A 72,089-nucleotide genomic window follows, 5' to 3' on the forward strand; every position below is an offset into this window, starting at 1 on the left:
TCAGAGGAAATACTGGTACAGTCAAAATCTAAAATAAACACATATAATTGGCAGAATAAGAAATCCCTATATTTAAGACATTGTCTTTTCCCATTATTAACTGTCTTAAGATATAATGCAATTTTGCTAAATTTTAAATACTCAAATTGAAGTTTCCTGTGGCAGGTGTATGCCTCAGGCTGAAATGCATGTAGTTCTTTACTTGTTTTGGAAGGCTTAAGCAAGCAGAGTGCATCTATGCCTCACAATAGCTTTCACAGGAAAACATTTTTCCCCCTATGAAAAATGTTTACAATTACCACGGAAACTGTATTATCTTCATGTTCTGGAGCAGCAGCCTAAAATTTGGCATGAGCTATCCTGTGAAAATCTGCCTACATTTGGCTTGCATTTATAACCTGCTGGGGAAAAAAAAAAAAAAAAAAAGAAAAAGGAAAAGCTTCATGTTTTTAGCCATTAGGGTTTGGCAACTATCTTCTCCAAAGCTGCTTCTTCACTGGGTCTGCTCCTTACAGGGACTGAGGGGCTGAGTGGGACTTTGTGCAATTCCTCCTCTCTTTGACAAGTATTGTGGTGTGGAGAACAGAGCTTGTAGCAGGAGATTATCTCTTTTTTAATGTCAAAGAACCCCTGCTGATGCCACAGCAATAAGAAGAAAACTGCCTAAGTGGAGCATTAGGAGCTGGATCTGAGTGTTACAAGGATGGGGACAACGATGGAGCACAGGAGAAGAGAGAGTAACTGAAATTCTTAGCCAAAAGATGTGAATACAGAGAAAAGTGGAGTTAAAATGTAAGAATAATAGAGAGGAGTAGGAACAGTCTGGATCTCAGAAAGGAATTATTTGACCGGGAAGGCCAGCAGAGGATCTATGACTGTAATATGGATGTACTGGAAATAGCATCAGTGCAGGATTTATGTTTGGAAAATGATAGATAGGTATACCTTTGATATACCTATGATATACCTTTGCCTGCCCTCTGGAACTGGTCTTTTGCTCCTGCTAGGTAATAATTTTGTAGGCCAGATGAAATGCATGTCTCGCCTGCCTCTTGTGGCTGATTCACAGAAGAGTGACAGCTTTTCACTATTCAAATACTTTTCTAGATTGTATGTCAGAGGTCTGTGCTGCACCTGAAAACTCAAACCGGTTGAGAGTATGTGCATGTGGTGTAACTTCTGCTCATAATTTTTGCTTTTTAAAAGCTAGGAAGTTGCACTGACTTTCCAAACATAGTCTTATTGTCCTTTAGGCTTTTATGCTTAACATATATTTACTTCATTGAAAATTCATAATGGCAAGTTTTTCCTTGAAACCCGATATGAATCAGTCATTCTTAGAATATCCTTAGAGTCTACGTGCTTTGTGCTCCTGTCATCACATGTCTCTGAGGAGGGAAATTAAGTCAGAATATCCAAGGAAAGATAATATTTGATACATACTGAAGCTTATAGAGCATAAAAGACAGGGGTATATGTATAAGTTCAAAATGGAGCTGCCAGGAAAATGTTCAGTGATGAGAAATTTGCAAGGACTAAGGACTCAGTAAATTTCTCTCCGGTCATTCAGCTATGCTGCCCAATTTACTAGAGCTCTGGAGACCAGAATCCACCCATTCCCACACACTGACTGGTGCTCTGTATTTACAAACTTTGATTGTGTTTGTAACCATTGAGGAGTTTCCTTTGCCTTTGTACAGTAGCACTAACTGGGCTACTCTGCAACCTTAATACATTTCTTTTTTTACTATTTACCATTTCTTGCTGTCATTCTAAATAGCACTGATATTTACTTCTACATAAAATTACAAATGAAGTCTTGTAATGAAATAGAAAAGAATATTTTCACTACAGTTCTGCTAAGTATGCAGTGCTTTGTCATGGTAAATGCTTCCCACAGATATCATGTCTTATGATCACTGTTGCTTAGAATTAAGAAAAATACAAACATCCAAGTGATAAAGTCTATAGCAAGATCAGTGAAACTCCACTCTAGCTAGGAAAATTAAGTCATTGCCACGACTAACAGAAATGAGATTACTTACTCATAAATCCCTAGCAATCTTCATCCCTCGGACATTGTAGCTAATGAATAACTATTTGTTTACAAATAGGCTATATCATCCTCTGGTAGCTGAAAGTCTGTGAAGCTAGATCGCATTTACCTCTTTCCGAAGTCTTCCAATAAAGCTTCTAAAAGGTTTCCCTTTGACTATCTTATGTCTATGAAAACTGAATTTACCTTACTCCCTTTGGATATTGTATTAGGTACAACTTTTATCAGACTGTGCAAAAATCTTGAAATACCACTGTGAGGATTTTTTTAAGACGGTTTAATTATAAGCCAGTTTAAGTGATGTACTAACATAGCTGCGTTTCCTTTAGCCTTTAATTGTACTTAACTGAACAAGTTAATTATCTTTTGCAGTTAGGATGAATATTTTTTCCTAAAACTTAGAGGTATAAGACAACTGAAAAATTTTCAAGATAAACAATGTTGAGTGTGTCCTGGTTATTAAAGATGTTAAACGGTGAGAAGTAAAACCAGACTTGATTACCAGTGGGCACTTGAACTGTTACAAGAGGAAACCGATTTTTCCAAATGATGGATTTCAAGAGAATTTTTAAAAACTTCTCTCCTCTTTGAACTATTTTGTTGTGAAATCTCTATTTTTCAGTGTAGAGAAAATGTTTAGTGATAATGCCTTCTGAAGAAGAACCGAGGTTTCACTCACTGAAGTACTACCATCTATCGTAAAGGCTGTCCTTTTTCACTTTGTCCCCACTGTCATGGTTTAACCCCAGCTGGCAGCTAGGGCCATGCAGCTACTCACTCAGTTCTCCCCTTACCCCCCAAGAAGGGTAAGAGGAAGAGGGAGAAAGGAGAGGAAAGAAAAAAACCTTGTGGGTTGAGATAAAGACAGCTTAATAGAACAATGACAGAAAAGGAAAATAACAATAATAGTAATAATAGTGGTAAAAGGATATAAAAGATGATGTGATACAACACAAGTCACTCTCACCACCCAGTGAATTGGTTGCCCAGCCCATCTAAAGCAGCGATTGCACATCCCTGCCTCCCAGCCAGCCCCCATTTATGTACTGAGCATGATGTCTATGTTATGGATATTCCGTTGGCCAGCTTGTTCTGTCTATGCTCCCTCTCAGCTTCTGTGGGAAGCTGAAAAAAGTCCTTGACTAATATAAACATCACCTGGCAACAACTAAAACAATATGCATTATCAACATTCCTTTCATACCAAATCTGAAACACAGCAGGCACTAGAAAGAAAATTAACTCTATCCCAGCTGAAACCAGGACATCCCTACATCATATTCCTTTCAGTTGCCTCCTGAAGACAAAATCTCTTTAGTCAAGTATTAGTGAGATAACAAGTTGTATTTTAACTAGTACAGTTAACTTCGTTGCTGTGCCGAAAATCCAAGTTTTCATTTTTGAAAAAGAAATTACTCCAGAGACTTTTTTCCCCACAACTCTTAAAATATTCACCAGCAAGAAATCAGCACCCTTTCATGGATTCACTTGAAGACCTGAGCTGTGAAATTTCAGCTCAAGAAATTACGAATTCTTTGTACTATGACAAGAAATACATACTAAACTTGTTACCCAGAACTGGCAAAATGAGATCTTCCTTTATAACAGTATCTTTTAATCTTTTTAGTGAAATCAATACCTCTGATTTTAACTTTCCAGGTTTTCTGAATTCCCACTTGATGGCATGTATGGCCAATATGTTTCTACATGTTATATTCTTTTGGATATAATGGTCCTACATTTATATACTTTCAATTTATATCTCTTCTGTCTGCTACTCATGAATCATGAACTTGTTCTTCAGCTAGTCTTCTGCATTCATTTCATTTAAACTTAGTCTTGGCTCTCTGAATCAGGCTGCTATTCTTTTAATACTTGTCCATAATGACCTACACCAATTAGTGAGTTTCTGCTCAGATTAATTTCTTTTTCCAACATTATAGAATTCTTTCAGCAATCAAGATTTTATTCTGGGTTTGTTTTTTTTTTTTTTCCTCAGAGACTGCTTTCAATTCTCCTGTGTGTTTCAAGGGAATTTTCCAATTTCCATTTATAAACACACTTTTTTTTTTTTTTCAGAATATTATTTTTTCCCAATGCCATAGCATTTCTTGCTTGTAAATGCTTTTGTAGTTCATCCTGAAACATGCTAAATGTGACTGAGTTAAGAAGCAGCGATGGGTTTGTTTACCATCTACCCTCTATTCTTTTTCACAGATGGAGGTGTAGGTGTGTCTGTATAATACAGAAATATATGCTTTATATATGTTTGTGCTTTATATACTGATCTATACCCCTATGTTTAAATGCACAAATACACAGGGTCGTCTAAGTGGAATTTTTTAATGAAACATATAATGTTATCTTGTCCTCTTTGTTTTTGTGTACGCTACAGATATACTTGAAACATATCAAGCATTTCCTAAACAGAGAATAAGAAAGTTCTCGACTTGTCATTCTTGAAGTTAGTTTGTTGAGAAAGAATGACCGAAAGGCAGTATTACCTGCTTGTACCTATTTAACCCTCCCATCTCTCTGAATTATGTTCCAGAATATAGGTTTGTTTAGTAGGAGGCAAATCTTAAATATGAGCTTGAATGTTCTCCTTAAATAGATTGCTATGTTGTTATGACAGGTAAAAAAAAATAAATCAGCTATTAGATGTCACAGGGCTGTAGAATCACCAGATTGTTTAGAACTTCAGTCTGACTGATGGCACAGCTCTGGAAGATGCAGCTGTAGAAATCAAAATGCATATCTAAACAACACTGAGTCATTAGCCATGTTGTTTGAAAAAGTAATGTCTACTGATTTGTATTTGCTTTGCTGTACCTTATTCTGGGTTTTTAAAAAGCCTGATAAGATTCTTGGAATATTAGACCTTTATATGGGTGAAGAGAACATCAATAGTAACAGGAGTTACAGTAAGAAATGTTTTTTACACTGTAGATAAAATTTGTTATTTTTGGCATAAATTAATGACAGCATGGTGGGAATGAAGAGGAAATGTCTAGTACAGACTAGTTATCGCATACTTATTCAATACTTTTGCCTACTTATTTTCCTCTGAAGAGCATTTGGCACTGGGCACTGTCAGGGTATTGGAGCGGGAGGCTGGTTGGTATTACCTAGAATGTCAATTCCTAATATTCTTCTAATTTACTTTAGAAAAGACAGAAGTACCTAATATAGTAAACACACAAATAATTATTCCAGAGCAGATATTGAGATATTGTAGGGCTAGGAAAACAGATAACTTGACATGATTATAAAATCTGTATAAATATAGCCAAGTATGTAATGTTTCTCATTAGAAAGTAATAGAAATGCAAATTGGTTTCACAGAAGGCACACAAAATACTTTTTTTCCTGCAAAATTGTTTTGTTTTTGTGAGACATCAATGTGATAATGCCACGAGAAACAGCAGGCATCTTGCTGTTGCTTAGTTTTAAGAAGACAGGGCTTTTCCCAGTACCAGGCCTGCTCAAGTTAATGTACAGCTCTGTTATTTCTAGTAATAGCTGTTTAGCTCTTTGACTGTCTTCCAGACAAAACTCTTCCATTAAACCAGAAAACATTCACTAGATCTACTACATTGGCTCTTTCTTCATGGACATACCCTCTAGCTCTCAAACTTGAATTCCATTTTTAAGTATACTAAATTCTGCTTTGGTGGAATAACTTTTATTTTTTGTTCATCTGTGAACTGGCTTTCATGAGAACACAAGGTAATTTAAGAGCTATTACTGCTCAGGGCTTGAGTCCTGACTACTTTTACATGTACACAGAATGATGTGAGGGCTCAGGTTTCACATGTTGGCACAGTGTTCCCAGAGGGCCAGAGCTTAAACTGGCAACCAAATGTCAATTGACGTAGGTATAGGTAGATAAAGGAAAGTGCCTTTTGGAGGTTGAGACTAGATTAATTGTCTGATGAAGAAGTAAAAATATAATCTCTCAGATTGCTGTAGGACTCTGACTTCAACTGTTTTCTGCAGCTGAGAGTTCTCCTGGTGCTCGTATGAAATGAGACTAATAGCTCACACTATGAGTGAAGGTGATTTATTGTATAAGGGATAAAATTGTCTCTTAGAGGCAAGTGCAAGAGTTAAACTGGACAGTGAACAGCTTAGCAGTCCAGTTCTTTTCTCTGGCAGTTAAGTCTTGTGTTTCAGAATCTAAGCATTCACTTTCAATAAATTTTCTCTAGCTCTTGCTACAATATCCTGTCAAGCACAAATAAATAATGAAATAATATATTTTAAAGGCAAATAGGCGGTGCCCAATGGATCCCAGTGCATTGGGATCCATTGGGCTGGGATAGTTGGGACTGTGCTGATGCAGAACTCAGTGAGGGACCTAGCTCAATGCTGAAGATGGCATAGGGAGATGTTAGCTGACCAACTCAACCTCACACCTGTCCTGATCCAAGAATTTTACTTCTGGTTACATGACAGGCACCATTGTAAAGTACAGACGTGCCATGAGTCTTCATGGCAGGATCAAACAAGAGTACAGAAAGTTATGAATTGTGCCTACATATAGCAAAGGAATAGTAACTTCTCTGAAGTTAACTGACCCCTATCGACTGTCAAAATTATGAACTACTTCACTGTCAATTAAAGGGCACGACAAAGGAAACAGACAGACTCTCTCTAACATCTACATGATGCCTGGCATCTTGATTGTTTGATCTTAGATTGTGTTATCTTATTTTGGTGTCATTGCTGGAAATAGATTAGATTTTATCTGCAGCATTGTATTGGGGTTTTTTGCTTTTGCAGAGTACTACTCAGAACCAGATTTCCAATATATGACATCTATTTTTCAGGTACAGTTTTGAGCACAGCTTTTTCTGCAAGCAAATGATAAAATATACAGATATGCATACAAACCTCAGCTGTATGTGCTAACTGAATACAAAATAAGCACAAATGGGCTTTTACAGATGTAAATTCTATCATTTGCTTGTACAAGTGACAGTGATAAACAACCACACACACAAGTGATTTGCATGCACAAAGTCAAGTTTAGCCCTGAGTGCTTTTTTGAGACCTTAAGTGTCATACCCTGTTGACAACCTATTTGACCTGAGAACATCAGCTTTTTAATCAAAACATTTCCTTGCAACTTCAGTTTATTTTCTTTATATCCATTACCATGTCTATTTATTTTTAATGTCATCAAAACATCTATCTTTGAATGGTTAGGCTGACTGTTGTCTTTTGCTGAACTATTGCTAATACACTGGCAGGCATTGCTATTCAAGTACGTTTGCCGAATTTTGGGTCTAATCCTATGCATTTTGAAATTACTGGGCATCTTTCCATTGGCTTTTCGATTGTACACTCCTTGGGGCAGGGACGTGTCTTCCATTGTTTTTGTGAGTACAGTGCTAGTGATGATGTCCAAGAAATACAAGTAGACAATAACCTATTCTTCCAAGGAACAAAAGGATGTTCTTTTTGATGCATTCATCTTTCATCTCTCTTGAGTTTGCCATTCAAAGTCAGAAAACTGTTTGCACAGTTTTCACTTTAATCAATTTCCTAGGGTTTTGCAACTTATAGTCTTTTCATATATCCATGTTAAATTGGTTCATATTCAGTTGTTCAAATGTCTGCTTTTAACTGTACAATTGTGGGTAGAATAATTAAACAAAAATAAATTTCTTATGCTGCTTTTGGAAAATCTATGATATCCCACTCAGAAAATGTTTCTTTAAAATTTTTATTAGTTTTTTTTTTCCCCTTATAGCATCCTGCAAAAGAAAGAAATGTAGTCTTTACAATTAAGGAGACATTATTTATGGAATTTAAAATTATTTTGGAAATGGAAATTTCAGGATTTTGTGTTTCTTCTTCAAAGCCCAGTCATTTATTCCACCTTGTAGTTGTAGTATTGACCTCAAAACAGGTTTATCGTAGGCAAAGACAGCAAGGTCAGACTCTTTCTTAAAGATTAAAGTGGTGAGGACTATACTGTTTAAATACGTACTCTTTGACTCACTGGATTCAGCCAGTTGCAGATTAAGACCTGAATGTAGTGGACAAAACTGAAAAACCCTAAACTCAAGTCCCAGCAGTTGAATAGAAGAGTAATTGGTAACTTGTTATCAATTTTTAGTTTTAAGAGGATGCAATGAATTGTGTTTGGTCTTATTTATGCTTAGGCATACTTTAATTTGTGCTTAGCACACTTTTTTTTTTTTTTTAACTGTAATAAACATATTTTCAATCTGCAGAAAGGACAAGGAGAGAATGGGGCATATCTCAGCACGGCCAGAAAGTTAGCAGAAGTTGGAAGAAGTAGTCAAATTGAGCAGTATGCATTAATTTAAAAATTAAAAGCAGAAACATTTTAAGAAAATGGCTTTGTGCATATTGTTTACACAGATACTACCAAATGGATTACTCATCTATTTTCATCATCAAGAAAAATCTCCAGACTTCAATTTTGACAGTTCTAAACAAAACCCATCACCCCAACTCAAAACTATATTTGCATAACTATATATGCAGTTTGCTACCAAAAAAAAGAAGATGCTATAAGCACATTGAGCCCTTATGCTTCTCTCTACTACAAGGGACAAAAGCAGTGAGAAGAGATGGGGAAAGCAAAAAAAAAAAAAAAAAAGCAAGGAAGAAAGGAAGAAAGGACTTGGTGGAGCTAAACACCTAACTGTTCTGGGCATTCTCCTTACCCTATAGCATGTTCCAGCTCTGCGGATGTTTCTCTGGGATCCCACTGGGCCTATCAGAAATAAGGGCATGTAGGAACACTGCATAGCATGGAAAATCGGACAGGAGTTGGCGCCCCTAAGACCTGCGCTAGTTCCTACACAAGTCTGCACTTTACACAGTGGAGCTGTGTGCAGTGTGTGGGCTTCAGGTCAGCTGGTGAAGCAGAAATGCTTGGGGGATAAACTCCCATGTGTTCCTCGTGTCTCTGTCTCTCCCTGTTAGTGGGACTCTGAACTTCAGTGGACCAGTCCTTGCACACCGACCCTTGGCTGCCACTGGAGATGCTGTATCCCTTGTAGAGTATTCTTATGCCTTTGTCTGCTCCTGAAAGTTTAATCTTTGGCAATGAAGCTTTGGCATCCATTACGAAATAATATAGAGCATTTCTTTTCCCCTTGTTTTAATGCATCTCCCTTTTGTTTGTTTGTTTGTTTCTAACAAATGGCTATTATGACAAATTACTTTTTTTTTCCCCATTTTCTAACATCAGTGAACTCAGTGGATGTTTTTCTTTCCAGAAAACTGAAAACTAGGTCAAATTTTCAATTTGGCACAGATCCAGGCTTACCACCGGAACTGAGAAGACTGCAGCATCACCCAGTGAAATACAGAGGTTTTCAGATTGTGTGAAACAAATGTCTATGTGGCTGTGCTGCCCACCCATTTGCTTCAGAGCTGCATTTCCTTTCTTTGAGTCTACTAGGTTAGGCTTTCTGTCTCACCCAGTGACGTCTTTACTAACTATCAGCCCAGGCCAACTCTCAGAAAATTCAGCAGAAATGGCTGCTTCCTTTTCCACCTCACACAGCAATTTTGAGGGGAAGAAAGCCTTCCATACACCCTGCAGAAAAGACACGGGCTCAAATAATGACATTGCTTTGGAAAGTGAGTGCAGGGTCTGCATGGCCATTGCTTTCTTTGTAACATCTTGGGCAAGGAAGGATGAAGCTCTGGCTATGGCCAGAATAGTTTTGTTTGTCAGTTATGTAGAATATAAACTGTGAGGAGCTATGTTTATGTTTAAAAGTCATGAAGTCTATCAATTCTATTTTGATGGCTTTCTAGAAAAGGAGCTGTAGGAACTCAGGAGACATTCCAAGGGTTGCAAAGTTTTTTGTTCAAAAAAAGGAACGGAGATAAGTCTTTAAAAGGCTCAAAAAAAATCACTCAAGGCTTGAGTTGTGCAGCCATTATTTGTGGTTTTAGTACTTGTGCGCAAAAATGTTAGAATGTGGGGAAAAACAGATATTATCGAAATTGTGGGTGGAAATCTAGAAGACAAGATGCTTTTGAAAATGTAGCTTGTAATGTATCCATTTTCATGTGGGACTGTGTAGCGAATGGTGGAATTCAAGTAGTATTTTCAGTTTTTACTCTCTAAGAATATCCACAGCATATCTTTATATACCTGTGCAACATAATTCTTTAAGGATAGCACTTATTAAGCATATACAATTACAGACTTTCTGAGACAGAAAATACTTGCATAGATAGATCCCGAAAGTTACAGGAGCCCCCAGGTTACTGAATGTTTGCATACTAGCAGTAAAGCACCTTAGAGAACAGAAGCAGAGATCGATGGGTGGGAAAATGACTCAATGAACATCTGTGTCAGCCACTTTGAAATGTATAGTACAGAGGGAATTATCGATAAGGTCAGAGTCTTCATGAGAAAGCAACTCTGTTTGCAACTCTCAAGCAAGAAAAGAAATAGCCGAGAATGCAAGTTGACAGATACAGTGTTGAGTGAGGCCCCAAGGAGCTTGCGTTGACAACAGGAAACCTTTGATTTGAATTGTCTAAGGGTGGTAAAAGGTCAAAATTATTCAAATGTTGAATGCAGTGGGTAGGTGAATCCTGAACCAACGGATATGTGAGGCAGCAGAAGGCCAAATGCTGCAGCTCTCATACAATGATTTCTGTGTTTTTATGAAGATTGCATATATCCTGCTAACTTGTAATAGCCATTTTTGTGCATTTAACATGCAATGTCTTCAGTTTATCCACATTAACATAAATATAAATGTGCTTGAGAAAGACCTGAAAATATCTTTGAACAAGAATTGTTATGTAGGTAAACATCAATAAATGACTTAGTTTCTGAGCAGTTACCTTGCAACTATTTGTAAGAAAAAGTGACAAATTGCTAAATGAAACAAATGACCAAAAGGAGAGACCATGGAAAGGGCATAAATGTTCTGTTTAATCTGCCACTGAACTACTTTATGATCTTAGGCAAATCATTTAATTTGTCTATGTCTTCTCACCCTTTCTAGCCTTACTAATTAGTACTACAGAGGATTCCCCTGCCATGTGGCTTGTACAGTATGTTGTACTACCATCTGATCATAACCAAGAATAAAAATGCAAAAATGACACTGGATTCTAGAAGGAGCAATCTTTGACCCTTTCCATCAAATTGTTCCGATACTTGGCTGGTAATTAAATTCATAGTGTTATCACTCCAAAATTTTAATTTTTTAAGACATGAAGAATGCAGTTGGTCTTGAAAGGTTTTCCTTTTGCATTTTAGCATGTCAGTGTCTCTGGAATGTATATAGTCACCTACACCGGTTTTACAGCATAGCCCACAAATGCAAAAGATGCAGGAGCAGGGAGCATGTGTTAATAAGTTGTAGTATTGATTTCACCAGCAATATTTTAATGCTGTTTCTCTTGAAAAAATGAACAATAGATCTGGGCTCAGAAATTCTTAATGCATGTTGTGTATGGTAATAGTTTGTATTCAGTAATGTACTTTATTATTTTATACAGAATCTAAATTATATGCTGTTTTATCACAGTGAACATGAGTGAAGGATCCATGCTAATTTTTTTTATCCATCAGCACATCTGGAAAGCATTCAACACAACGTTTTTTTCTTATGAACATGACCTTCCTGGTGTGGATTGACTTGCCCTCCAGTGAGACTCGCTGTTTTCTAGCTTCTCAATGCACTGTCTTCTGAGACAGTTGCTATGTGACAAAGGATTCTGGCTCACCATTCTTCCATCTCAGCTCCAAATACTATTCTGTGGACTTATGATTTGGGTGTGATATGTGTACCAAGTTAGTTGAAGGTACTGAAAACTTTTTGTTACACAATACTGATCGACTGTTCAGCTCTATGGCTTGTTGCGTTATTATGGCCGGTAGTCCCACTCTTCTCTCAGTGCTTACCAAAAATAATTCAGGGTAAAAGCTCACATGCTTCTGTCTGGACCTGAGGAACCCAATACTTGTCAGAAGGACCACCAAGGAGACTGGAAGGAGGTCATATTTCTTATTTCCTTAGCCTGCTGGTTCAATTTTCATTTTCTGTCCAGTTTGTAAGTGCCCCTAGATTTGTAGTTATTGTTTGTATCTCAAAATATGTTTGGCCTGAAGACAATTATTTCTCTTGCAGAAATTTGTGATGATTATTCAGATTGATTAGCCTGACAAAATACGTTCTACTTAGTATTCTGTTGAAATCCATTGAGTAACAGCAGCTGAGCATAAACTTGGTTTGTGCAGAGAACAACTGGGAGCACACTGTCGTGATCAATTATTTGTAATAATTTTGGTTTTGCAATAGTATGCTAAACCTTTTGCAGCACAAAAAGGGAAGATGAGGAAAAGAAAAAATGGGAAATTTGAAATTCAGCGGCCAAGTACAAATCTTTGTACTGACTTTCATATAGTCTAAGTGCCTTCTCTTCTTATGCATGATCATGTTCACTCAAAGCATCTAAGAATTTTCTATTGGTTTGGGGGGTTAAACTCTCTTGGATTAGGAGCAGAGCTTTCTGAGTCAAGGGCCCCCACCTCTGGAATTAGTTTTCCTTGGTTCTCTGCCAATGTCCAGCTCCAGTAAGCTTCAGAGCGCATGGTGAAATGTTTGTATTTGGGTTAGCTTTTCTCTATTTTTAGATAGTTTGGTTTTGCTTTGAATTTTACTTAATAGATCTAGAGATGGTAGATTGGGAATTGTTATTTTCTTACAGTGTTATTTAGTATTGCTCACCATGGTAAGGTTTCTGTGTCATTTACCAGTAATTTTGTAAGTGTGCACTGCAGCGCCTGAATGAATGATATTTTTATTTTCACTTTTATCTTGCTGTTTTCCAACCTGTGATACTGGAAGTACTTTGACCCAAACTGGAAAAGCTCTTGAGCACAGAATTTTGTTCTTTGTGTGCTTTGTTGTGCATTGGAGGGAGGTGGTGACTGCGCAGACGGACTGACAGGGGGGTGGCTGTCATCTCTGTGGGCTCATTGCTTTGCTCTGGGCAATTCTGCAGAAAAGTCCACCTCTTGTAGGTGTTCTGCAGCCATTGTGGCTATACAAACTGATCCCCCCAAAACTGCCTGTCTGCAGTTAGTACTGTTTTTTGCTAATGAGGCTGAAACTATATGAGTATCCAGAATGTTTAAATCCTTCCACGTAGACTATATTTAAATGATTATAAATAAATTATTGTAAGTAGTCTAAAGTTTTTGATTATGAATGCTAATATTCAGGGCTTGATCGTCTTATTATTTACCTCCATTTTAAACATTGCTGCTGATAGTTTCAATAGAAATGCTCCTTATTTGCACCAATCTGAGAAGACAGCAAGGTCTGCAAATACTTGACATGCTTTGAGAATAATACTAAAGGATCTTTAGAGATGTGTATTTTAAAATTAGATCTTTGGTGTGTGGCAAAGACTTTTTTTTCCTCTATTGCGAGATTAGCCCTTGTCCATTGGCCAAATATATTGTTGCAATAAGATCTGCTCAGGTTCCCACAGTAACAATCCTGTTGGGGAATAACGGAACCCAAGGGGAGGAATAAAAGGGCGTCATGTAATACCTGATAGTCACCTGCTTCCCAAAATACCCTGGGACAGGTTCTCTCCTGGTGTAAAATAGACCAGCTCCTGAGGATGTGTCCCAGTATCTCTGCGGAGCTGGTAGTTGCTATTGGAGAGGTCAGTACACGCATCAGACAGATCAGGTATAGATCAGATACGTATCTTGACACTGCAGGCTCTCAGTAGATGTTCCCAGTTAACTTTCAAAGCAGCTGCTCCTCAGGACAATGTGGTGTTATATTTAGAAGTGCAGGCTGGTCACCTGATGGTGTCCCGATTTAAGAGCGGACGGGTCTACTCTAGCCATTCATCTATTCAAAATGAAAAGAGGAATAGCTGAAGAGTTGTCTTGGCTCCGGCACCACTAAGGAAATTCTTGTTTTGGTGTAAAACACTCTTAATGAGATCACATTTTTCCCTACCATGGCTAACTTCAGTCTGAGAAGGGAGCTAACACGAGGAATAAAATAATCGTGTGCGCACTGCAGTCACGACTGATTTAGCAGCTCACACAGGATTTTTTTTTTCCTTTCTCTCCTTGTATTTGTGTTGATAAAATCGGAGAGCCGGTGGCTAGTACCGATTTAGATTTCCAGCCCGGATTTGCTCTTGTTTTTCTCCTTACTCCAGTTCTCCTTGTGCAATGCTGCGTGGCGCTGGCAGCCTGAGAGAGAGGGAGCTCCAGTCACACACATACACTCCGACCGCGGAGAGGAGATTAACATCAAGGAGCCCACATTTGCAATAGCGGGTGGTGCTGGGGGGGAGGCGAGGGGGAAATAAAATAAAAGCAACAATCGGGTAAATGCTCGTCTCTTCTCGCCACCAGCACCTTGCACAGGTCTGAAATCGCTTGTTTTGCTTTGCTGTATTGCGCTTGCCTGGGATGTGGAGAGGGGAGGGGGAGGGGAGGAAGGGGGAGGTTTAACTTTTACTTGACATTACCGGGTTATTGTCAGTTCCCCCGTGTTAAACCCCGGTGGTTTCCCCTCGCCCCCACCCCCTCCCCGGGCTCGGCTGCCTCCAGTTAACTTTGTTCAAAGGGCTGCAGCCAGAAGGGCTTGTCCGGGCCTGGGACATAGATAGCGTAAAGTAAATAACCACCACAATTAGAGCGGGGCCGGGAGTTGATCTTCGTGGCGAGAGATCTGCTTAGTTAGCGTTTGCTGTTTCGGGGCGATTGAAGGCCATCGTACCAAGGACACGGGCGCACACGCGCACACACACACACGCACACTCACTCTTACACACACACACACACACACACGCTGGATACAAAAGTCTGGAGGATCTAAGGGAGAATTGCAGCCGCCGGATCGGTGCAGCAGCGGCGGCCAGAGCCATGCGTGTCACGGCCTCCTGAGGGGGGAAAAAAGGAAGAGAGGAAGGAAGAAAGGAAGGGGGTAAAAAAAGGAAAGAAAGAAGGAAAAAAAAGAAAAGAGGGAGAAAGGAAAGCACAAGGAAGACGCGGGGTGGTGGAAAGTGTTTGCCTGCTTTTGTCTCGCAATACAGTGAACTGGAAGATGGAGATGGATGTTAAGGGAGTTTCTCCGTGCCCGGAGCCCATCCCCCCGGCGGCGGGGTCTGGCGGCTGCCCGCACCAGCGCCCGCACCACCGCGATGGGCAGCCCGCCGAGCCGGCCCCCGCCGCCGACAGCGGCCACCCGGAGCGGAGGCACGGCAGCGAGAAAGAGGACAAAAAGGTAGGTCCGTTCCGCTCCGCTCCGCTCCGCCGCCGGCCGGCCGTCGCCGCGCCCGCCGGAGGGACCGGCTGCCCGGGGCCGCGCTCGGCAGGGCGGGGGCGGCGGGCCCGCTCCGCTCTCGCCCGGCCGCGGCCGCGCCGCCGCGGGCAGCCCCGCGCCGCCCTTTGTCAGCGCGGCGGCGGCGGCGGGAGGCGGGGGGCCGGCGGCGGAGGTTGTCTGAGGACACGGGGGCGGCGGGGCGGGGAGGCGCGGGGCCGCCGCGGGGCCCGGGGCGCCGGGCATTGTTCCGCCCGCCCTGCGGGAGCGGCGCGGCGGGCGGCGGCCCAGGTGCCGCCGCGAAAGTTTACCTCACTTCGAGGGGCCGGTGCCGGCGGGGCCGCCGCTCCCCTTGCCCTCGGTTCGGTTTTCACCCAGCGGCGAGGGGCGAGTGACCTGGGGGAAGGAGCCCGGGCGCCGTGTCCCTCCAGCCCTGCTGTGTCATTGTGGACCGGGGGACGGCTGCTCGCTGCCGCGTGAAAACCTGTGGGTGACGGAGTTCAACGAGAAATGGGTCAGATCGCATCCTTTAGGGTGGATATGTCTGCTGCTGGAAGAATCGGAAAGTAGGGAGGGAGGATGGGATGGAAAAAGGTTGCCATTAAGATAATGTCAGCGGAGTGCATTGATCAGTGCTTTTGTCTGCGGGCACTGTCTTCATTTCCATTCATTTTTCTCGGCATGGGTTTACCAAACTGAAGCCGATGAATTCTGCTCTGTCCGTCGGTCTGTAATAGGCAGAGACTGATAAATGTGTAAGTTTCATCGTAATACGGTGATTGTTGCAAGGAGTGATCCGCATCTGCTGGACTGTAAAACACATCCGTTTATATTATTGAAATCTGAGTAATTCGCTGAATGGACAGATACCCCAAAACAGATTGTAATCCCAGCGTAAATGAAAAAAAAAAAAAAAAAAAAAAAAAAGGAATGTTGCCATGTACTGGATATGAGCTGTGTTTCTTCAACTAGTTGTACTATAGTTTGGTTTTGTTAGAAATGTGTAAGAGAACAGTAATACAATGAAGGAATGTAAACCAGCAATGCGATAAATTAATGCAACAACTATGTCACACCACGTATTTGCATGACTAGAGTTGCAATTATCATAAGAAACACAAGGAATTTTGAAAAAAGGGTATCTCTAACTGGAGACCCCGAGTTTGTAGTATTTACCTCCTATACTTTTAGGTTTGTTACTGTTTGGTAAAATCTGTCCTATTGTTTTAATTAAAAGAGACTATCAATGACTGATCATTTGAACAGGGCCTGTACAGCTTAATAAGGTGGATAAAAGGGCTTTATTTTTAAAATTATAACTGATGGTTTACATATTGTGATAGAGGGACACAGAATTTCATCTCCCTTGAGTTTATGAATATTTAATTCTGTCGCGACTGCATGTTACTGTATGTAGCTAAATGATTTGTGTGTGTGTGATTGTTTCTAGGATCCCTTTTCTTGCATCATGTTACTTACTGGAACTTAAAATGCTTTTATTTCAAAATAATTGAAATGTAGAGCCAAGGTTACCATTTATATGAGTTGGCTGTACCAGCACCTTGAGCATTTAAAAACCCTGCCATCAGCAGAAATCCGTGCTAAATAGTTACTTTCTGATCACCACACAGTCTGTCTAATGTTGTACCAATTGTGGACATAAGGAAGGCAAACAAGGTATGACTGAAGATGAATGAATACTAGAGAAGGCCTGATTCTCTATGGTGTGGCTAATTAACATGTTTAGATAACTCAGTATTGCACTGTTTTATTCTGTATTTGCCAGCATTTTCTGGACATAACAACAAAAGTACTACTTTTTTTTTGTCCTAGTTATAGCCATGCTAAAGTACTGTGATATATTCCTTTTTTTTTGTTTTTTTTATCCACTATCAGCTTTTCCCGGCTTGCCATTGCCACCAAGGTGGTTGCAATGGCTAGCTTGTATTTTTGGGAACTGCTATGATATTTCAAAACTCCTTAAATGTATGTATCTTTTCTGGATGCTGTCCCAGGACAACTAGTACTTCTTATTAGTGCAGAAGTATTTCAGATATCTGGTAAAATGGTGGCACCAGAAATGTGATGAGAAGGGGAAAATCTGTTAAAGTGATAGTAAAATCCAACACTATTATGAAAAAAACATTCCAACCACAAAACAAAATCCAAATATTTCTGGAAACATCATCTGAAGACTTTCTAAATGGATTGAAATAACAGTACTGTTGTTTATTTAACCCTTAAACAAATGTCAGGGGCACACTGATGCATCCTAGAAGTATAAGCACACTATGTAGAAATTGCAAAGGATATTGGAACCTGATATTCTGACACGTATATATTTTGAATAACTAAATATGAAGATTTTATGACACCTTGTGATTCCACTGTCAGGACTTGCTTGTTTGGATCGTGCTTCAATTATAATAAGTCTTATATTTTATCATTGAGCTCCATTTCCAGTGGAGGTAAAAAGAGTTTTGCTTCCATTTAAATGGAGCTGTGTCAAATTTATGCTCTAATAAAGCTATTTTTTTTGTCACTGCCTCTAAAAGGAACATTGCTGAATTAATCAAAGAAAGTATTTTCTTAATTCTATGGAATTTCAGTAGAAGGTACTACCATAGTGTCTATTACATGACTATTGGATTTTTTTTTCTGCTGTATGTTCATTTTTTATTTATCTTTGAACTTCAATAAAATTGTGAAACACATGCATAACTTGAAATATATCCCACTGTCTTCAGCTGGGATACTGGCATGCTGAATGTATGCTTAAGTGCTTTGTTGGAGGAAGACCTAGGCTACCTCCCATATATCTTTCTGTGTTGAAACCATCTCTGACCAATATATGAGAAGAGAAATTATGAAGATTGACTTTATAATTTATTAACTATATAGTACATGGTACTTTAAAGCATAGTTGCCATTTAGGGTGGGAGAAAATTAAGCAGAAATAGTAATTTAGAAAGTAGTTGACTCTCTGTGGATACTATTTTTTCTCTTAAAGCAAAACAAACACATCAGAAAATATTTTTTTCAACACTCCTACAATGTTTTCTGTTATTTTAGTTAAAAACGTGTAGGTCTAACCCTATATGCAGCAGCATGTTGACATTCTCCAGTATGGCAAAGTGGGTGAGCGGGGGAGAGAACAACGTGCAATCCTAGCTGTTTATTCCCAGCTGGAGGTGCAGCTGAAGCCTGCAGTAGGCTGTGTGGGTGGGCTGTCACACCGTCTTGCCCCTCCGTGACTTGGTGCAAGGGGATGCAGGCCCATAAATTTTGCCAAGGATACTTTCCAGCTTATATTGGAGTGATAGCATCTTTGCAAGGATTGGTGTGGGGAGCACTTTGAGAGTTGAAGGCAGCTCTGCAATTCCTTTGCGGATTGGTGACTGTGGGTGACATTTGTCACAGCTGACAATATGACCAGAATTTTCCCAGGAGTGGTACCCTTAGTTAGGACTTCAAGCTCTTAGCTACAGCCAGCATGTTACAGTGTTTCCATTTTCCGAACTACTGTGTAGCCCCCATGTCCTGCAAAAGTTGGTCCTAGGTATGAATTGTGGTAATGTAATGCTGTGTACCCAAAGAAGAGCATTTCATTTTGTTTTCCACTGCGGGAAACCTCTGTATGTCTGACGTTTGCACAAATCATTTAGCACAAATGATTTACAAGCACACACAGGGCTTTAACAGGGCTTTATACCTACATTCCAGATATGACCCCCCCTGTGAAATAGCTCCAAGGTGAAGAACTTTCTGTGTATTTACATGGAAATGAGCACACCAAGGTTACAGCAAAACCAAGCCTATCAAGGCTGGGTACATTGTATTCTGGTTCAGAAACAAATTGCCAGTGTTTGATAGAAGAGTTCTGAAGTGTTTTGTGGGCTTATTTGTATGTCTTTTCCCATAATTCTTGCCTGTGATATCTCAGTGCGAGAGTGGTACCCAGGTGTGAGCTTCTAGAGGGGAAAAGCTGAGTGCTTTGGGGAAAGGCACTTGGTATTAACTTGGGAATTCTGTTCTGCTGTACACGTGATCTGATCTAATTGTTGGTCTCTGAAAGCTTTCCACTAGTGTGTTTACAGGACTACTGCTATCAACAATACGGTGGTTGTTCACTCATCCTCCACAAGTGGTAGGTCAGGAATAATGGAAGACTCTTCAGGGGCAATTCTTTTTTAATAATTTCTCTTATGTATTTAGTTTTGTTTGGTTCAAAAAGCCATATGTTACTGTGTGTTTCCATTTAGAGAAGAGAGAGCCTAAGAAATGCAGTTTATGCTTGAAACGGATGATGGGAAGTTTCTTTTTGGAGGTGGATCACCCCAGTCTCAGGTCAGGTGTGCTTATCTTAGGTATTTCCACTCTGCAGAGGAGAGTAGTTGTCAACCACTGTCTTTTTCCTGGAGGTTTAGGTGTTTTTTCAGATAACCTTGACCCAGCCCATTAAGCAACTTGAAGTTAAGAACTAAAAGCTGAAACTGAAATCAGGAAAAGGGGAACAATTCCAGAGTGTGTGGTACAAAGAAAGCAGAGATAGACAACACGACCAGTTGCTGATGGTAGCAGCTTCTCCTCATAATCATATAAAGTGCAACACTTTGTATTAGCTGGAGTTTCCAAGTACTGAAGGCTTTGTGCCAGGTGTATCATGGGGTATGGTCCTGCCAATTTGTAATGCAGGCATGAGTAGTCAAGGTCAGGCCACTGTCTGCCTGGATGGACAAATTCTTAGCCACCCAGACATGGCAGAAAATTTTATTTGTGGCTGTTGCTGTTCTGAGAGTTTGATGGCAGGCAGAAACTCCAGTGTGTGTGGACAGAGCTCGAGAATAATGGGTCTTTCTCTAAATCATTGCTAAGAATGTTTCAGAAATCATTCCTCAGCCCAGCAACATCAACGCTGTCTTTTTCAGGTCCACTTTTAAGCACCTATTCTTCATTCTTAAGCTGCTCCTTACTATGCTGGGGGCCACCATGATATTGATATTGATCTGCATTGATCTGGAAAAAACTTATTCTGTGCTATCACCCTGTTCTTCCAGAGTTCCTAGAGCCTGGTGGCTGTCTGGGTGATGAGTCTGTCCCAAAGCCACAGACCCAGGACATGCTGAGTCTCTCATATTCGGATGTTTGTCCTGCACACTCACAGCTCCGGGGCGGGCTGTAATTCCTGGCAGAGTGAGGAGGCTCCCAGACGCATCTACCTGTAACAGCTGCCCAGAGCCACAGTGCCTGGCAGGTGCCTCTGGAAGGGAGGTTTTGGTCCTTTCTGTTGATGCTGTGGGCAGCAAAACTATTAACCATGCCATTAACCTGTTCTGGTGAGCAAGGCCCAGGGGCCATCTGCTGAAAAAAAATTCAGATTAAAAAAAAATCAAAAAGAGGAAATTCACTGTGAACTGAAAGCCTTACTTTGCAGGCAGGTCTACTTCTGCATTTCCATGCATTTGATGTACTCTGCCTCTCAAACTTCTCTTGCCTTCTAGTGAGAGAATCCTTAGGTGAACCTACAATTGTGCCTTTATTACAGAAATAGGCAGATGAGAAGGATAGAGAGAAAGAGAGGAACTGTTAGTACCTCAACTGAAGGTAAGACTAATAAACTCATATTTTATTAGACATTGGAGAATCTGTAAGGAGAAGAGATATTGGGAATCAGGCCTCATAATTTTTGTAGCTCCAAAATTACTTTTTATCTCATTATTCTGAGAATTCCTTTTACTGATGTGGGAAAGAATCTTACCTTAAGTAGAGTAAATACACATTTAAAATATATTTATTTTGATGTGGCATATTGAGAATCTGGAATGAGGAGAATGAGTTCTAGCACTGGTTTTATGTTAAAGCATAAAATTGGAGAGGGAGGAACTGACTTCTGTGCTTTGCCTGTTTCTGTACTAAAACAACATACATGATAGTGTGTATGAATGATTCTTTAAAATCTTACACAATACTGAGACTTCCGAAAGAAGAATACACTATTTAAAATAGTTGTCCCCTTAAATAAATTGCATGAGAAATGTTTTGGCAAAGAGCAAACAGCTGTTTAAATTTTTCAACCAACTGATCAATAAGTGCATGAAGCTGGAAAAGCTGTTCACACTCTGAGTGGTTCCTGGGGTAAACATAGAAATATTCATTGTAATGCAGAGATTTCATGAAAAGTAAGTACTACTTAGAGTTATTACAAAGTGAAATTAAGTGCATATGTAGTTGATTAGGTAACAAATCCATGGACATAAACAATGAACATCATGGGTGGGAGCTAAACAACACTCTTGAGTCATCACAAACACAACCACAAATTTCGTATGCAGAAGACACAGAACTAGCTCTCTGGCTAAAGGCAAATTCATCTTGGCTGCAGAAGGCTTGCGAGGATTCCTACTCGGAGGAAGATGCAGCAATGAAAAGGGCATTGTTATCTCCTCTTGAGCAGTTGAGACATTGCCTTGACTCGGATGTAGTAGTATGCGTTCGTGCCTATGTGCTGAGACTGGAAAGCAGTCCTATTCAGGACTGCACATGACAGCCCAGAGCTTGGCCAATGCGTGGCATATCCTTCCCACTTATGCAGAGCTTGTTCTCAAAAGCCCAGTATTCACAGGAATTCCTGTCCAAGGGTTGAGTGCCAGCTTGTAACGAATCTGAGGCTTCTAACAATGGATAATCAATGAAGCTAGAAAAGAACAATACCCATGTTGCTGCATGCTATTCCCAGTGTTTTGCTAGACGCTCACAGTGTTTTTAGACCATCTCTATCTGTGGTAAAAGCTTACTGTGTTGTACTGCATCCTTACGGCACGGTAATTCTTACTATACTGAGGTTAAGGTTTACTTAGTTGCTCGGAGCTAAGAGGCAAGTGTAGTTACTGATGTGTGAAGTGGTTCAGTTTTCATTTGGTTCCATATTTGGTTGTTCTCTGCCTGGCTGTAGCCATGCCGCTCACATAGTGACTGGGATTATTTCCCAGTAGCTTGTGCTAGGTGGATTTCTGTACTGACTAACTGTCAGTAGTAATTATCCAGTAAGGATATAAAAAGTTGCACAGTCTCAGTAGAGTTATTAGTTTCTAACAACCTGTGTCAGAAAATACCCAAATAGTAAAGAAAATGTGACTGCAGCTGTAAATAGGAAAAATGGCAACAGGAGCACTGATAATAATTTCCATAAAAGTAGTGCTCTGATCAGGTTCTAATGTGATGTTTAAACATATAGAAGAAAAAAGAACAGATCTGAAAGATATTACAGATATTAAGTATTCTACAGTAGTTTCTTTCCTTCCTCACTCCTTATCCTTTCTCCATGGCTCTGGAATTCTCCTCTGTCTATAATGAAAACTTCTGTTTTGTTTCATTTCCCTACATTGCATTCTGAGCTATAAGTGGAATATGAGTTTTTCCAGGAACTATAGTAACCAGTGCATCTTAACTGGGATAAAACAAGACACAATTTGGCTCATAGTATGGACAAGGACAGTCATGTATAAAATTTGTTAGACAGCCGTGATTTACTAGAAAAAGAGTAATTCTTCTATGCCAATGGCTTCTGCCATGTGTTTAAATACAGCTGTTATTTTCATTATACATTCTATTAAATGAAGACCAATCTTATTATAGAAGCAGAAAAGAAATAGTTTCCTTGACTGAAAACCAAGTGTTGGGTGAATAAAAATTACAGACTCAAGCCCCAAAGCTTGATTAATGTACTTACTATTCCTGGGCTTCTGAGTTCATTCCATTGAACACCTTGGCCTATAGTTTCAGAGTTTATTCTTTCCAAAAAGATATTCTGCGCAAGTTGTTCAAAGTGATAATGTGATCAACGACTGAAAACACTGCAGGGAGATAAAATGAGTATTTCCGTGTTTAGTTCTAGACCATCTACAAAGGATTGTTACTATTGACTGTTCCATTAGCATAGGGTCTGTGTTGATTTCAAGAAGTGCCTGAAGCACCACTGACACCTCTTCTTTGCTATTAACTAATGATGGTTGTCTCGCTGAGGTTATTACTAAGTCCATACTCATTTCCAGAAGCCCATAGCAGAAAATCTCTTTTTGGATCCAAACTTACATGCTCAAGATGAGTCTTTGTGGAAATGGAGTGAAAGGGCTAATATCTACCAAAGATAATTGTTGTAGCTGTTATATTTAGTAGTAATTTGACATTAGTTATAATTTAATAGATACACATTGTGTTTTGTTGTGAATTCTACAAGAGTATGTTATTGCCTCAAGGTAGTTACCATGTGAATCAGACATAACACAGAAAGGATAACTGCAAGTCCTCACAGATGGGCAGGTGAGCATGTGGGGGTAAGATGGAAATAAATTCTGCTCTTAAGGTGAATTAAGAGTGAAAGGGAGTGGCATGGAGGGCAGAGAGGGAGTCCTTGCTGGAAAGCTAATTGAAAACAGCAACTTTTGTGTAGGACGGGAAGGAAGGAGCTTGTAAGGTTCATATTTTGAGACGAAAGAACTTTATGAAGTGTGTATTGGGTCCATGTGGAGTTAAGGAAGCACACAACAGAATCTCTCAGAGTTCGCAAAATGCCTATCTAGGCTTCACAGACATTATACAGTGCCCTGGTTAGCCTTGTTAACTTTATTGAGTGTGCTTCGAGGATATGCAGACTTTCAAAGTACGTGAAAGCCACTTTTAATAATTAATTGGCTCGCTCTCTCCCACCTATTGCTTCATATCTAATAAAAAGCAACAGTGAAGTCCTTGCCAAAGCCAACAGATACAATAATATTTAGGTTAGTTATGTTTGAGATATGACAGGCTGGAAAGGATATCCCCAAAGATCTCAGGACTAAAACAATCCCCATTTTTTGTCCTGTCTTATTTCTCCCACTACTCTCGTGTGATGTGCTCTTAGACTAAATTTTCAGGAAGATCAGTCCACTTTTAGAGAATGAGAAGTTTGTGGACATGTCTGTTTGAACTGATTTATAACTGGAAGCATGTTTCAACTTTACTGTGTGGAGGCTAGAGAGATAGAGGAGATCAAGGTCAATGTGGCTCAGGGAGTCTTTGCAAGAAGGGTCATACCACAGGACAGTCATGAGGTAATCAGCCAGATCTACATCGGAACTGGAATCACCCAGTGCTGGGAAATGTTGCTCAGGGCAGAAACAAGGCTCTGGCTTCTCCGTCTGGTCTGGTCTCCGCTGTGCATGTTCTGCCTGTTGGTAAGACTCACCAACTGTCTCTCTTTAGGCAGTGTTTCAGAGTCATCTCCTTTTGCATGCTGTTGCATGCAGAACAGTTACTAAGGTCTTTCTTACTAATTGGTCGAGTAATGCAGTCACAATTATACCTAACTGCTATTGTTTTAGAGCTAGACTTACATCCTTGTAACTGGCTCTCTGTTAGATCACGCTGTCCCACAGACTGTAGCTCAGAACTATCCATAATACCCATGTCTTCTGCAGGTACAAGTGAAGCCCATGAAAAGACATCATTCTGCAATGCCAGTCTGCGTTTCACAATTGTCTGTGCATGGTCCCTATGATCATATCATGACACCTCTTAGTCACACATCCTCATCTGATGGTAATAAATGGAAGAGACTAGGGGGTCATTACAATTAGATAACCATAGATAAGAGGCGCTTTATATTATGTATTATATGTTATTATTAAGAACTAGGAGGAGGAAGACACAGTTAACAGGTGCCTAAAGCGTTATTCTCTTATTTCCTGATACAGGTGACTTGTTTCTCCTGCAAAGGAAAATTATAGATGACTGTCATAGGTAGGTAGAACTTTTGCCATTTTTAAGATGCAGGTCAGAGCAATTGCACCTGTTGACACAAAGTTCTGTGGTATCAATAGTCTCAGCATGCAGTGTGGTCCTTGCTTTGTCATACATCACGGGTTCCCTTCTAATGCTGCGGCAGAGACCGTCACAGCTACCCAGAAGACTGTGAGGAGGAGTACAGGACTTCAGCAGTCAGGGTCAGGACCACCGAAAGGTGGTGTGGAGATCACTGCAGAGAATATAAAAGGGGAGGTGCCAAATGATAAGTACAGAAATGCACTCTACTCACTTGACATGAGTATTACTGTATCTCTCTGATAGCAGCTTTAGCACTTTAGCATCAGCCCAGATATGCAAGGGTCAAAAGGACCAGTAAATTAATAAATTAAAAAAACACAGAGTTTGGAAAAGTGCTTCTAATACGCTAACAACATTTTTAAAGCTGACGTCTAATTTTTGACTTCATAATAGGCTAAGGACAAATTTTATATCCTCCTGGCAAAGGAAGTTCACCACTTTTTCAGAGGCATATTAGGTTTTACCTTCTTGAAATGATTTATGACTACTTAAAACTTGTTATGAGTAGAAACTGTGCAGGAGGGAGTGGGGGAGGTACAGATTGTTAAAAATAATCCAGAGGAAGGTGCATTGGTAGGCTCAGATGAGGTAGTAAGATGTGTGTTGTCAGTGCTCTAATAGTTTAAAGGATTCCTACATTTACACACATAGGAGAAGGACATGCTATAGCATGAGTGGGAAATCGACACTCACTTCTGTGCATTAAGCTCTTCAAGGCTGTAAGAGAACTGTTTTGCTCAGTATGATTTTGGGAGTAATTTTCACCTTTGGAGAAAAAGGAAGGAATATGGATGGATCACCGTTTGAAATAAATCTGGGGCTTTAAAGTTTGTTAAAATAACAATTTTACTGAACATGTATAGTCCAAATCTTACTCTGTTCCACACAAAAGACAGAAACTCCCTTGAGGACATTTTGTTTGGGATTAGGAATTATCCTGCCTTGAACAGGAGAATGATGTAGAACTTCGATTTCATTCTTGTATGATTCTGTGCCAGAAAATGCTTTGATGCTTTTTAAAAATGCAACTGCATCTGTGCAGAGTTTTCAGATGCACTCAAACTCCAAAAGTTGATATGAATTACCTGACAATTGTATAAAATGAATGCAACTGTAAATAAAATTACTCACTGCAGTCCCAACAATCAGGTGTGCACACTTGCAGGATCAGATCTTGCAAATTTGAGGTTTTGAGGGGGAAGTACCATCTCTATGTATTTAATCATTGCTGCTACAATGAAACGCGTATACCTATATGTTCACGTGGCACTAAGTATAATATTTCAACAGTGTAAAGCTGTATTTCCTACTATATCAAAAACAGTCTTGGAGCTCAGTAAAACAAATGTGCTGGGGATGTGATATCTAACCTGAACCTATTTTTGGTAGTAGATCGTTCATATAAAGTGCGAGTGTAATAACTGAACAATGGTTTGAAGCACCTTAAAAAGAAAATATATTTTAAAGTTGAAACCATCAGCAAACTTCCATTTTCCTGGGGTGATACCTTTAAAGAGGTATTTCATTATAATGCAATATTTCAAATTCCAAGTAGTCTCTTTTTTCCATGTAAAAGGGATGCATAACAATGTCAAATGTTGCTATTGATACTAGAGCCTTAGCCTGCACAACAGATTTATAAGAGCAGAATGCTTTGTCCTCTCGCTCTTGCAGGAGCATCAGTTTGAAAAGTAACACATCTGTAATAGATTCAGGTTGCTTTTTTATCAGCAGCCGATGGTGACACTCTTAAGAAAGGGCCAAATTCTCATACCTACAAATACATTTGTCAACAAAATACGAGCATGCAAGACAACAGTTCAGTCACATTTTGCTTTCATTTCTTCTCTTTTGTGCTAAGGCGTAACTTCTAACTGTCAGCTCTTTCAGCTGAGTGTCAGCCTTTTTATAATTGCTGCAGCATGTCAACCCCTTTAAAATTATCATATGTCAGCTGTTTACCATATCGACTGAAAGCATGCGTAGTGGGTTGTTCCCCTTTGCCCTACCTGTGTTGCTCTTGGTGACAGCCAGGTGATTGTTTTAGCTGACAATTCAGCCACTGGCAGGAATGCCCCAGGTGTATTTGATGCGGCTGTACTGAGCCCAGGAAAGTCAGTCGGTCGCAGAACCAGAAAGCGGGAATGATGGGGCTGGGTGGTGGATGTGCTTGGCAGGCTGGCTAGTGAGCAGGCAGACTTATGGACCTAATGCCTTCCTTCGTTGCCTGAATATTTAGACATCCAGGAGACAATTACACTGTAGCTTGGTGTGATCTCCGTGGGAATTTGCTCCTGAGAAGACCCGACTACAGACCCGGGAGAATCTGTTTGTCCCAGGGTCTGTTTGAGTTTTTGACTAATGCCATCACTCTAGGATGTTAGCACCTTGCAAATATTTAAAAATATTGCAATAACCCTGTTTTTCCCCATCCTTGCTGACAAAAAGATGAATGGCAAAGGGTTTACTCATGGCAAACCTTGTGTTAATGGTAACGTGCCAGTGTGTGTCTGGTTTTGGACTCTGTCCGGTGACTGGTTCCTGACTGTGAACCGGAGCTTTTGCTGGCATTTTTCTGTGTCTGACATCCAATTTGGACCTGTACTGCAGAGGGAAACAGTAGTAAGCTAGTAACGGAGTGCCAGATAGTAAGAGGATGACAAGTCTTTTCCAGTCTTGTGTGAATGTTATTGAATGAGCAGTCAGTGTGCTAGGGGCCAGTGAGCCAACAAATATGTTCAGCGTTCCCACAAAATAGTCTTCAGAATAGTAGGAGGTGTGATTACGAAGGGGAGGCATTTGAAAGCTATAGATAGTGGAGTAAGGCAGAGGAAGTGAGCTGGCAGGAAGGCGTTTTGAAGCTAAATGGGGCTCTGCGTAAGCCTTTCCCACAGCAGCTCTGCCCATCCAGCTAGCATGTCCCGCTGGCGTGGAGCAGCCGAGGGCAGGAGGCTACCGGCGTGTTTCTCAGTGGGAAAAGAGGAATGAAGGGTATAGGGAAGGGTCAAGGGGACACACAGATGAGGCGGACACAAAAAAGTCTGAACAAGGGGCGTCTCTGCCAGGACTGCAGCTGTAGCCGTGACCAGGCCTGGCTGTGTGTATTTCAGCTGCTTTCACCAAGTCTCTGCATAGGGTGAAAGTGAGGTCTCTGAGGCTGAATTGTCTGACATTCTCTCCTTTTATATTAGCCATATTATTTACCAATTTTGAAAATGATTCAGTAGGGGATAACTAGTGTTCTGAGATCATGATGGGTCTAGTCAGCTTTCCAGAGAGTACAGCAATTACCGTGTGAATAGAGGTGAACGTGATGGACAGGCCAGGTGGCTGCTCTCTCTAACCTAAGCATTACTTTTCTTGTGTTTATGTGCGCACCTCTTCTCTGTGATTAGCCTCAATGGAAACACCGTCATGAGGGTCCTGTTGGCAGCAACAACTTAATAGGCAAACTGAGGAGGGTAGGTGTTCTTCTGTCTGTTTCATTTTTAATTAAATAAGGCAAAATACACAATAAGTGAAGTCCAATTTGCATGAAAATTTGTATGCATGTATAATAGATCTTAATGTTAACGTGGGAAATTACTTTCTTTCAACTCAGTGGCCTGTATATTTGATTTTTAGAATTACTTGCTTCTTTGTAACTTTCAGTAAGTTTCTATTGCAAAATAGTGCCTTTAAATTCCTTGTGAAATACTCAAGCACTTTGTAGTGTAGTAGATAAGGACATTGCCTTCTATTGGAAAGTACTTTTTATTAGAATCCATTGGCAGCTTTTCGATAAATTCTTCTTTTTTTTCCTCTGTCAAATATATTATTATGAGTATAACAATGAATGCTATCATTAAGAAATGCCATGCATTTAATAACCATAATTTAAAACTTTTATTCCATGAGCAAATGTGTGTGTGTGTCTGTGTGTGTAAAAGCCAGTTTTCATTGGATTTTTGAATGCAGCTAAGTCTTGGAACGAACTAGCAAATATCCTTTGTTTAAACTTAACAATGCTTGTATTTGATATTTTCAGAATTAATTTTTATAGCAGATTTCATTATATCTCTGTTGTGTTCTGGGTACAATCGGGCAGCTCACTCGCAGCTGAATTAAAATCCCTGGTTTAATAGCAGTTTGACTTGTCTAGGCAATAAACTGTCGTCTCCTGTAAATGGAGGTGTTATCAAGATAAAACATGTTAAGTTAATTCTGTAACAAATCCCTGTGTTGCTGGTGGAAAATATTCCAGAAGAATTGCTCCCTGCTATGCATGGGAGATTACTATCTCTGAGGGGTCTGCTAAAATACACCCTTTCCCAAAGCACTGTCTGAATTCTTGGAAGTCCTTATGGATCATAAACTGGCTATGGCCTAACTACTCTTTCATTTGCTCTGCTTTAACAAAAGGTGTGATTTTAAACTGACTTCAGGAATTTGGTGAAAAATCCTGTGCGGATACACTTAATTCAGTCAAACCTAGCAAATACAAATTTAATATGCATGGATAATTTATAGGTATAAGCTAAGCTAACAGAGTAAGTTTTTAACTGTTTACCTAAATCAGTTTTTAAACAGACAAGGAAAAATTTTCATATAGTACAAGATTGAGAAGATTGGGATAGTTTACCTTGGAGAGGGAATGAATCAGAAGTGAGATGATAAAAGGTTACAGACAATGAAGGTGTAGGCTCTACAGAGCAAGAAATGCTATTCTACCATCAGGGAAGAACAAGGAGCATTCAGTGAAGCTTGGAAGTGGCAAAGTCAAAAGTAAGTAAAAAGAAATGCTCTGCCATGCAATGGACTAGTTGCTGGCAGAACTCATTGTCACTGGATGTCTCTGAGGGCAAGAGTTTTACAGGACTCCAAGGGAAGAGAGTTATGTGCAGGGTAGTCTTGACTTTCCTGAAGGGGGAGGTTTGAGTGAAGAAGAAGGAAAGAGCTCTGTAGCTTGATGGTGCAAGAGCATGCTGATGCCTAGAAAGCTCAACACTAGTGTATACACTCACCTGTTTATGTAGATAACAAGACTATGCAATTGCAATGGTAGGGATTAAAAAAAAAAAGAATGGTGGTAAAGGTAAATGCCTGTCTGGTTCAAGCTGGTCTGCTATTAATGAAGTTAAAAGGACTTTTTTTCCCATGTCTTTCCTGTATGCAGCTGCTTGTCCAATCTTTTGGTTGCAGGATTCTGGCTGGGTAGTTCTCCAGTAGCAATTTCTTGTTCCTGTTCAGATCACCACAGTTATACCCATTTCCTTCCAAAAGCTCATCATGTCTGGTTATGCCTTAAAAGCTACAGCAAACTCTGTGGCAGTCTCATTAGGAGTTTGAATCACTGCATTTCATTGTTTATAAGGAGCAAATGCCACAAGTTTGTCTGTAAAGGTGCCTGTCTCTCCCACACACTTGGATAATAGAAAGTACCTTTGTCTGATTACCAGAGTATGAAATAGGACAGGCCTGGAAAACTTTCAGTGTTGCTTAATGATTGATCCTTGGGAAAGGAAGTGCATCATAGAAGAAGTTTTGTTCATGGTTGTGGCTGCTAATCAAATGAACTGGGGTCCCTTTGTAAATAGCCATAGAGAAGCAATGCCAATGCTGACAACCGGAAACCAATGACAACCTCTTCTCATCCCGCTGCCTCACCCTGGTGACTCTAGTCTCTTAGACATACAAAAACACCCCTTGCATACAGCTCCTAGAGCTTAAAGGGACTATATTTTGCTGATCAAAGCAGGAGAGCCGGGAATCAGGCTCCTGAATTTGATTTGTGGAGGCAACAGGAAAGACTGCAGTCCAGAGTTAACCAGCACTTCTGGGTTGGTCTCAGTTCAGCCTGGAGAGCTGTGTGGTACAGGGAAGAGAGGTCTGGAAACTGACTTCTTTTTCACGTGGGCTCTTGCCTTTTTGTTGCTTACTGCTCTGCAGCAGCCCCTGAGTGTGTCTGTGCTGCCTCTTGGCTCTCCTTAGTCAGCAGCTGCTGCTTTGTTATCTGTGGAAGAAGCCTGATCATCTCCCCAGGTAGGCAGCTAGGTTGTTCTGGGACCCAGCTGCTACCTGGATCTTCTGTGTTGCTGCTTCAGACTGCACATCGTGGCAGCCCAAGAATGTGTGTGGTATGCTACTTCTTTCGTCTTCTGTGCTCAGCTAACCCTGCCAGGTTGGTTGATCCACATGCAAGTTCTTTCACTCTTTGCTGTTTATGATGGAATGAGGTCACAAGTTAAGTCTAAGGCCATTTAATCATTCACTTTGTCCCTATCGCCTGCCTTCACATCCCCCCATCCTCAGTCATGCCTACAGTATCAATAGGCTAATTGCGTGACGGTGGAAAGACCTGGCATGCAAATCTGCCATTGCTCATTACTGTGTCCTGCTTTGCACGCCAAGTCTTCTGACTGTCTCTCATGAACTGTGTACTCCACAGGGTTACAGGATGTTGACAATGACCCAGTCATAGTCAGAGGCTAAGAATGTACAAAGGATGTATTTTTCCTTGGTTTTGTTTTGCTGTTATTCTATTGTTCTTCATAATGTAAGTGACAGTCAGGCATAGGACAAGAAAGAATCAAGATTTCCTTCTTTCCTACAGCTTCCTTCTCCTCTCCTCCATTTCTTCTAGTCTTTCCTTGTGGATCTCTGAGGATACAGCTTCATCAGACCCAGCAAACTAGAGGCAGAGTTGATGGGTAGGTGGGGGAGGAGAGCTGGTCAGAAGATTTTTCCAAAATATTTCATTGGAAACATTTCAGATTTGAACTGATTTCAGTAAATCAAAGACAGGTTCTCACAGTCACATCTGGACTCAGGGCAGACTGACGGGGAGCCTGTTAATTCAAGATATTCCTTGCAGAAAAGCCTAATACCCTTGCACTTCCACATTTGGTGGTGTGGAGCCAAGACTTCGAAAACTGTGGAAGTCCCAGTGGTAAATGGTGCTTACCTCTTAGGTGCTCAGCAAAAAGCCTAGATATTTCAAAAGCTCAGCTGGCTCCAAAGAGGCAGCTGGACCAAAGGTCTGGAAGCTCTGGTTTCCCAGCCCGTGTCGGTGTGGCTGCAGGATGGTGCTTGGCCCTACTGGAGCCCTGGCCCTGGGAGGCCTGGCAGCTGCTTGGAGAAAATTGCGTGTTCCTCAGACTCATGGCTACTGCTAGCACAAATACCAGTTCTCTCAGCCCCAGAGAAGTGGTGGAGGGCCACGTCCCTCCCAAAGCAGCAGTGTGTAAACTTTCCCAGCTATATCGTGGTGGCGTCATTCAAAATTTTATTCTGTTTGTTAAAATATTGCCTCAATCTAAAGGAAAATGAAAGCAAATAGAAAGTAATTCCTGGTGAACATGAACTGCTGTCTTCTGGCTGGCTTCAAAGGGGAGCCTGAGAGCAGCTTGCCAGCTGCGCCGGGGAGCAACTTCTTCCGTTAAAGAGATACAGCAATGCATTTCTCTTCCCGGCTGGCATTCACTGGCGCTCATGTTTATGGCTCTTCCCGGTGGAAATAAAGCTCTCCGGAGGACTCCTGGCTAATAGCACAGTCTAATGGAAGGGCCCCTGCGCCGGGTGATGCTAAGGATGGAAGCATGAGCCTTACGGCTTGCATTAAAAAGTCAGACCCTGTAAGTAAAAGCTGTGATGATTCATCTCCCTCGTGGACGGGCAGTAGAGAGGCATGCGTAACAAACAGTGATGAGTGCTGGGGTGCTAGTAAAACCAATAAAAAACAAAACCACGCCAGAAAAAAGAGCACTAAATAAATGTCAGCAAAGAAATAAAACAAAGGTGAAACAGGGCGCATTCTACAGCCAGGAAGTTTTTGTCAGTCTTTCTGATATTCATGGGAATATCAGCTGTAATTCTGAGATAAGTAACACTAATACTGAAATAAGACTTTTGTGCATGTATACAAATACAGGTTTTAGAGAAGGTAGTCATTTTAGAAAAACCCTTTTCTGATGCTTACCTATTGCACTTTTTTGAAATATTGGTGTGCTAAAATATACTGCAAGTATGAGTGTATATGTTGTATTTAGATCTAATGTTATGAAGGCTATAAAATAACCCATTTAGAATAATATGCAATTGGACTCCCTTAATTTTATGTTAGCCTAAAAATTCTGCTGTAGCAAGGTTATTTTTATGTAAATAGAGAAGTTTTGGATTGTAAAGTAAATAATTTCCATTCTGTATTCAGTGACTGAACTATATTTCTTTTTGACGCTTTTGCAGAATGTGTTACACAGGATTAGTAAAAAAATCACTCACTAGAGCTTTTATATTTAATTTCACATGGCTGTGCTAACTGAAAGAGGCAGTACTATGTTAGAAATACAATATTTTCTTTATTTGGTGAGGAGGATGTTACCTATGATTTGCTTACTTGTGGTTATTGGTTGTTATTGGGAACGCTAACGTTTTGGAGCTGAAATTAATAAAGTTGAGATCCATTAAGCAAAAAAAAAAAAGAGAGAAAAATGTGTGTTCCTGTGAAAAATCCCTTTGTAGGTAATAGTATAGCTGTGTGTCATTTTTTAGCTACTGAAATGTAAAGTAGGTAATTGGAAAATGCCTACGTTTTCCAACTCCCTAGGATACTAATAAGCATACTTCTGATACAAACATTGCATGTAATGGTTTTACCAACTTGGCCTGCTGCTGATGTGATACTGGTACCATCAAATCACAGGCCATACCAAATGTGGTTAGGTGCTGTCACATTAAATTTAACCATCAGCTGTTAGGGAAAGAGTCCAGGTGAAAGGTCACTTCCAACATCAAAGTGGCCAGTTAATGCTTTTATTTCCTCTAATTGGAAGTGATAATCAATGAGAATCATTTATAAAACTTGTCCAGAGTAGTGATTATCTGCTTAAAATGACATCTTCTGCCTAAGGCACTGTAATTGCAATCAGGTTTATGCCATATGATCATAATGGGATTCAGAACTTAATGATGTATACGGTTAACTTGTTTGCAGCACTTGGCAAATAGACCCGAGTAGGTTATTTCTCTGATAGGAATTTCACTGCAGTTGACCTTTTCTTATCCAAGGATTTGAGTAAAGTATTACCTTCTCTGGAATTAGGTGCTTAAGCAAAACATTTCACAGGCCTGCTTAACAGTTCATCTGTGCTACAATAGCAATTAATGTCTGTGTAAGTAAACTTTCTATTTTAAAGGTCATTAATTTTCTTTACACGATACAGCTCAGAGAGCCTGCTACTAACATAATTGGGAGCTAGTGGTATTGATTTATGAGGGAGGATTAAAAAGACTAAAAATCTAAAGATTAGCTAAGTGGTGGCTAGGAAAGGGTGTGATGTAAGTCTGCCTCTTGGTGTTTTTGTTCATATTGTGTAGCTGGGTGAAGTTCTTTGGCTTTTGTTTCAAGAGAGCCAAACTAGATGTTCTGGTTATCCTTTCTGGTCTTAAAGCCCATACACCCTACTTACCTGATTCTTTAAAGCTTGAGGAGGAACACGGTTCTTCTTTACATGGAGAAGTATTTTACCCTACAGACAAACCACCGAGGCCAGTTCTGCTGGAAGACTTGGGGGCATGAAAGATGTTTGAGTGGTGATGCAGCTCCAGTATCGGAGTTGTGCCACCACATTGTTTTCCTGGGTCAGGGTGGAGTCTGTGTCAGACAGCTTTGCAATGGTGTCACACCACTGTGTTAGGAGATCGCTTTTTGCTCTGATGGAAAATGTTCTTAGTCCTGGCTCTCCTTTACGCCAGTTCTGACTCAGATTAATTTCAGTCACCTGGATGGGGGTTGCTTTGTTTTTACATCTGTATTAGGGGCACACTGTGTTTCATTAACTTTATGAAGACTATGCTAATGTGAACAAGGCTTTGTAGGACTGAAGCATTTCTCACTGATGAGATTGATTCAACAGTAATTCCTCTTACGGATCTGTTTTGGATTTGGCTCATTCAGTTGGCAGCACAATTAGTTCTGTAGCATCTGGAAAATGGTTGTGCATCATACATTACCATCATAAGAGTCCTTATTATAGTATATTATTTATCTGTAGCAGTGCCCACTATTTATTGGGGCTTTCCAAAACGTAAGAAGATCTTTACTCTGAAGTAATCACAAACTAAATAATCAGTAGCTTACCAAAATTTAGAAACTAACCATTGTTGCCAACTAGATCCATAGAGAATATTTGATGGCATGGCTCATAGTACATCAATTAAGAATTGCTGATAACAATCCAACACAGTAAGTAACAAAATTAATGGAAGGGCAAGCAGTGGAGCTTCTTGCAGTATTTCAGTGTTATAGAGCTCCATTTTTAATTAGGAGAGTGCATGTTACCAGACTCTCAACTTGTTACTGATCCAAAACTGAATGTTGCCCATTAAACACTATGGGACAGTGTCATCTTTGTGAAGAAACCATGTGATCAACTGTGCAGGAGAAAGCAACATTTTCTTTGGCAATTAAAAAATAGGTATCTGTTTGAACCTGCGCAGAAGCTGAAGTGTGAGAAAGGCAGAGGGAAACTGGTCAAAAGTTAAGGAGAATAACCAGAGCTGTGCCTTAGTGAAAATGGGGTGAGGACTCCGACACCTGGCTTCTCTGCATTTACTTTTGCTTGTCTTGTGGGGCTGAAGCTGCTTGTGTGTGTGTGTGCGTAGACATACTAAATGCAGTGAGACTGAGATCCTTAATCTAGCACTCCCAAGTAGCAACAATAGTTAATAATTTTGCATCATATTTTTCTAGAAACTGATCGACTCTCTGAATTGTAAGAAAAAAATTCACAAAGCAAATGGAGCTGCAGAATTCTACTGCTTAACCAATATTTTGCAGTACACAGGCTTTCCTTTCACTCTTTTTAAGCTAAGACCAGTTTAAACCATCATGTGAGGCACATCTTCTGTTGGATTTGTTTTAGTTTTGCATAAAGTTATTTCTGTGAATGAATGTGAGTTCTCTTCCCCTTAAGACTTCTGTTGACTGGCAGAAACCATCTGTTTAGATGTTTTTATGCCTGTTTAATTGATAATCAAGACTGAATCCTGTTGTTAAGCAAATCTGACTTGCCTGGTAGTAAACTCTATTCCCACATTAAACTCTAAAGTATAGAGTACACAGAGAAACAAATTCCTGACCTGTAATAAAACTGACAACCTGTACCTTCTGCTAGTATCTCTAAGTACAGCCTCTTTAATCATGGTCTAATTGAAGCTTTGGTATTAGAAGGGAAGAGGAGACTGTTAGAGCCTGAAGGGACAGTTTATCTATCTTAAGATGCCAAGAAAACTTCCAGGGCTCCCTAGCACACAGAGTAAAATGAATTATGTTCACCTGTCGGGAAGGGAAATTCAGCAGTTCTGCTAGACTTCACAGTTCAAATCATGAATCAGGATCCCAATGATGAGTATGGCTTAGGACTGATGAATGATTTATGAATGACTTCTGCTTTTTAGCTTCTGCAGGAATCTTATTTTCAAGCTTTTTCTTATGCTCTGCCCACCCCCTTTCTTTAAGGGAAAATTGCAAGTGTAACAGAATACCTTAGTCATTAGAACTGAAGGTTTAGGGGAAAAAAACTAAATACTGTAAAATTAGGAATTTGATCATGAGAGTTAACAGGAATGTGTCTAAGCCTTTGGGGTTTTTTTGCCCCCCCCCCCCCCCCCCCAGTCTGCATGTCTCTAAAGCGTGTGTATAGTGGAAACCTCTTACTGTGTTCTCACATATGCCCTCTTTCCTCGTTGTGTTCCCAGCCTGCTCCAGGTCTAACTGATGATAACCGCAGTAGCACTTTCTACTGGAAGAAACTGCCAGTCTCCAAATCTTGTTCTTAGTATGTTGGGCAGTAATCAAATTCAGAATCAAAAGCAGGGGGAAGACAAGTTTTATTTCTGCAATGGACATGTCCCAGGAGTTACAGATTGTGAGGATTCAGGAATTTGAACACACTAATGGCTGGTCACAGCTGTCTACTGGTGTTGTGCTACTAAAGAAGTGACTTTCAATGTAGTTTGCAGACTTACAGGGTTCTGTTGATAGCTTCTGCAGGTGGCCATTGCCTTCTCTCTACAAGGAAAGGTAACTAAAACCATGTAAAAGGGTACAAAGTTATAAGTGAGTCTGCATCTACCCTGAAAAAGTTGTAGGAATCTGAAAGGGGGGGGAACGATAAGGGGGTATATGAGTGGGTGATTGAATAAAGCTGACCCAGAAAATTGCCAAGGAATTAAAAGAGGGTTCTATGGTCTCCTCCATGGTCAGTGCAATTGTCCTGGAAATGCATCTGTACGTAGAAGTATGCATGAGGAAATCCTTGCAACTGTAAGCAAAATTCAAATGATTCCCTGCGTTATTTGTTTGAGGTAAGGGGTTCCTTATACCTGCATGCAAGCTACGTGGCAGGTTTCACTCTCCCAGACTGCGAGCTGTGATAAGTAATCACACAGCTTCTTCTAGCTGTTCTGCTGCAATCACTAAGGTTTAGATTGCAGCTAAGCACTACTCTCGTAAGGCTTAATGTTGAAAGACAGGTATTTCCAACCGCTTCAGCATAAGTACCAACATTCCTGTTTGAAATGGATTACGTTTGTGCATGTAAGAATTTTATTTATGGCTGTTATCTGAAGTGTTGCTCTTAAGCTCTGTCTTCACAAATGTGGTTTCAGTTGCCCACAAACACACTGCATGTGGCTTGGTTATATGGACGGAGTTTTTGTAAAACACAGCTAGGATTTGAATTTAGAGTGCAGTAACACTGTGCCAAATGGGTCATTCTGCTCCCAGAGTGCCTCTATAGTTCAGATTAGGTGGACAAAGGGGGCCTTAGTGTGGAGTAAGAGGGCCCAGAATATAGAATAGCTATAACTTGCTCCTTCCCCAAGTAGACAAACCCTAGAGAAAGTTACTCTTTAGCCATCAGGCCAACAGAGGCTCTCTTTCCTTGGATTCCTCCTTATATTACAAACCCTTTGTAAATATTTCCTTTGGCTTTAAATGCAACATTTCATAGTCTTAGAATTTTTTTTTTCCATAATGTAAATGGACGCTTTCTTGTAGCTTAAATGGAACCAGTCATGATGCTGGCTTGTTTGCTTGCGTTGTATAGGGGATTTAGTATGAGACCTTTTCCTCATTGTGGCATGTTACTTTCTTTCTTTAGTACCAGATTTTTAAAAAAATTTATTTTAGTCACTGAGCACGGAGCAGACTATGTTCTCTTGAAACCCTGGTAGTCTTGATGAGCAGTTTTTCTACTTAATCCTCAAAGCTCTAGTGCCACTTTTCCTTTGCCTTCATGATTTCAGTCCCAACTTGGCCCACTGCATAACAAAAAGAAGCTGGAAGGATGCTGTAAGTTATATTGGCATGTGTGCTCCTTTGAGAGAGAAAGCGCTGCTTCATCCAAGTCCCAGGGTACCCTGACACCCATCTGCCAGGGAACTCCTCATCTGCCTAATGTGGGATTAGATGCTGTATGAAGCACTTGCTTTTTCTTCCTTTTTAATACATTTTCTGAATACTAAATATCCCTTTCTACACCCACATAGCTTACCTCTTTCATGTTGTTTTATAATAAGTATCCGTTATTAGCATAATAACTGCTCAAAGTGACATCTTACATTGTATTGTCAAAGATCCATGTATTAATATTTCCACAGTTCTGATGCTATGATACACTGTAGTACTGTAATTTTACCAGAGATTATTATTTTTATGTCAAAGATCTGCCTATTCCATTTACATACCATACAGTGACACCAAAGCTACTGATAGTGGGCTGTTATGAAGCTTCTGTAAAGCAACGTGTCAAAAAAAGTATGTAAAAGCATACCAAACCTCAGAGTGCTTTGATTGCTTCTTGAACTGCTTGCAAAAGGAGAATGAGGAAATTCATTCATACCACATTTCCCTGTTGCGTATGTATTTGTTTATCTTAAAATTGTTTAGGCCTGTCTTATATCCTGTCTTCTAAGCAGTGTGAGTTGGCAAAGGCCAGCACGGCAGTCTTTACTCATTTTATTACTTATCAAAAAGCCTTTGTACAAAGATTAACTGTGTTTGCTCTCTATTTGCTATTATTTCCCCCCACTGTTCAGTAAGTACCCCAAGCAGTTTGATAAGATGATGGAAAGGTTGTCTGGTTTCATTGTTGCTCCTCTCAGAAGCTCTTGTATCCTCTGGCGAAATGTTATCTTGTACTTTGTTATAGTAATAGTCCTCAGTGATTCAAAACAGGTATTCTTTTGTCTCCTACCCTAACAATGCACGTAGGGGAGACGTTTGTTCTCTTTCACCAGCTCGCTGCTGTTAACAAAAGCGACACTGGATCAGAAGAAGGGCTGCCTTTACACCCAGTATCAATAGATCGCCCTCCTCCTCCTGCATGATGATAAGCGGGGGGGGGGGGTGTGTGTGTGAATGAGCAAAATCGTCTCGACTCTTTCCTTGCTCTGTAAGCTACAGACTTCCTTCTCCCTCTCCGCTACAAGGCATGTTTCAGTGCGTGGTTAGAGAAGATAACAGTGGTACTCATGCATACGTGTGCGGTTGCGAGGTATTCTTCTTGAGGGTGCCTCAGTTCTAAAACAGAGTCTACAAAATTGTTTAAAAAATATTTACTTGAGGTGATGATTTCCTGTGACAATAGTGTACTTACAGGGTTTGCGTGGGTAGAAGTGCTAAATCCATACTTTCCGTTTACGTATAAAATTTTGAATCTAGGAAAATATTTCATCAAGCCACTCCTTTTTTACTATTCACTGCACTTGAAAATGATCTGACTGCCATTATATTTTTCAACATATAATGAATGCTGAATCAGTGGATAATGCTGTTTTAGCCCTCTCTGCTTCTTTTGGGGTGGCAGGGAGGAGGGATTTGGGAGAGGAGTTTGTTCTGGTTTTTTCTGGGAAACTTGGGAGAAAACATTTTACAGAAATCACTTGTGTGTAACAAATAGACTCAGCCCTAAGGAAACCCACTTCATCTTGAGGTTTTCTAAAGAAAACCAAAGGATTGAAGTCACAGATGGGAAGGGGAGAGAAGAAGGAAGGAAACAGTGCTTGTTGCACCCCACCACTGGAGATCCTAAAGACCTTATCTGGATTGTGTTTGGCTTTGGCTCAGATCTTCGCTTTATGCAAAATGACCTCTCTTCCCATTTTGGGAGTGCTCTCACTACAGAGCTGTAGGCTTTCTGGGGATGCTCTATTTTCCTGAAGCTCTTCCATCATGAAAGCAGTAACACTAATGGGCATAGGGCCAGAAAGAGAGCGACAGTGACTTGGAAGTTTTCTGATTTTGGCTTCCATGATTGTTCTGTATAAAGTGATACAAGCCCAGGTAGAAATAGAGAAGAAAAATCTACTTCAGAATATCTTTCAACCTAATAATTAGGTCTGTCTTCTGAGAAATGAAAGCCCTGGGTTAATGTTCCTTCCCTACCTAAGAGCAGTAACTTAAAATGAGGACTTGGTCTCTCTGTTTGTTATAGATACTACCGCCCCATAGATATGTGATTGTCACTGTAGAAATCATAACTTGTAAAGACTATATTCCAAGGTCTTTCAATATTTGAGGGTTTGGGTTGTTTTATTGAGCCATAGTTATTTGCCAAATATTATCTGAATTTCTCATGAGCAATATTAAGATCACAGTGAATCTAAAAGGCATGCAATAAAACCAGTGTCCTCATCCCCTAAGCACACTTTGACCCAGCCTTGACTGTAGTCTCTGCTAAGAGAGAAAAAATTTGAAATGGTATTTTGGTGCACTGCAGCACCTACACAGTGGCATTTGCATCCTCTGATCAGGGACGTCAGGTTCTTCGTTTAAGGACTACAAGATTAATAGAAATTAAACCCTAATCAAGAGAGGGGAGAATCTGTACATTCTGTAGTTATTGTAGTGTATTTATTTGAGCTGGTTTAGTTAAAATTTTTATGGCTTTAAATATTTTGACACAATTTCCATCTGTATGGTGTTAATCATTTCAAAGGGTCAATGAAAAATACTATATTTTCTGTACTTATTTCCATTTTGACCAATGTGACTTCTCATGGTATTTAGCTGTGCAACAACATACTGCAAGGTAGGAAGAGACTGTGTTCATGAAGATCTGGAGGGACCTCCCAGACAGGCAGTTTCTCTAATATGCCTATTCGTTCTCTGGTTTCTCTGATGAGATTTTTGCTGTAATGTGCATTTATGACAAAAATTATAACTTCTGTACATCTGCAGTAACTCTAGCAAACTGCCCTGTTGAGAGTGGCTTGTTCCACAGAATTAAGATGTAAATGAGTTCATTTATTTTTTAATAGAATAGGTGTCATACTTTGTAATTCTCACAGTACCTGGCTGAATTCTTTCTTATATAGACACAACTCTCATTGATTTCCGCGGAAAGTTTGCTGGAACATCGTGGACTAGGACCATACATAGAAGTGTTCTTGTACTGACTTACCTGCTGGTGAATACTGACTCACCAATTTACTTCAAAGACAAACAAACGAACACCTTCACATTTTGTTTCTCTGCTCAATAATAAATTCAAAGTGGTAGGCTGGACCAGTGGTAGGTAGGATAGGACTGTGATACTGATGCTGGTTGTATTTATTAAGACTACGTTACGGTGTAACACGGTCAATTTATGTTTTGCCTTTAACAATTCTAAAGTGGCTGGAAACAGTAGGTTACTGTGTTCTGTTGATGTAAATCTGAGTGGCTTCGGGGAAAACTGCTTCCCTCTCATCTGTGTAGGTAACCAATTTATTTATTTGTGATTCTGGACTTGGAATTGATTTTGTTTATGTGCTTTAAGCTCCTGTGAAACAGTGACAAACATGCTGATGTCTCAGTAACTCTGCAGATCTGATTATCTGAAGTCATTGCATTCTGTGACCTCTCGCTTTTCAAATCTTGAATATTGGTATCTGTTCTAAGAAGGTCTCCAAGAACAGCTCTGAAAGGAAGCTGAACTGCCCCCAAAGTGAAGTTTTGTAAAAATTTGGGAAAGGGGGAAAATATTAATTCACTTTTCCCTAAATGTTTGTATCTCCATCTTCATTATACTAGATAAAATGAGGAGGAGGTAAAAAGGGTCTGCATGCTCTTTCCAACCACCTTTGGGAAACACTGTATTTGGTGTGCTGCTTAAGACTGTAACAGAACAAGCTAAAAAGCCGTGGAGATCAGCTTGTCCCAGGTTTACTGAAAAATACAGTTTAATGAGAATTTTTGCTTTAATAATAAATAAGGCTCTTCTCCTTGAGTCACAGACTAATCAAGTGGCATTTCCAATAGTACTGCTCCATTGGGCTTCTGATTAGTAGGAGCCTCAGTTAATGTGAAAGGATACACTGCGTCTTCAGATGCTCGACTGCTGTGAAGTACAGAAGTAGTATGTCTGTTTTCAGCCAGTGTTAATCACCTATGCTTTAAGGCCATTTGTGCATGGATTAATGCAGCGAGAGCCAGGGTAGAACTGGATCATGAAAATACTTAGGCCTAATTATCTATTTATTAATTCATGCCTTTATTGACTAACAGGGGACTTGGTTACACATACGGGCAGCTAGAATTAGGACCTAAACGTGCTGGGGGACTGCATTTGGGTGTAGAGGAGAGAAACCCTGTATGGAGCAGTAAAAGAGCGAGGTTTTATTCTTGAGATTGTTACTTAGAAAAAGTGAGTAATGTTGAAAGCTACCCCAAGCATGTCACTGCTGTCTGCCCCCCTGCCACCCCCTCTGGAAGCATCAGAATTGTCAGCCCCTGGCTGGCCCTGGGGTGCATCTCTGGAAGGACACTGTTACAAAGCTTTTTGCAAATGTGAAAAAACGCATTGTTTTTTTCAATAGCTTATTATAGCTAATACTTAATATTTTACTAAAGCAAATTTTAATTCAAGAAAAAATACTATGGAGGAGAGGCTGTAAAACCAGATCTTTTCAGCTGTTCTTCCAGAATTTTTCCTATCTCATTAGTTCCTTACGATTCCTATGCAAAATTTTAGAGGAAAAAAAACCCAGCTCATTAAGTTAACTCACTGGGTTCCCCCTTGTGGTTTAGGTACTTCTTTTTTTTTTTTTTTTCCTTCTTTTTTTTCTTTTTTTTCTTCAGTATTTTATTCATGATCTGCTCAGAGTGATCGTGTCTCTGCCCTGCTTTAGTTCAGGCTGAAGGAAGCCTGAGCAGGATGATTATCAACACTTTCGCAAATGCTTCCTCGCACCCGAACATGCTCTTTGCTGGGAGGTGTAGGTTGACAACCGGGAAGGACTGAGATGAAACGGGAAAGCACCGGACTCCGTCTAATAAGTTCCCATGCCCTTCTCTGCAAAGCCACGACAACTAAGCCCAAGCCCCGTCTAACCCTGTTTGCTTTGGAACACGGCTCTAGCAGGTTTCAGTCTCGGATGCCAGTTCATGGCAGAAGACAGTTCTTTACTCCATAATCCAAGCCCCTTTTTCTTTCTGTCTACTCTTTAATAGTCAGCACATCTTCCAGATGTGCCCCAGCTCACAGGTGTTTTCAATTTTGCACAATCTTTTTCCTTGACCTGCTCTATATTCTGAACCTTTTTCCTCCTCTGGTAAATATTAGTTATATTGAATTTGGAGCAAACCCGTTGTCTCAACACCGTCTGTATCTCAGACTGAAATCCTGAGCTTGCTGCTTTTGAAACAGAGCCTCTAAAACGGCCATTCTAAGAGTGAAGATGGTTTTCTGGTTTGGGGGTTTAAGGTTTTTTTCCTTTTTTTTTTTTTTTTTTTTCTTGGTTCCTTGAGGTGTTGGTGATCTTGAGAAACTTGTAGCTGCATAAAACTGTCTTTACAACATGGATAATTTGCTGCAATAACCTCAGCTGCTGGCTAATAGATGTGAAAGGGGTGCATTTTAAACCCAGTGGAAATCTTTGGAGTGGTTGTGGCAGCCAGCAGACACAACCCAAACACAAATTCCTGTAATCTCAACAGACAGCAGCACTGAATCACTTCCAGCAGTCTCTTGCCAGTGTAGCACTGTGTGTTTTGGAGGCGGGGGTATCTGCAACCCCACAAATCCTCATGGCGCTGGGCACTGCTGAGCTGCCTGGTGTCACGTAAGCAGGGCCCCCGGCCCCTCAGCCCTGAGGGAGCCAGAAGAAGGTGGTGAACCTCAGCTGACGCTGCTCAGTGCATCCTTGGCGGAAGGGAAAGGAAACAGAGAGGCCTGAGACTGAAAGAAGTAGTCCCAACATCAGGGTCACGACTGACAGTTAGACAAGGAGCCTGATCTTTGTCGACCTGGACTCTTGTAATGATCCGTGAGAGCAGAGTGAGCCTGTTTCATGCCTGTGCCACTGTAAAATAGCGCAGGACAAAAGGCACTGACCAGAAATTCTCTGTGTCTTTCCACTGGCAGCGTTTTTCTGTCCATTTTACAGTGGCGTACGCGACTACAAAGCAATGGAAAAAAATTTACATTACTACATATAATTGTAAACGTCTCCTGTCTCTGCCCAGGTTGTAGAAGGGAGGAGAAGGAGAGGATTTTAATTTTGTTTTTTTTTCCAGAGGGCCTAAAAGATCAAAGTTTTATACTGTTTATATTTAGCCTAAGAAAATGCCTCACGTGCTTATTAGTTATTTTAAAAACCTTTCTGATTTTGAATACCAACAAGTAGAGAACTTGCAGTAACTTTTAATAGTTGCTTTATTGTAGTTTGTCCCTGTTTGGAAACTGAAAGCCATATGTTTCAGGGTGATTTCTGTAAGAACTTCTGGCTAGCATAAACACAGGTTCAGTTGGTAAACTAGTGTTCAGTATATTAAATAATTCAGTCTGTGCCCCTTTATGTATCTCTTAATTAATATGTACTCAAAATTTTCATGTTGTGTTAGAATCATAGGATTGTAGAATCGTCTAGGTTGGAAGGGACCTTTAAGATCATGGAGTCCAACCATCAACCTAGCACTGCCAAGTTACCACTAAACCATGTCCCTAAGCACCACATCTACCCATCTTATAAATACGTCCAGGGATGGCAATTCCACCACTTCCCTGGGCAGCCTGTTCTGATGTTTGATAACTCTTTCAGTGAAAAAAATTTTTCCTAATATCCAGTCTAAACCTCCCCTGTTACTTGTTACATGGAGATGTCAGCCAGTGAGTTTCAAGGCAGCCAGACAATAATAGCTGGATTCATGTGTTTAAGACCCGATGGGGTGAAAGTCTTGGTGGTTCTTGCATAGTGATTTGGTAGTATTAAATATAATAGTACAGAGATTTTCTTTGTGCTAGTTCTGAATTTCCATTTCAAAGGTGGGAAACAGCAAGTAATATCTTCTAGTCCTGTCTTCAGTGGACTTTTGCACGCTTTTACACCCTTAAATGTTGCTGGGGTTGCTGGGCACTTCTGAAAAATAGGCTACTTCTTCCTTTTTTAAAAAAATGGTAGAAGAAAAATTTGTGTATAATGGTGATTGCAGGAAAAAATGTGTAATATTTCAAATAACCTCACTGCTGTTTATATTCCTCAAACCCTAGGAGAGAATTAGCAGTAGGAGGCAGGCACTCCTTGGCTCTCCCGCAGAGGTTCAGGTGCTGACTGGCGGAACCCCTCTGCCCTGCCTTTCCAGTAACGCTCCCGGGCATCAGTTTCATGCTCCATGTGCGTCAGTACCAATCCAAGGAAAATGGTTTGTCCTTGTGGCAGAAAGCATTCTCGAGAGGCTCTTCACCACATAGGCCTTCACGCTTTTGTTTTGACAATATCTCTTCTCACACTGTCATGTTCTCAAGTCCTTCTCGGCTTCAAGACTCTTATGTAAGGAGTGTTGAACTGAAATAAATGCAGAGGGCCAAACCGGTCCCAGCTTGATCAGTCACAGAAACGCATCCTGGGATGTGAATGAGAATAGCTTTCTTTGCCTCCCTGGGTAAATAAATGATGCATCTTTCTCCAAAGGGGTACAGGGTTGAGTATGTCCACACTCCCTTTTGTCAACATACTGTCTTGGCAGTGCTGGCTAGGAGCAAGAAAAGGCCTCTGGCATATCATCTCCTGTGGTGAAGTGTCCTGGATAGAAAGAAACAGGAAGACGGATTATTTTACAAAGGTACAAGCTAGTCCGACCCTCTTGGGGCTGGGTGACTTCCCACTGCACTTTCCTTGGGGCTGTCGTGAAATGCCATAGTCTAGCTCACATGCTTTTGCTTGGAAATCTGAACCTCCAGGCGTGAATAACTTACTGGAATTAATCTTCAACTGTTGTCATCCAGTATTCAAATATTAATGTGGCTGATCAGAGTGAGGCAGTGCAACCATGGTGGTCTTGCAAAATAGCGCATCACACAAGTGACATTTCCTAACATGAGTCAATATTTGTTTTTCTGTAAAAGGCATTCTAACATATTTCTTCAAACTGCCAGGCTAAATGGCTTGTGCTGGCCCATCCTCTGTGCAACAAACAGCACATCTCTGCTGAACAACAAATATGAAGAAGCAGCATCTGAAGGGGGAAGGAGTAGTAATGGAAATGCAACAACCTCCCCTGGAGGTGATCAAACTTCTGAGATACTACAGGTTTAGCAAGAACTGTCTTTCCCCTTGCCAGCCATGCAACCAGCATAGCATTGGGAAGTAAACAGTGCCGGGATCTGAATGAAGTGATCCTTCCAGGAAACAAATGACCCGGTAGTACTCAGAATGGTAGGTGAGGCACTGTCAAGTTTCCAGATATGTCAGATTTACTTTCTGCTTTGAACTGGAAAGTTTTGTGCAAGTTCATGAACTATGACAGTGATTAAGATTTTTTTTCAGCCCTTTTACTGAAGGGCAAGTGTCACCAAGAACTAAACAATCTTGGATCTGGGGGGTTTGTTGCCATACAGGTGGCTTGTGGTGCAGGAGGTTACGTTGCGCTGCTCTTCCAGCTCACCTCATGGGTTGCATGGGGAGCTGGGGTGAATACTTTTCTCTTGGGGCTCTGTCTTTCTCATCTGTAATGATACTTACAGATTTTATTTAGCAAAGTTTTCTTGAGTAACTGATGGAAAGTGCCATGCAAGACTTGAAATCACTATGTTTTAAATAAATTCATGAAGAAAGCCCAGAACAATACTGTCTGTGCTCGTTCATGAGAAAGAATGCTGTCCTAAGTCACTGAGGCTGCTTAGATCAGCTTTTACCTTAGTGCGCAAGTGATCATCTTGTATGATATTAGGATTAAAAATGTCTTTGAGGGGAAGGAGGCTGTACTGTTAAATATGGCCGTAACTATTTCTCAAGCATATAAAATATTCCTTTTCTCATCTCCTCCACAGTGCAAGGACTTTATGCGAGGACAACATGCACATTTCCTAGCAAGTGAAAGACAACAGAATTTCCTAACTCTCTTTGAGCTTCAAGTGAAGGTAGATGAGTACAGGGGGAGGCACCACAGAGATGGGTCCAGGTGTAGGTAACCAAATTTAATCTTTTAGAATAAACCTACATGAACGGAGCAGGGTATGTGAGAGGCACAGGGCAAGAAGTTGCTCCCTGCCAACTCACTTTTTACAAAAACCAAGTTAATGATATGGTGTGAAATGTGCACCTCTGTAAGTCATTGGACAGACTGCAGCTCTTCCTTTCCACCACTCTGAGCAGGGCCATTTGGGCTAGCAGAGTAACTGGTGGCCACCAACCATCTTCCCCACAGGCTGTCATGAAGGAGCATCAATCTGCTTTACAATTCACTTCACGGATATTTGACAGAAATCTCAATTTCTGGCTCAGCCACACAAAGTCCCGTGATCACAGATTTTCTGTCTCTGCTTGGACTTCGTTATTTTCTGCCGTGTTGGTTTGAGGCCTTTCCAAAGATACCTCAGTCAATTGGTACCCTTTGGACATAGTCTCAGCATTTCTTCTCTATCCAGGATCATCAGAGCTGTGACTCCTACCCCCTTTTTCACACCATAGTGACTGCTTGCCATGGTTTTCTTTGCCAAATTTCAGTGCCAGACTTGTGAATGATCTCAGTCTCACTGACTACCAGATCCTATTTCTCATTCATTCCTATTTCAGCCTCTCTAGGCCTGTTGTTAGGAGGGTTGGTAGACATTTCCCCACCTACATACTTTGTCCCCCTCTATTTCTCCCTAAACTTTGCAAGCCAAACAATTTTGTCCCTACTACATTTGCTTCTGAAAACTTTCTCTTCCACATTCCCTGGACCAAACAGGGGATGTTGGCTGGGAAAACACTGATGGAGGAAGAGGGTATCCATGCTTTTGTTTTGGAGGTCTGGATCTGGCAGCATTCAGCATGCTGGAATTGCAGTTCCAAGGAAAGTCCCGCCCGGTCCCAGACTGGAGCAAACCAGCTGGGTTGGGAGCCTTGAGGGAATGGCTGGAATTGCCTAAGCAGCTTATCATCTAAAACAGCTAAAAATTGAATACAACTTTATTGACAGTTTTTGAACTGGTGTTTTTCTTTTCTGTTCTGTTTGAGGACTTACACCTTGTCCAAAATCAGGTAGGTTTTTATTTAGACACATTCCTGATACAAAGGGCAAATATTTGATGTATCATATCTATTGTCAGACCCAAAGCAGGGAGGTAGTGGGGACCCCTTCTTGGAAAAGAGCTTTCACCCTCCATGCCTTTCCCCCATAACCTCTCTCAAAACTGTCTGCAATATTATGTCTAGAAACCCCAAATCAGGCTGTAGCACATATTCAGCACATTTCCACCCCAGATTCCCACTCAAGGGGGTCAAAGTTTTACAGAGTTATTGGCAACTGAAAAATTTAATTTACTTGAGGAAAGTATCGAGTAACCTTGGTAACAAGCAGAGCTATGTCCCATAGTATTCTGAGTTGACACCCCCACCTCCCGCCTGTGCCTTTTCTTACTGATTTATTTAGCTCAAGGTTTCTTCCGATTGAACTAGTTCCTGTTCCCAGCCGAATTCAGTGACAAACTTGCTGGCTTTGGGGCCGGAGAGTTCATTCCTTGATAAAATGGGAGCACGCTCAAGGGATCACTCAGAGGGTCACAGAGCCCAGCTGGCTGAGGCCACCGCAGGATGTTGTGCTGCTGAAAAATACAAAACAGAGTTGGGCGTGCTGTTCTGTTTTGTTTTAACTTTGTAAACATCAGTCCATTTTAAATAGTCTGCCTTTTTTTTTTTTTCTTCTTTGAAAAGAAAACTATTGCTGGAGGTGTTGTAAGCAGGAAGAAGATAAGTTGTTTGATGCCACATATGGCACAAAGCTTGGGGTAATGAAGGAACGGGTATGTTTCAGGTCAGCGTGAGTTCAGGCATTGAGGTCTAAGTATCTGCCAGAATGGCTTAATTTATCATTTTGTGAGAGAGAAGGTTTTGGTTGCTAGACCAGTTTGTCTATGATCTATGTATCTTTTGAAATCACAATCCTTTGTTTACCTTAGCAGAATAGAGGTTTAGATATAAACTTTAATATATTTTTTTTAGTACACTAAGAGTTTGGGAGGGTCCAGATATTATGATAGTATTATCTTAAAGTGTGAAGGCGTAGAAACACTGCAAAACAAGGTAAAATATCTAAGACTAAAGTAATCCTTTGTGTAATTCTTACCTGTCATATTGACTATTTCCTTGCGGTGTTGGAGTGGGATAGAACTGTATGTCATTCTTTCCTTGAGGCCAGACTCTTTTTAAGATAATGTGAATTATCCTGCATTTGCCATAGGTCAAAAAAAATAGTCATGTGGCTGGTTGATGTGAATCAACAGATGTGCAGCAACTGATTTGTAAGTCTAAACCCTTACTACAGTCATATGTTGTCATATCACTGGTTACTGGCAATGGGCTAATATGTAGGTTTTGGACTAAAACAGTTAAAGACTGTAATTTATTGAATGTACAAAAATACGGTTAGTTGGCATACTTCAGGATACAGACTAGGTGAGCTTTTTGACAGATTTAACTATCTATCTAACTACATCTGCAAAGAAAAAGGAGGGAAAGTATAGCTATTGACATTATACTCTAGGCTTCTTTTTGATACAAGTTTGTGCTATATGAAGTCATCACAAGGTAAAATTGAAGCACTTGCTCTATTACATTTAATAGCAGAAAAATTAAAGATAGAGGCGAGGGGGAGTGATTAGCATAGTGGAATGAAGGAGGATTTAAACATATAGAATAGTTAACAGAAGAGAATATACTTGCATGAACAGTGATGAAAGAGCAGTGGTGCGGGGCAGAAGGTAGGAGTTAGAGTCTCACAGCTGCAGAGACAGTTGATCATGAAGAAAAGCTAGAAAAGAATGCCATCGGCAGTGGTTCTGGGGTTTGGTCTTGTTTTTAAAATGTGCTTTCAAAATAAGCTTTCAGCAATGTCACAGGATTATCTTGTTGCTGTCATTTGTATGCACTATTCAGCTGCAGCTTTCTGTATGTGCTGGAACTGTGTGAGCTGAGACTGGGGATGGCACCCAGGAGATTCCTGCAGCATTCAAGAGGAGAGGAGACTAGAGGCTTGAATGACTACTATGGCTGAGAAGGAGGAAAAAGTATCAGCATGTTTGGGAAGTATTCCAGATGGGGGGAAAAACTCTTCCCTCTTTGACAGCATCTGCCCTATATCAAAACAGATCTGACTCAAAGGCTTGAGGCTGGAAGAGGGGAGGGGGTATGCTAATATATAACTGTGGGTGCTTCTCTGAGAAATTTCTGGAAAGCTTAGGGTTTATGCCAGGTTTATTTAGTAAAAAAGACATGAAAAAGGAGGGAGGAGCCCTGCAATACAGAGAATTTTCAAAAAGTCCATAATTTTGATTACTGAATGCCTGTCCGAAAATCCTACCAGGAGCAATATTTTGTATTGGATAATGAAGTGTGTCAAAGTTTTTAGGGGAGAAAAGATATTCTTACACTACTGTAAAAGGTAAATCAGTAAAACTACCCTATATAGCAGAATTTCTAAGTTAAATCAATAACCCTACACACTAAAGTAGTGCTTTGTAAGCTAAAACTGCTCTACACATCATACTAATCCTTTGAGAGTGTAGAGAGTTTAGGAGATTGGCTATACCATCTGCAATATCAGTAAAATACAGTATTAGGTTACATATGCCTACTAAGGCAGGCTCAGTAAATAAGTATGTGATATTAAAAATTTGACACTTCTAAATCGTTCTTTGATAGTGGAACGTGCGTATTGGTATGTTGCATTTACCTTTCTGTGTATGTGATCTGAGTGAAAATCAGTCCTTTGGTAGAGCTAACAGGCCACTTTAAGCATTTACTGGTGTGTGGATGAACCTCGAAGATTAACGCTGTAATAGGAACAGGAGTTGGAGGGCTGACATTAGTTTCCAGAGGTCTCTGGGGTGACTTATCTGCAGCTAGAGAGGCTGCATTTGCCATTAATTTTTAAACGGTGAATGAGCTGGGTTGAATCCACTCCCCACTCCCTGCTGTACTACATCCTAGGGAAGCAATGTGTGCTGCAGGAGGTGCAGTCCCAGCCAGGCTGGCAGGGGGTTGACTGCTCTCTTTCCACAGTGTTTATGTCCTTGAAAAGGAAAGACTGGGGGTTCCGCTGGGTGCTCTGGGGAAATCTAGAGGGTGTGTGTAAATGAATGAGTGTATCCCTTAACTCTGGTGTTGACCAGTCACCAGAATAGTCTCCTGGGAAGAGGAAGTACCAGCTGCTTCTGTGCTATCAGGTTGCAATGGGCAGATCTCTGCTGAAGAAGGCAGAATCAGAATCTTACCAATATCTATTTTCTTCAAGTTTTACTTTTTTGACTCTTTATTGCTTAGGAGCAATTATTTACTGCTTCTGGTGCAGTACCTCAGTAAAAGTCCATGTAGGGCCTGAGCGGACACCTTTCCATCCACACCACTGCACTTGCGAGGACCATCCAGCCACCTGATGGTGTGTACCATGGGCCTGTACTTAACATGGCAAAGGTCCAGTTCCCAAAGAAGCTCCATATTGTAGCACAACACTTGCCCCATGGGTTGTCCTAGTGATCCTGGAGTTGTGCTTGGCTGAGGTTGGATTGCTGTCTGAAACTTGGAGTGCTTTTGTTTTTGTAGTTTGCCATACCTATGTGTTTTGTTTGCTGATTCAGGGTAGCCAGCTTTATCCAAATAATGTGAATTAAAATTCTCATATTGGGTTTCTGTAGTTAAAGTGCATGCATGCAATAAGATTTGCCTCCTTTATTGTTCTCAAAGGTACTCACCAGCTCTAGTCCCCTGAAGGGTTATTGGCATTATATCTGAGCCAGTTATTTTTATTTAGAAGATTATACTTATTCATCTACTGTGATATTAAGTAACCAGGGTTGATGTTTTTCTCTTCCTCTAGCCTACATTTGGTGAGCTAGATCTGGGAACATATGCATCACATTCCTTTTCATTTGGTGGGCCTCAGAGTCTAAATTGGGAATTTTGAGCTGCTCTTGAACACTGGGAAACCATATGTGGCGTTGCGCTGTTTGAATGACATTCAAAACCAGAGGGTTTGTGTAAACATGTCATTGAAAATATAGCTCAATCAGTGTAAGAACATGCATCATTGTTCAACCTATGCATGCGTACAAGAAGGCTGAGAATGGGAGACAAGAGCTGCAGCTTTTCTAAAATAAGAAAGAACAAGAAAAAAGTCTTTCCAGATGGACCCCACAGAAAAGATCTGCAGAGCTGTTGTCTCCCACTGCATACCTTGGCTTAATGGTCCTGGAAGGAATGAGGCATTTGCAGCCCATAACTGCCGATAATCCCAAGGGACTGGAATGGGCCCTCCTGTTTAGCAGTTCACTGTGATTAAAGAAAGCCTGGTGACAAAAGCCTTCTTCAAAGGCAAGGGACACATTCCCCGCAGAGGGGGTAGCTCCTGTGGCTTGGGAGAGGGTGCTCAAGGGTATAGATATGTGTGCTGTTGTTTTAAGAAGCAGCTGAAACCTTGGTATGTGAAGGATAAGAGTTGCCTTAAAGAAGAAGTGGACAGTGGCAGAGATTTTTGAGCTTCAGGACGTTTGTGCTTTTGCTATAATCAACTAAACAAATCTTCTAAGCCTTTTTTTTTCATGTATACCTCTTCAAAAACTTTTTGTGAAATCAAGCTGCCATGTTATAAGGGACAAGGTCCTTAAATAATCATTTCAGTTTAAGAAATAAAGGTTAGGGAAAAGGTGGCCAGCTTTTAAAAAGGGGGTGGAGTGACTAGTGAGGTGTCTCTATTGAGTCTGGTGCTGTTCAGCGTAGTCCCGAAGGAGGTGGAGAATGACACAAAGAAGCCTCCTGATGACACCAAGCCAGGCATGATAGCTAAGGTGAGGATGTACTAGGGGACCGCAGAAAGGCCTCACAATACAGAGTGACTGAAGGGCTATCTGGCAGTTGAAATTCACTGTTGATGCATATAGAATAGTGCAGAGGAGAAACAATCCTAAAATGAAATACACAGCAATGGAATCTAAATTATCCTATGGGAAGAAACCTTGCATTATAATAATTGTATAAAAATGTCTGCTGAACATGCAGTAGGAATAAGAGAAGAAAAAAAAATAACCGAATACTAGGAATTATTGGTAAAGAAATCATGAATAAAAGAGGAAGATCTTTATGCTATAGTATAAATGCATGGCACACTTGATTATTGCATCCTTGCTCCCTCATTTTAGAAAGTATGCAGGAGAAGGGGAGAAGATACAGGAAATGTTGATAAAAGATATGGAGTGACTCCTATATAGAAAACAACTTATATTAACACTTGGGGATTCTCAGCCTCCTATCTAAGCAGGAAGAAAACAAATGTCTGTCAACTCTCAAGTGGCATGGAGAAAGCAAATAGAAAATGACTATTCACTCTCTCATACTGTGGGAGCCAAGCAGCCTCAAGTGAATGGTTAGGTGACAAGTTTAAAACTAGCAAAAAGGATTTCCTATAGCTGTGAAATTGCCCTGGGATATTGTAGATGCCAAAAGTTCCCATGCTGACAGTGGTGTTTGGACATATCCCTTAAAGAAAACTCTTCCAGGAGCTATTGTATGCAAAAATGCAGTTCTCGTTGGGGGAATCACCTTGCCAGAGATTGCTGGGAGCTGGGGAGGCCCAGCGATTGGGAGGCTGGGATGGGGCAGGGGGTCTGCGGCCATCTGTGGCAATTTGCACTCGCCGAAGGAGAAAAAAGTGTAAGTTGTGAGCGTGATAGGACGCTTGACTTCCTCAGACTCTGAGCTGATCTTGTCTGGCTATTCGTCTGTAGTTAGACCCACCTTGTGCCAGGGTATTGTTTAAACACATGACAAGAGAAGCTCCTGCCCTTAAAAATCTATTTGAGCTTTTGTGGAAGGATTTCAGTGAATGTCCTTGCAGAAGAGAGAGGCAGAAGAATTAAAAAGAAGAAAAGGCTGAGCTGAACAAAAATGTGTACTGGGTGAAGTCCTAATTTGCAAAAAAAAAAAAAAAAAATACTTTTGGAGGGTCTTTTTGTCTTAATAGCTATACATAGTACATTAGTATATCACCCACATGTGAATAACAGTGATGTTGATAATTTCCAAATTGTGAACATGTTTGTATCCAGGCACTTGCTGTAGCTTTTCAGAGAGACTGAAATGCAGCTGACCTGAATAAAGCCTGCATGTTGAAACACCTGATTTTCTTTTCTTTGAGGGTATTGTAATACGTGCAGTGTATGTGCTAAATACGTTGCTTTCTAGTTGGCTCTCCACGTAATGTTGGATTGCAACAGACTGCTCTCTGTCACACCTGATGACTAAACCTGTCTCACCCACGCCATGGGAAAGTACTGGTGCATTGAGCCTTCTTAGAATCAAGCTTTAGGTTGTCCTCAGATTTCAAATCTCCTGTGCACTTTTTTTAATATGGCCTCTAACTCAAGAGATACAAGCACAAAAGGATTCCAGGCAACAATTAATCAGATAAGTATTTATTTATTTAACTCCACCTATAGAATTATGCTGGCAATATTTTTTTCAGCGTTAGACTTTCATTGAGCAAAAGACTGTCTTTTAAAGACTCTTTTCTCTTTTTCAGGCATCTGCACTGAAATATTCTGGATTTCATTGGGCATGGTAAGAAATTCCCTCTTAGTTACAGAAAAAGAGTCAGTTAAGAGCTGGCTGCTTTGTTTACCTCCTCGTATGTTCAAAGTGGAAGTACGGCTGTGGAAACTAGATGCATTTGATTTATATTGTGCATTTAAAACAGGAGGGAAAGACATAACTAAAGCAAACATGCGCTGCAATGCAAACTGGGGCTGAGGGCCCAGCAGAAATTATGGAATGGCTGCATGATGGAGAGAATTTTTTTTTTTAAACTATATCTAATAAACACCTTTTAAATGGTCTTAGTGATCGTACAGTTGCATACTCGATACTGTAAAGGTTGCCTAGCAGACCCACGATTACCAGAGTATGGGCAGGAAGCAAGACAAAGCCAGGCAATTGGGGAGGATGCACTGTGCTGTGAGGGGAAAAGCCTGTAATATAAATGTTGCTGAAATATGAAGTAGTTCAATCTCATTGAGATGAAGGCTTTAGTCTTGCTGGCACAGCTGTGTCAGAAAGAAATTTATTATATTTTTGTCATCATTGCTATGCTAGCAAAAGCCGTAGTATATAGGAAGTTACACCAGGGGGAAAAAAAGGATTTTTTTTTCTTGGACAACTTAATTTGCTCATGGAAATGATGTAAAACCGTACCTGCAAAAGGCTTTTTTGCTAGTATAAATTGTCTATGCTTGTATAACTGTACCAATAAACCATTACAAGAGTCTACAAGGACTTGCTAAAAAGAAATAATCTATCTGAAGCTAAAGGCAACAAATAATCCTCAGTATAAATTGGCTAATTCATACAACTGGACATGTTATGTAAAAAATGAATACCAGGAGAGCTGGGGAAGGACTTTTTACTAGGGAATGTAGTGATAGGACGAGGGGGAATGGCTTTAAACTAGAAGAGGGCAGGTTCAGATTGAACGTTAGGAAGAAGTTTTTCACTTTAAGGGTGGTGAGGCACTGGAACAGGTTGCCCGGAGACGTTGTTGAGGCCCCATCCCTGAAGGCATTCAAGGCCAGGCTGGACGTGGCCTTGGGCAACCTGGTCTAGTGGGAGGTGTCCCTGCCTATGGCAGGGGGGTTGGAACTCGATGATCTTCAAGGTCCTTCCCAACCTAAACCATTCTATGATTCTATGATTCTATGAAATCCAGGGATGCCACAAGCTTTTTGGGGGTTTGTTTTTGGCCGTTTATGTTTGTTTGTTTGTTTGGGTTTTTTAACTGTCCCTCTCAACATGTGGTCACTTATTACCTAAAGTTCAAGCTGAGAAAAATTCAAGACAGCATCATGCAGATGTGTTTTTCCTCCTTGGGCATTTATTGTCTCTGAGGGACTAGGCAGTACTGGTACGGCTTGAGATGGTGAGTCCCAGAAAGCCTTGCTTCCAGACCGTGAGAAGTACCACTTTCTTGGGTAGCACTGAGGGAGTCTCTCTTTGAAGACTCCCTCCCACATCTGTATACTGGGCTTGAAGCCAAGCCTCTCTTCTGTAAAGAAACCTTGCTAAAATTTCTCATTTCATGCCCCTTTATGGAGAGAGAGAGAGAGAGAGTGTGTGCAAAGGAGAGAGAGAAGGAGGTACGTGCCAAGCGTATTGAGACAGCATAGCAGAGTAGGCTCTTGATTTTGTATGTTTGGGGACAAGGGGGCAGCAAGAAAGGAGAAGGCTTTATATTAATTAGCACCATATTTGCAAACCCTTCCTCCCACCTCAAAAGTGATAAATTCTCCTCCTCCTCCTTTCCAAAACAGATCTTTTTTTTTTTTATAACTGTTTATGTTTGAGTCCTTTGAACTAGCAAAGGCACTTGAAATAAATGCACTTACAAATGTGCCTCCTGCCAGCCTCTGTCTAGTCTGCATATGGACACTTAAAAGAGTTGAAGAATATGTCTTACATATCTCAGAAATATGCTAAGTTCGCAGTGGTGGCACCTGAAATAGCTTTATTCTTCCCTCCCCCTTAGAGTACAGTGGAATTGCTAGTGTATTATTTGATAAACAATCACCAATTAGTCGTTCCAATCCTTGCTAATTCAGCAACTGCTCTCCAGGGCCTCCAGGCAGCTTGTATACCAGTTCATGTGCTCGCCCCAGGTAGCTGTGAACCGAAGGAGTTTCCTTAATTGTTTTTGTTGTTGCGTCTGTTTAAAAGGTTTTACTACTCCTTTTGGTGAGCTAGGTGGTGTATTACAAATGCACGCTCGCTGTCTTACCTTTCCCCAGCGTGCCATTAACAACATGCGTACCATAATCCCAAAACCTAATGCTATGTCCTTTTGGTACCTCTGTACAGGTGGGCAGAAACACCCACTTTGCGCACCAAATGGAGGGTGGCCTTGCTGGATGTGGGCGACAGATGTGACGCTGCTTCACTTCCTCAATCTTGTAGAGGTTTGGGTACTGATGGATGTCTTCGTGGATAGCTCTGCTACCCCTGCTGTACACCTAGATCACAGATCAATCAGATCTCATTAGTCTGCTGATCATAGAGTGGTGCAGGACAAGAAGACAAATTAGTCATCCTTGTTGATAGATGTTAACAGTTCTTGCAAGTTCTGTTGAGCAACAAGCTGTGAATGGGAGAAGTGTTTCTGCTAACACACTTGTTCCTTATTCTTTTGTCTTACAGGTGCCTGGCGATGACTACGGAATCTGCTGCTGAAGCAAATTTTAGAGGAGATGGCAGACCTATGGTTGTGGATCCTTTGCACATATAAATGTTATTGTGTGTGTCTGTTTGACCATGGTAGGATATTTAATGTATCATAGAAACAAGTTTTGTACCTCCAGACTCAGTGTCTCTCTCATCACAGAGCCTTCCTTCCAAGCATATTTTCCCTCACTTGAGCCTTTAAAAAAAAAAGAAAAAAGAAACCCTTGAAAAAAAGTAACTTTCTATGAAGTTTGTCATCTTCAGTTTGTCATCTTCTGGGAAAAAAGGGAAGTTTACTGTATTCACTGTTGTTGTGAGTGAAATATGGTGTACAGCATGCTAAGTAACTGCTCAGTCGAATGTCAGTGTGAACCCAGAAATCCTCAGTAGAGGAAAAAATAAATATTTTGATTTTCTCTAAAAACTTCCCTGTAAAATTATTCTAAAGATTTTCTTCATGAGACAACACAAAACAAGCAGATGGGTGCCTTTTCACTTCTCAGCCTGGCAGCAGGGTTGTTGGGACTTTTGGCCACGTGCTCTGAAAATATTCTAAGTCTCCACAAAGATGAAGCCCATGTTGTTAACCAGGGATATGCCTCATCTGTGGTGAGCAGGAGACTTGAGCATTAGATGTTTCTATTTTAAGTCACGCTGTTACCCCTTTATCAGTACCTCCAAAGAAACTGCAAAGACAACCAATATGAACCTTCTTTGCTTACAAGGTCTGGGCAGAAAGTTGAGCAAAGCCGTTCAGCTAAAATAATTACTTTATTTCTTTCCTTTCATGCGCAGTGACACCCTGCCTTTTGAAGTATGTGTCATTTTTTTCACATTACACTGCTTATGCTTCAGCATTTTCATTCTGATTTGTATAATTTTTTTTATAACACTCTAAATTTTCAAACATACTTGCTTTCTTTCAGTCCTTCAAATGGGTTGTTTGGCCTCCACATACATAATCTAGACTTGTACCGAAGATTGTAGAGAAAAGCTGACACCACAGCATAGTATTTGCAGTACGGTGTGTCATCAGGTAACCAGACTAAATAGCAAGGCATTATGCACAAGGAGGTGAGGTTATATTTGCTGCTGCTAAGTTCTTAGCTGTTCAGTTTTAACACTAGATGCCTGGGTTTCTTTTTATAGAGTACTTGTTTACTCTTGTATATTTTTATAGAGTATAAGGCTGGTGTGGAGAATGAGGGTGTTATGTGCAGTAATGTTATAAGTAACGTTGGCTCTCAGGTTATTTGCATTATATCCACTTGCCTGAATGCGTAAAGTTAAACAAAAAAGTCTTAAAAAAAAAAAAAAGCAGAACAATGGCATGGATAAAAGGTCTAAAGGAAATGCTACAGAATACATTTATTGGGGAGTATTCCCCACATAGCTAATAAGCCAGACAGAGACTTGCTTACTCATCCCACAGCCTAAAACAGATCAAACAGAATATTAAAGCCTTAAAGTTGCTGGTGTAAGGAGGAAGGAGTGTTACTCGGCACCCATCACACGGAACTGACAGGCAAATGGGGAGCATGCTGGGAGCAGAGCTACATTCCCAACTCAGAGACTGTGACTCTAGGGTGCATGACATGATGAAATGCAGCTGTGATGGAGAAGGGGAAGTGCACACATAGGGTTTGTTGTTGTTCTTGTCCTTTTGCTCTGTGTGCTGTATACTTTGGGGTAAATAAACAAGAAATGCTTACTTTTGAGTTGTGTTTCAATCAATGTGGTGGTATTTGGTTTAATAATGAGATGTTCAATAATGTTGCAAACTCCTGAACAAACAAGGTGCGGGACAGGGATCCAGAGGAGAGCGGTTGCAGTTCCTCCCATTGACCATGCGTGAACGCTCACATGCGACCAAGTTGCCAACATCTTAGTCCTGCAGCTGCTGAAACTGGAAAGGAGACAGACTCCGGTTTCAGGCAAGGGAGGACTGAGCCCCGAGGAAGCAATGCTGTCATTGTGAGAGCTGTCTGACAGATTTCAGAGTATGTCTGTGCTGGTGATTTTTCCAGTGCTGGAATTTAATTTCTAAAGTGTAATAACACCAGTGCATCCTTGTAATTTTATTGCGTTTTTTTATTATGGCTATTATTTACAATATCCCTGCTGTCATATTGGCCTCTGGTATGGTTTCAGTAGTCTCTGACTCCCCCTCCCAGATGACGGAAGTGGAGTTGGACCATTTCAAACGTACTAGGTTTTCTTTCTTCCTCTCTTTCTTGCTTCTCAAATGCTGGTTGAGTCAGTGGAATTCTTCTGGCTTATTCTTTCCTAGCGTTCATCCTCAAAGGTACACAGCATCCAGGTGACCTTTCCTCAGAGTAGAAGGATTAAATAAAACTCCTTGACACAGCTGCCTCCTTGGTGCAGCAGAGATCATGGAAGACACTGTGTCCTGCTTCTTTTTCCTGTCCTTCCTGGATTGCCGATTCCTATCTCGTATCAAAATCTTGAATTCCTGCATGACAGCTAGGCCTGGCCGTTGCTTTCCTTGAAGAAGCGAATGAAAATTCTAGAGGGCTTTGAGGCAATAGGAGCCCTTGAAGGACTTTTAGAATAGCAGGGCATGTTCTGGATCCCAGAAGTTATACAGAAGAACCAGTGAATCTGCATGGGTGCACGGCAAATCTGCAAAGGAGAGCAGGGCAATACTGGAACTAGCAAAGCCCTGTGAAAAGAAATCGTTTGGCTAATGGCTGTGACTCGAGCACGCATTGCAGAGTGCTCCAGCAGCAAACCTCTGCTAGACCGATTGGTCCCATATGCCAAAGGACTTTGATTTGTGGCTGGGTTTAGCAGTGATCTGAGGCTTACATCTCTTCTATAAATTCTGCTGAAAACAGGGCTTCAGCTGTGAATCAGTTACAGGCGGAGTTAGTTAATTCAGTGATATATTTAAGTAACACTACATCTGGACTTGGCAACCAACTTGACATCCTCATTTAAAAACAATAGTGAAGTACTAGAGAGATTATGGCATGATGTAGTCCACCAGCACTTTTTTTTTTACAATGAGAGCTGATGTTTCAATGATCTAGCACGGAGAACGTGTTGGAGAAGTCATGAGTAATTGCAAACAAAATGCTGTGAGTGACAGGTCTTTGACAAAGCTCTGGACAAAAGAAATGCCAAAGTTGTGGCCTGGGAGGCAAAATGCTGTTATGACTGAAAGCTGGGGAGGAGAGGAAAAGCAGAGGGTTAGGCTAATCTGCTTGGGTAGAAAGAGGCCAAATTTGGGCTTTGGACATCTGCAAATTAACTAAGATTCCTGTTGTTTACCCATTTATTGCTGGTATTGAGAGAGGGCTGAAGTCATAAAGTTGCAAAATCTGTAGTGGAAATACTTATTATGTTCGGGAGCAGTACAAACTATTAATATCTTCAGAGAATTGTAATGTTTTCCACCAAGTGGATCTTTATCCAGTGCTGGATAAAGATCAGTGGTGAATAAAGAAAGTAAGACTGAGTGTGAACAGTCAGTCCTGCCAGATCCTGAAGAGCCGACTATGAGAGACCAGTGGGGACACTTACTCAAATTACAACCAACTGTGATATTAGGTTGCATATCATTTGCGACTATTAAGAAATTGAGTAACTGGGAGGGTATGTATTATACAGCCTTTTGTATAAAGCTGTGCCTGTGGTCTCAGCTAGAGCGCAGTGTGCGGGTTTGGCCTCCCCATGTCGAAAAGGATGTGACTGAAAAAGGGGGACTGGGAAAAGGGTGACAAAAACGTTCAAGAGCCTGGGAAAACTCCTGCCAGAAAAGGGACCAAAAATTTAACCTTAGAAGGTATCGAGGAGGAGAAATGATAGAAGTACGGAGAACACTGATTATGTCGGAGATGAGAGGTCAGGAACTTTCTCTCTTCTCATCCTGTAGCATTGTCCCACAGGGTTGTGGGATGAAACTTCACAGTTCTTCAAAAGGATACTAATTATGACTAATTGGGGAGGTGATAGTAACAGTTCAGGCTTCATGTCATAAACTCAACTTTAAGATTTTAAGAGGGGGAAAGGATAGATGACAGCCTCCGTCCTATAAAAGCCTAATTCCTGACAAATAGGCATCTTCAGAAGGATTGTTACTTAGTTACTTCATGCTCCAGTTCTCAAACTGTTACTTGAATTTTTCCTGATTCATCCCTCTTCTGAAATCCTGTTTACATTCTATAAGGGAAGTTAATAATTCAGTGTCCTGTGCTCATTTACAAAAAAAAAGTGCCTTTGATAGAAATGTCTGGTGCTTGTGCTATTACAGTGTCTTTCAGCTACTGTGCAACTTCAGAATGTCTTTTCTAATATGTAATATGACATGATTCTAGTTTGTGTGCTTTGGAAAAAGAATGTGCATTTAATTGCTTGATTAGCTGGCCTAAAGCCACTTATATAGGTGTATATGAAACAAATGTAGTGTATGTATGGGTGTTTATGTGCGTGCACAAATGAATTTCTAGAGAAACATGATAGGGGATTGCTCAGTATGATGCAAATCAGAATAATACAGATTTTTTTTCCAGTAGCTTTCATGATTTCCTTCTTTCAGCATTGTACATAGATAGCTTTTTCCCCAGTGGCTCCTAGTTCCCTTCGCAGTGTCAGGATGGCTACCGCTTTGAGAGATTGTTCCTTGAAGCAGAGTTCATCATTTTTCCCTTCCTTTCCCTTTCCCAAATATTCTGTTGCTGCTCTGGGTCCACACATTGCTTGTGCCATGGCAGTGCACGAGTTAAATTTTCCTAGAGGCATGATGCAGCTCTAAAGTAACGTGTCTGTTGATGATAAACTTACTGGAGAGCATAGAAGCTAATGCACGCCCTTAGATATTTTTGCACTTCTTGGAACACAGATATTAATCTAAACATCCATGTGCCCTTTGTATTGATTTGAAGTATATGGAGACATTGAACAGCTGATCTCAGAAAAGATCTGTCATACAGAGCCTTCCCTTACTTTAGTTTGCTCTGAACGTCTCTCAAGAAATTAAGAAATTAGATATTTTTTTGAAATAAGTTGAACGAAAATTCTGAAGCCTGAGTCTTCCCTCTGACAGATTTTTCTTTTTTTCTTTTTCCTAAAGAAACATGAATACTTTGATTAGATTTTTTAATATAAATATTGTTAATGACTCTCTCAGGCTTGTAGAGAGATAAGTGTTTATTTTAGAATGGTATATTTTTCCAGATAGAGATCAATTACTAAATTATTCATTTTTCCCCTTTCTCCATTTTATTGCAGCTTTCATTTCTAGGTGGCTGGAATGATTAATGGGATGTGCTGGGTTAATGCCTTGTGTTTGGGTACTCAAATGATAGAAGCAGCTTTATGCAGAGCTTTTAGCGTGGGTGCAAGATTGGAAGATATTTTGACGGCAGTGGATTGGCCATGGCACTTCCACTTCCCTCAATTTAGCCATAAATCAATTCTGAATGATTTTCCCACAGTAATTTTTCATACAGTTTGAACTTGGGTAATGAACATCCCTGTCCTGGAGTGAAATTGTGATTTTTCTAGATCTTGTTGAAGCCATGATCAAGATTTATGAAGGGTGACGATGTAAACCCATTACATTTTCCTCTCTCTCGTTTGCCTCTCCACCTCTTCTCTTCATCTGTTTTCCTTCCTTCCTCCTTTCCTCCCTTCCTTCCTCCTTTCTTCCTTGCTTGCTTGCTTGGTTCCTTCCTTCCTTCCTTCCAACTTCCCTCCCTCCCCCCCACCTCCCAATCCAAGGAGCTTTAAAATGTCCACTAGAGTACAGCTATTGCATGACAGTGGCTCTTACTGCACGAACAGTCATTTATCAGTGACAGACAGCAGGAAACAGCAATAACCTATATGGATATGAGATGGTTCAGATCAAGTAACAGTAGGATGTGAGCACCTTCCTGCAGTTCTGAACAATTTTTTCCCCTCAATCTATTACAGAATCACAGAATGGTCAGGGTTGGAAGGGACCTTTGGAGATCATCTAGTCCAACCCCCCCTGCCAAAGCAGTTTCACCTAGAGCAAGTTGGACAGCATCACGCCCAAGCTGGTTTTTAATATCTCCAGAGAAGGAGACTCCACAACCTCTCTGGGGAGCCCGTTCCAGTGCTCTGTCACCCTCAAAGTAAAGAAGTTTTTCCTTATGTTCAGATGGAATTCCCTGTGTTCCAGTTTGTGCCTGTTGCCCTTTGTTCTGTCGCTGGCCACCACAGAAAAGAGTCTGGCCCCATCCACTTGCATTTGCTTTTAATGTTGCTTGATAACGAAGTATAGTTCTGCCTAAAAAGGAAATTTGTAGAAATTATGTTGCGGAATCTTCTATTCATTTTGTTTCTTCCTCAGTCTCTGTATCAAATGCTCAGTTTAAAAGAAAGCAAAAGGATACTTGTTTGTTTGTTTGTTTGTTCGTTTGTTTTCCTGGCAGTCCCCGAATCTGTGGACTCTGATGCTGAAGGTAGAGTCATTTCTCCCCTTTATCCCCCTCCCTCCCCATCTTTGCCGTTCACGAAAGTGAAGCTGCCAGTACTGAGTAACTCCTCCATCTGCTAATGGTGCCCTTTGTACCAGCACAGCAAACCTACTTGACAATCACATTGGAATACTGCATTTATGTATTGTGTAATATTCTGCAATATTGTATTTCTGTCTGGCTTGGCCGGTGGCTGTAATGTTGAATTGCAATTTATTAGATTTGGGGCAGAGAGCCTTTCCTTCAGACGGACCAGCTAAGGCTCTCAGAGACATTTGGCAAGTCATATGTTAATAAGCGCCTTTGTTTTTCATCCAATAATAAATACACACACATGCAAACTCATTTGGCTGCAGTCTGCCTGAAATTAAGTTGCAGATTGTATCCGGCCCTTGGGCCAGGAATTCCTTGTTCCTGTATTAGACAGTGTCTAATAGTAGTTGAAAGAGAAAATTTTTAGAAATCATTTTGCAAGTGACTCTGGAGAGACAATGAATGTAAATCCTTGCAGACTTACAAAGACTGCAGTCAGAATACTGAGTGAAACTCAAAGTGCAACATAGCGGTTCCTCCCTACATCACAGGCTTCAAAGATTTAGTATTCAAAAGAATGTGGGAAATTGGGTCATTTCTGTACAGTTTAGAAAAGATCTGAGGTTACCAACTCTCTTGCTTTAGCCATGCAGAAACTCCGAGTCTGGATTAGCAGGAAATCTGAACAGGATTTTCCTCTGCATTTAACATGAAAATCTAATAAATTTCATTGAACTCGGGGAGTGAAATTCTGCCACCATTGAAATGGATGTCAAAATTTCCATTGGCTTTTGTGGGAATAGGATATCACCCTATAAACATAAAAACAAAGTAGAATCTCTAGGTCTTAAATGCAGTTGTTTCTGTCAGGATGTACTTATTGTAAGACTTTTTGAATATCTTGTTTTAAGAAAAGCAATTTAGCTTTCTTACTCAGAAGTAAATTTTCTGCCTTTTAAAAACAGCTAAAATTTACTTCTCAGTAATTATTACTTTGAGTGACACCTTAAAAGATCTGAAGGTAACAAGGAGGTGGAGTTAATTGCCATCAAATAAATAAGTATTCGCTATCCTTCCTGCAAGAAGTTTGAATTCCTATTACTCTTCCGCCCCTTTATTTTTGGTGAGTAATACAAAAGGGAGTTGCTGTAACGATTTTATAGTCCCCGAATAGTTTTCAGAGTTTATGGGATAGTATTTTATAACTACATTCTCTAAGCAGTGGTGTCTTTTGAAATGGCCACGAAATGTTATAGTAGAGATTTTAAAAAAAGACAGGGTCTTGGCATAGGTTTCTGCAGGGAGAAAAAATTACTTTAGACTGTTTTTGAGCATGTCTCATGCCAGGGATAGCCCCAGAGCTGCCTGGTTTTGTAGGCTGATGGGTCTGTTTCATCAGGTGGAAATTAGGTGTAATAGATGTAAGAACAGCCAGAAACAGGTCAGAGTGAAAGTCCAGGTTGCCCATGTCCATCTTCAGCACTAGGAAGTACTGGGTGTCCTGGTGAGCTTATGTTGATACTTTGTCCTTATACTTTCCTAGATTGGGGAACTTCCTAAGCCAGAGGGTACAATAATAGAGTAGCAGTGGAAAAAAAAAATAATGCAACATCTGGTTCCTCTTTCTCTGTGACAAGGCTGTGAAGGAGAAGTCTTCCTTTATCCATTTTTTTCACAACACCTGTGTCTCAGCAATTACTCTTCTAGAAACTAGTATAACCTGACACTATTTTTACACGGAGCATGAAAGTAGTTCATCTGTAAGTTACATGCAGAAAATCTGACTGGGAGGAGACTGAAGGAAAAGCAGAGAGTTAAAGAGAGTGTAAGGTAAAGGGATGCATGGCTTTTTACTGTATTTTATTCTTAATTACTCTTGCAGATACTTCCCCCTTCCAGCATCTCAACATGCAAGGTAAATGTTTTACCTTGCGTGAATGCCTACTAAGTTTGATGTTTGTTTCTTTTATATATACACCTGTTTCTTGAAACAACCCCTGGCCAAGATTTTGTGTTAGTGTAGAATTTGCCCAAGAAAATAAAGTATGCTTTGGTATGGAAAAAAAAAAAAGAATCTAATGGTATAATAGCAGTGTAAGTTTAAAGGCATAAATGAACGGTTCACATAAACATTATAAGACATTTGGGTTGCAGGCTGTTGACCATGCTACCAGTACATTACAAAAAAGTCTAGCTTGCAGTTGTCAGCATTCCAGAGTTTCACCTACTAAGTCATTAATTTGTTCTCATGTCTGGAAGATTTAGCCTGCCACTACAGTTTCTTGCATACTGATTTTAAGTTGTTGAAAAAATTGTAACTAAAATGGGTTTTAGTAATAGAACCCCCAAATACCTGGGACTCCATTTCTTCTGTTGAATGCCAAAATCAATTGTAGTATTATTTGTATGTTCAACTAGCTGAAAAGTAAAAATTACATCCAGATTTCAAAGCCTGCTGAAAAATCAAGCTGAAAAATATCATACATTGAAAAATATGTTTTCTATGTGGGTCTGAAACTGAACATAAAACAAAGTACTGCTGATTGTCATATGAGAAGATGGACTCTGCTATATTATCTCATAAAACATATTTTTCCAGTTTCTAAGAGGAACAGATTAAGACATTTGAACACCTCAGCTAGACTTCTTAGAGCTTGGCTTGAAGTTACCGAACATATGGTGTTTTGGGTAAACAGAGAGCCACTAAGAAGCTATTTGAAATCTTTTGGAATATATACGCCAATCAAATTCCCACTGGGATCTGACACTATTGCATGGAGCTCAGATCATGTGACCGCTGCTTAACCAGATCTTAAAAAGGAAGCAACAAGCATGAGCTAATTCTCTGGGTTCACTTTACAGTCGAGGAGTAAAGGAGGTAAATTCATTGCACTTAATTTAGAAGCCTGTGTTGGAATTAAATGAGTCTTCAGCGGCCTGTGTTCTCACTGATTATAATAGGAATTATCTTGCTAGCTTAGGATACATGCCCTAACTCTGAAATAAAGTAAGTTAGGTGAGATGAATCCTGTCCCAAACTTACTACCTTCCTGCAATATGGTTCAGGTGGAGTTGTAGTCAAACAAAACAGTATCTGTGTCGACTGACAATTGTCACCCAGTGTAAACTGCATATAGAAAAATGTTCAGGACAAGGGGTGTCCAAAATACAGGAGGCGGCAATGAATTCTGATGTTTTTTCAGGGAGCCACGGGATTGCAGCATCTGAAAACTGCTGGAGAAGTTTGGGTGGTTAGAGCTGCCAAATAGCAATTAAGCCTAGCAACACAGGCTGTTTGCTGTCGAGACTGAAGCATATGAGTTGAGTACACCCTGTTCTAGAGGGAAGTTCATGGGCTGGCTGTTTCGCTTTTGTTGAAAAAAAACCCCAAGCTGAAGGAAATACCCAGAGTTTGTGCTTTCCTTTCTCCTTGGCAATTGTCGGTAAGGCAAGGGTTTGGTGGGACTGGGATTTCACTTGACATGGTGTAAGGGCAGGCTGATCTTTGCTATAAGGCTGTGTCGGCAGCAGAGACCAGCACTACTCCTGTTAAAGTGGTACTTTCATCGACTTCGGTGGCAGCAGATTTAGGCCTCAATTGAAAATGACAATAATGAATGTTGTGTTGGTCCAGAGTGTTCAGAGAGACAGGATTTGGGGAGGAGGAGGGAACACGAAGTATGCTGGACAAACAGAAATTAGCAATATTTACCATACCTTGCCCTTTCCCCCCTTCAAAACTAGCTATTTCTAACAGTGACCTACATGCAGGAGTCCTTCAGATAGAGGGATAAATGCTTGTGGGTTTTAAAAACCTCTGTTAACTTACAGTAAAATGAAGTTCCCATTTAAACTGTTTTTATGCATTGCATCATACAGGCACAAAGGCAATGTAGCAAATTCTTTTCCTATGCTCCCCTTTCTGTTGTTTTAGACCTATTTGAAAGGTCTGCTACATCATATTGTGAGAAAAGAAGCAGTACCTCGGCTCGCTGCTCCCCTTCTCTCCAGTTTAGCAGATGCTGGAGTATCTGCACTGAAACTGCAGAACGTGTCACCTCTCAGGCACACGGAGCTGCTTGGAGATGGGTTAGGTACCAATGGCCTCTGGTCAACGGTTGCTGTGTGCAAGTCACCTGTAACTTCTGCAGCTAAGACGAAGGTCTGCACTGTATCCATGGCATTTTTACCTATGATCATGATGCATGATGGATCCTCAAAATCTCATAGAACGCTATTTTAAGTTTTTTACATGTATCATGCTTTCTCCTGTGTCGGCCACCAAACTCATCCCTTAACCTGAGAGGAAGGTATAACGATAAATTCATAAGGACTTTCTGGTCTTCAGAATTTGATGCATATCATCTATTTCATCTATTTGGAGAGGATTTATGAGAGGGAAAGAACCTGGACAAAAAATAGCTGATTATGCTCCGATTATGAAGAATGTCTAAAAAGTCTTTCCATTACATATGTAATATAATTTTTTTTTTTCCTTTTTATTTATCACCTTCCGTGAAAACACAATAATCCAATCAGCGCTAAAAGTTTTTTTGGTGTCATTGGTTTGGCAGGCTAACACACTGCCTAATTTCTTGTTTCTTTCTGGGATGACTTGAGAAAATGGCAAAAAGCCAACCTCAGAAGCAACCAATCTCGGCCAATATGTTAGACCCTCTCAATTGGACTTCGGACTAGAATACAGCAGAGATTACTTTTGTGTTGCTGATGGATGATTTCCTAGTCATAGCTCATAGACAGATTTATTTCTGTCCTGTCTAGAATATTTGACATTGTGAATAACGCATTGCAGCTGATATGCCTTGAAGATCTTGCAAAGATGTAAGCAAATGATATGCATTCAGTCCAGCTTCAGAGACTGAACTGTAATGCATAACTGCAACTCTTCCCCTGGTATGCTGCTTTGTAAGAAAGCCCACACAATGCTATCCTCTCTCCTGTCCTGGTATACGCGCTATGAGAAATTTAACTGTACCATAGCATGTATAAGCATCTGTCTTTTGCATCCAACTCAGAAAATACAAAACTCCTGACTATTCCTGTAACTAAGATGAAAAAAAATACTTTGCTGAAAAGTTTCAGGCTAAAACCAGACTCTGGCAAATAAAAGGAACACAGAGAAAAAGCTAATAATTTGAAGACTAGATAATACATAATATCATCAGTTGCCCATGAAACTATTCCAAATAACATGTACTCTTCAAATAGGGTCTTCACTTCCCGCCCCCCCCCCCCCCCCCCCCCCCCCCATCATGGATAATCAATTAGTGATGACTCCAAAAATGTTTCCTCCCTCCTCCTTCCACATTTTCTGTCGACAGATAATATTTTGATAGTGTTCGCACATACCTTTAGCTCAGGTTATATTTGGTTTTCAAATTGAAAATCTGGTCTCCAGGATATCAGACTACCTGTTAAAGTTCTCTGGGTAAAAGTTGGCCATCAGTATGGTGCTCTGCTCACCTTCTTGGTTTCTGTTAAATACGGGATTAGGTGAAGAATCAAGCTTTATAGGGTTTATGGTGAAGAATCTATCACTCTTTTTGTTACCGAAACCTACAATGACATCAAGCATTCAGCCACTGGGATAAATGGATTTGGAGACAAAATTTCAGATGTCCCACTCCCAGTTTCATAATTGTCTCTTAGAGATCAGTAAATCATCTTGAAACTAATTTGAAAATCCACCTATCCTAATAATAATTCCCCTAGTAGGAGGCCAAAGCTGTCCTTACCCAAGGAACATAAGAAGAAAGAGACTTGTGAAACTGGAATTGTGGGCTGATTCGCAGATTTCTGGGACAGGTGATAAATGTTACTCGTGCAAAGATAGTGCACAGACTGTGGGTGGTATCACCTTGTTACCCTACGTGGGCTGTACGGCTTTTTCTCCTGTTCTCATCCTCCTCTTTCAGAACTAGCCGCTTAGCTGCATGTTATTTATTGTCTTCAGAAAAAATGTGGATAACAGTATCTGGATAGGTCGTAAAAAATGTAGATAACAGTATTTGGACAGGGTAAAATTCCCCAAATAGCAGTGAAATTCTTGTTGACTTCACCAGAGCTAAGAGTGCACATGAAATCACAGCTTTACCCTATGGATCACTATTTTTCCATTACTTCATAACATTTCAGAAGATGGTATACTCCCAAGGAACTTTGTTTTACCTGTTGCCTAAATGCATTTTACACAGTAAAGATCAAAAGAGCATGTAAAGGCATGGTTGTAGTTTATAATGATTATTTATTAATGCTATCATTCATATTATATATCTCCTTGCCATACTCTTATGGTATAGAGTGATGTCATCAAAATATAACAGATTGAAATAAGCAAACATTTTAAATACGTGTGTGATTTTAAAAGCTAAAACTGCATGATTATATTCTGAATCCTAAGTGAGACTGAGACTGAAACCCTTGACTGAGATTGATAAAGGTGCTTACCTTTCCCTCTCACCCCCAGTTATGTACCCTATAGTTAAGTGTTGGGTCTATTATAAAAAGGCAAACATTGAAGAGTGTGAAAAAAACCAATAAGCTAGATTAAGTTAATTTTAATCTGTAATGGAACGAAAGCATACAAGGGATGATTCAAAATTGTTTTAATTTTGTGAATGAGCTTAACTGGAAGGTAGTTTATTTTTTTGCCCCCTCTGGAATGAATTCTCTGTAAACAAACAACGGATTTACTAGGGGGCTAAAATGAGATGTCCCTCATGTAGTAGTGTAGCAGTTATATTTCTATTTCACTCTTGCATGATCTTTGCCCTACATTGTTCCTCTTGTTGCAACATACGTTTCCCAGGAGCAATGTGCGAAGTTTCCCTCCTCTTGAGAAAAACTAAGCATTTTTTCAATAATCTTGAGTTATTATCCAGTGATGTATAAGGAACAATTTCTATTACCACCAAATCCTAGAAGAGATCCGTTGTGAAAAGCTGTTCAAAGCCCAGGGTGAGCTTTTCAAAGGCATGTGCTTTTATAGGGAGTTGGATTCCTATCATCCCATGATGTGTCTTTGAAACTCTCCCCCATGTGACTAAGACCATGTGTGTGACTGTGCGCCTAATTTGTGAGTAGTCATAATGATCATACAGTAATAGGCATGCAACTGAGTCTGCGTTTTGTTCATAACTCCAAGTGCCTTTAGCTGAATTTTCAAAGAGGCTGAATTCTCACATCTCTGTTACTTCAGTGGAGCTGTAGGTGTTCCGGGACTGAAAATCAAGCTACTGACATACTGAAAAATTAGAGCTGAGGTATGAATGAGTCAATCACATATCTACTGTTCATTCGTAAGTCAGACTTATGAACTGGGTCTTTCTGAGTTTAATGGAAGCTGCTGACATAGTCTTTCAGGAGATATTAAATTTGAGAATTTCCTCTTTTTGTCACCTTATCACGCAAACTTTAGCCTTATGCAATCGGTATTTTCTACAGGCCACTGCCCCTGTTTTAGTTTAGGTATTTATTAGGTTAGGCATCTGGTGACTCCAGAGCTTGGCAGATGTTCTAGTTTTTTTTCTTCATGTATGCACGCAACACTTACAGGTTTTGGATGGTCTGTAGGCTGAGCCATGGTTACATCCTCGGGGCTGATATTCACTTTTAATACGTAGAAAC

The 72,089-nt window shown here is 40.5% G+C and overlaps 1 protein-coding gene across 1 annotated transcript; it reads left to right on the top strand.

Annotated features, from left to right (window-relative positions):
- Positions 1-14,652: 14,652 nt before the first annotated feature.
- Positions 14,653-58,418, top strand: LOC309668833 (uncharacterized protein). Its single transcript, XM_082479355.1, has 3 exons — positions 14,653-15,342; positions 55,256-55,293; positions 57,916-58,418. The coding sequence occupies exons 1-3, from the start codon at positions 15,163-15,165 to the stop codon at positions 58,001-58,003; spliced, it is 306 nt and encodes a 101-aa protein (XP_082335481.1). The 5' UTR covers positions 14,653-15,162; the 3' UTR covers positions 58,004-58,418.
- Positions 58,419-72,089: the final 13,671 nt, after the last annotated feature.

The sequence above is a fragment of the Vanellus vanellus genome, assembly GCF_965231255.1.
Source record: "Vanellus vanellus genome assembly, chromosome: 2".
NCBI classification, from domain to species: domain Eukaryota; kingdom Metazoa; phylum Chordata; class Aves; order Charadriiformes; family Charadriidae; genus Vanellus; species Vanellus vanellus.

What these genes read in the sequence shown, in the direction of transcription:
- LOC309668833 (XM_082479355.1), top strand. Translation starts at nt 15,163, where the DNA reads ATGGAGATGGATGTTAAGGGAGTTTCTCCGTGCCCGGAGCCCATCCCC. An exon ending in GCGAGAAAGAGGACAAAAAG is followed by an intron (nt 15,343 to 55,255) that starts GTAGGTCCGTTC and finishes TCTCTTTTTCAG; the next exon opens with GCATCTGCACTGAAATATTC. An exon ending in TCTGGATTTCATTGGGCATG is followed by an intron (nt 55,294 to 57,915) that starts GTAAGAAATTCC and finishes TTTGTCTTACAG; the next exon opens with GTGCCTGGCGATGACTACGG.